Here is a 70,595-nt window from a genome sequence, read left to right as displayed (position 1 = left end):
AACACCAGCTAAACGTGCTGCCTACACGTCCGCTGTGCCGCCCACCCCGATTCAGCCAGGGGGTGAGTTTGAACTAGCTCTTTAGGCCCCTGAGACACAGCTGCCTCACCTGTCACCACACAGATATGACACCTCTGGGTTTCCATGAGGATTTAAGGGGATGATGGGCACTGCTGGCATTTGGCAGGACTCAATATATTTTTTGTTTTCTTTTTTCCTTTGGGCCAAACACAAGGGAGGCGGTTTGGGAGGATACTTTGATCCATGAAAGCTCAATTTGTTAGTCAAATGAATCGCGGAGACATGGCCACTCTTCTGCACTTATCACTGTGTAAAAAGCAAGGCCTCTGACCCCGCTCCATATCTTTAAAAAGTTGACTTTACCTGGGCAAACACTAGGTATCAAAGAAACAAATAAGAGCCGCACAAAAGTTCAGTTATTCCAGGTGGGAGTTAATTAGACTTAACCAGTCATCAAATGGCGTCTCGACTGTCAAGTTTTAGGATAACACAGTCTTGATGAGGGACCAGGAGGCCTAGTTCTGACCCCAGCCAGGGCCACTGCTTACCTAACTGAAGCATGTGACTTTGGACTTAACCTCTCTGTCTTGGGCCAAACTTCCCTTTATCTGAACAAGGAGGGGCTAGGTGCTGGGTGGTCTTCCCTCTTCCCTCTCCCCGGGCCCCTCCCAATGCTGGGTCTGGGCTGGACAGGCCATCAGCGGACCGCCCATGCCCTGCTAGAGCCCACAGGGCTGTGGAAAGATAGGGTCCTATTTCTATTCTGGTTGTAGCAAAGGAAGCTCCCACATAACATTGATGTTCTGTGAGCTCAAACTAGGAACAGTTGTTGGTATTTTTCTTATTACTTTTTGTGCGATTCTGGAAGTGTATGAGGAGGAGAGAGATTTAGCTTTCCAGAAAGGTGGTGAATCGTCCCAGTTGCAGTCCCGAAGCTCGGGTTCTCAGAACTCGCCAGCGGCTGCTGTTGCTGGGAGAGGGAGTCAGCACCACTTACAGACATATGGTCTGGATTACCTGGTTATCTTGTCATCCGCTTTCTGGTACTAAATGATGTTTTAAAAACTTTGTCTCAGGGAACTTCTTAGTCTTACACCATAAGACACAGCATCACTCAATGCCCTGAGTTTAGGTTTAGACAATAGCCTTCCTTCCTTTCTCTCTCTCTTTTTTAAATTGTGGTAAAAAAACACACAACATAAAGTTTACCATTCAAACTGCTTGTAAGTATACAGCTCAGTGGCGCTAAACTAAGTACATTCACACTGTTGTGCAACCATCACCACCGTCTGTCTCCAGAACTTTTCCATCTTCCACAACTGAAAGTCTGTTCCCAGTAAACACTAACTCCCCACGCCCTCTCCCCAGCCCCTGGCACCCAACTTCTACTCTCTGTGTCTATGAACTTGACTGCTCCAGGCACCTCCTATAAAGAGAAATCACACAGTGTCTGCCTGTCTGTGACAACAGCCTTTTTCTCTCCACTGTGGGTGGGAAGGAGGTTCACTCTGGACAAAGCTCTTCACAGGGAAGAGCTCAAGAACCTCAACCACATGAGGCTGCGGGCAGCTGCATTGTCCTGACAGCATAAACCCAATGCCAGCCAGCCTGGGGGGCTGCAGGCTGTGTTGCCATGGTGACTCTGTGGTCCAAAGAAGGAAAGGATTAGGGGTAACTTTGGAGCCAGTCAACACTCTCCTTGGCCACTGGCAAATTCTAGGGGCCCTTGCAAATTCTCAGACTCACCACACTCTCTCTGAGCCTTGAAGGTGACTTCCCCTCTGCCCCGCACTCCCTGTGCCTGGCGGTTGCTGACTGGGTCGGGTGCCTCTTCCTCCTGAGAGCCTTTTCCTGCATCAGGGACCCATCCTATGAGCTCTCACGCCACCCCAGCCTTACGTCTATGGAATTCCTTCCTGTAATTAATTGTCCCTTTGCTGGTCACTCTCCCCCACAGACCATCTTTGAGCAGGGACCACATCCTCACTGCTGTATCGCCTGAGCCTGGCAGTAGCAGAGGTGGAGGTCTGAGACCTGCAAATGCTGATGGAGGGCGTGCTCGCAGGGGGAAATGAGCCACAGGGAGTGAGGGGGGTCGGCAGGGGGAGAAGCTGAACAGAAATGTGGGTGGCCTCAGCCCGATCCCCGAGAGTTCTGGAACATGGACAGCACCTCCAAGCCACCCCACCTGGATAAGGGGGCCAGGCTTTTGTACCTACAGGAGGCAGTAGGCATAACCTTCTGGGCATTCCACGGGGTGTCGTGTGCTTCTGAGGAGGGCAGCTCTCTGGAGACGGTGCAGCTGTGTTAGCCAACACTCTCACCTGGGGCACACGTGGGACCTGCAATGCTGTGTGTGTGTCGAATGAATACTTGCTGAAATTAACAACCAATCTGCCATCCAGCGAGTATTCACTATGTGCCAGGCGCTGTGCCCCGCGGTAACCTGCACCAGCTCCATCTGTGCCTGAGCAGCCCTAGGGGGCATGTGCCAATGGCGCGAGCGGAGAGATGGACGGCCAGCAAAGCTAGGCGACGTGTCCAGGATGCATAGATGGGGTGACTGCGTAGAAGCTCAAGCCTAGATCCGCTTACCTGCGCCCAGGTGATGCACACGCGCAGTAACGTTTGAGACAAGCCGGACTAGGCAAGGCACTGAGACCTCTCTCTCTGCCTCTTTAATAAAAAAAAAATTTTATTGTTGGCTGTGTTGGGTCTTCATTGCTGCGCCCGGGCTTTCTCTAGTTGCAGCCAGCGAGGACTACTCTCTTTGTTGCTTTGCTCGGGCTTCTCAGTGCGGAGGCTTCTCTTGTTGCGGATCCCAGGATCTAGGCTCGGGGGCTTCAATAGTTGTGGCACGTGGGCTCAGTAGTCGTGGCTCTCCGGCTTCAGAGCACAGGCTCAGTAGTTGTGGGGCTCGGTCTCAGTTGTTCCACGGCATGTGGGATCTTCCCGGACCGAGGATCAAACCCACGTCCCCTGCATTGGCAGGCGGATTCTTAACCACTGCGCCACCAGGGGAGTCCCTCTTTAATTAATTTTTATTCAGAATAGGAAAGATCATGTTATTTCCTTTCCGCATCTTGCTTTTCTGAGATTGGGCCTGGGCTAACCGGCAGGGTTGCTAAGCTGGTAGAAACATTTAAACCACAAACCTGATCAGACCCCGCCCCCTCCCAGGTAACCTTCCCCTCCCCTTGGCAACGCTCTCGGTGAATCGGAAAGGTCTCCAAGGTGTCCGCGGCTTCGGGCTGATTTCTTTTGCAGGCGAGTCCTTGCCCTGGAGACCTCGGGGGTAGGGGGAGACCCCGCTTTCCTGGCCGCTGCTGTTCCCACTCGGCCCTTGGGAACACCCGTGTCAACAGCCCTCGTGGCTCTGCCGGTCCCAGCCCCCGGGCCACGGCAGTATTTGCCCAAATGAGGGTCCGTTTACTCTGCAAACCACGCTCGCGCTTCCGTCGACACTGAGCAGCTGCTGCGCTTGTTTGCACGGCGTGGTCACAAGCGGACAGCGCCCTGGACCAGCCCCAGGAGCTTCCGGCCGCAGGGAGCGGCCGGCACCCGGACGCTCCCTGGCTTTCCCCAACAGACGGCGGCCCCGGCTCCGCATTCCAAAATAGCACCCAAGAAATAAAGCATTCATACAGAAATGTAAAGAACCCTGATATGCCCGCCAAGGGGCAGCTCTGAGCCCTGGCTCCGCCAGAGTCCCTCTTTCTTAGCTGGTGGTTACTGAAGCGGTCTCCGCAGCAAGATCGCTGGGTTTGTATCCTGTTCCCTGGAAAGTGGTTTAACCTCTCTGAAGCTCAGTTTCCTCCCCTGCAACATGGGGCTGAGAATCCTGTGCGGAGGATGATATAAGCTAATGACACATGGTACTTAGAACAGGGTCCCGTACACAGTACATTCTCAGTATAAAAACCAGCATTTATCTGTGTCTCTGCTGGCTGAAAGAGTGCTGAGTGGTGAGGTTTTCGTGTTGGTAGTGGTGTGTTATTTCCAGCGTTAAGGACCCTTCCAGACAGGAAATCGGCAGTATGGCGTGCTTGCCAGTACTTAACGGACAGAGCAGAGTCTGGTTGGAACCAGTAATGAAGGAGGCAGCTGGATGCCCAGAGCTCTGGTTCAGGTCCCATCCTTGATGCATTATCCCTGATAAACGTCCAGACTGCCCCCTCCCATCCCCACTGCATCCCTGGGACCCTTCTGGTCTCTCCTCTGAGTAGACTCACTATAGGGATGTAATACTGCCTGGCCCAGAGGAAATACTTGTGTATCTATCCCACTGTTCTTTTTTTTTAAAATAAATTTATTTATTTAATTTTTGGCTGTGTTGGGTCTTCATTGCTGTGCATGGGCTTTCTCTAGTTGTGGTGAGCAGGGGCTATTCTTTGTTGTGGTGCACAGGCTTCTCATTGCGGTGGCTTCTCTTGTTGTGGAGCACGGGCTCTAGGCACAGAGGCTTCAGTAGTTGTGGCACATGGGCTCAGTAGTTGTGGCACACAGGCTTAGTTGCTCCATGGCATGTGGGGTCTTCCCAGCCCAGGGATCGAACTCATGTCCCCTGCATTGGCAGGCAGATTCTTAACCACTATACCACCAGGGAAGCCCTATCCCACTGTTCTTACATGGCATAGCTCTTGGAGGTTTACAAGGGGTTCCCTTACACTTTCATTTGTTCCATCTTGAAAGTACCAGGCAGATCTTTAAAATTTAGTGCTGAACTGACTCTCCTTGGGCCCTCCGAGGCAATTTCCAGTGGTCTTCCCATGTGAACAGCAGGCAAGGCCTTCTACAGCCACATAGCTTTAATCAGCAGCAAAATAAAACGAAATTCCTTGAACAAGGCCCACAAGGATGGTGAGCTCCTCCTTAGGCTTCATTGTCTGCAGTGCCAGCAAGCTACACCCTGCAGGCTCCCCCTGAGTCAGACCAAGCACGCCTTTCTCTGGCCTTGGAGGTCTTCTCTGAGCTGCCACACCTGCCGTGAGGGCTGCCCTGAAAAGCCCTGACCTGGCAGTGAGGGCCAGGCAAGGGAGGGGGATTTGGAAAATCCCAGGTGATCCTTCTTTGGAAAGGAGTGGAAGACAAGGATCTGTTGTAAGCAATAGGCTTGTGCCTGAGCCCAGCCCTAGACACTCTGGTGCCTAGCAGTGCCATTTCCTGGCACAGGTGAAGAGAGGGTTAGTTTCTGCCTGCCCTTCCTGATTCAATCAGCTCTCGACCCAGTGAGCAAACACATGCCAGCCTCTCGCGCTATCTCCCTGACTCCCAGCCCAGACCTGCTCTGGTGGAGTCAGCATCTGTCACCAGCCTCCCATTTAATTTGGTGGCTTCCAGTCAGTGGGAATTTATAGACACAGCCAGTCCTTCCAGGTATTATTATCTCATAAGGTGCAGAAAAAAAATCATTCAGCCACACCCTCTTCTCTGTTTCTCTCAGGCTCAGCCATCAGCACGTTCTTGCCTCTATTTTGCTCCACTTTTTCTGTATTCCTGGAATGACCAGGAGGGGGCACTGTGTAACCACACAGCATCTCCCTGACAGCTCTGTGCACTGGTTTCCCCAGGTCCTCTGCCACCTGGCCATCCCTCTACTTGCAGAGAGCGGAGCCAGGCTCCGTAGACTCCGGAAATCTAACCTACCTCTTACCTAGGCCAGAACACCTGCATGAAACTGCTGTGTAATGACACCATCTTCCCAAGGTCAGAGCGGTCCATTTAGCAGGATCCTTTCTGATTGAAATGATGGATGTCTCGTTTTTTGGTGCTGAAGTGGCAGTGAATTTATTGATTTGGGTTGAATCATGAAATGATATTGACACCAACTCTTCACACTCCTGCATTTCATCAATTAATTTGAAAATGGGTCTCTTTTCCCCAAATAAGTTCAGAGCATAAAGCTTTAATTGTATGTGTGTGTTTAGGCACTGTTAAGAATTAAGAGGAAAGTATTGTGTAAAAACAAAATATCTCGTGAGTATTTTTTAAAACCCAGATTTACTGAAGAATAACAAAAAACAATGTTTAGCACTTTTGTGTCTAGTTTTTACATTGGCCTAACATGGAATAGGAGAAATTTTGGTATCAATAACAGTATTGTGGCGCCAACAACAAAACCAAAACACTTAAACAAACAAACAAACAAACAAAAACATGCCATCAAAAGAGAACTGACACAGCCAGTGATGTACAAAACAAACATTAGCAGAAATGAAATAGAATTAGGTACGTGGGAAAGAACTTTGCAAGCTCTAAACTGCCAAAGTAGGGCCATGAGAAGGGAGTGGTAGTTGAAACAACACCACTTTCTAAGATAAAGGATAGCCTTGAAATGTCAGCTCTCTGCTGTTCCGGGGCAGTATTTTGTAAGAATCCACCAATGGGCGTTGGCTGCCCCAGGCAGCCCCTAACCCTTCTGCCCACCAGGAGGCCCCAGTCCTCTTCTCTGCTTCGCTGTCTTTCCTAGACCCCTTCCCCTCCTTTCACCTGCAGATTCCTCATCCTCCCCCATTATCCTCCCACAAAGGGTTTCCCATCCTTGTTCCCCACCCAGGCTGTGAGGCTGCCATTAAGGCTTTTGGGAGCCACAGGTGAAATTAAGCAGAGCCCACCAGCCCCACTGTATTGAAACTGTGTGTGTGTGTGTTGCCCTGTAAGGGAAAGTGTGTGTGTGTGTGTGTGTCCCAATGCCCAGTACAGTAGGGTAAGCCAGAGGCATTCAGCAGATTTTGTGAATCTCAGCTAAACTGGATCCTCCAAAAATTATGATCGAGGTTGTATGGGAGCAATACATCAAGAATCCACTGCTGATAGATTTGGATAACTTAAAGATCACAAAAGCAGGGTCTCCGCCGTCACATTTGGCAGAACTTTTTCTTTTGTATCTTTGCTTTTATTTTATAGCTCTTTTTCCACTGTATCATGGCACAAAGGAGTACTTGGAAATAAATCATGCTTCTCTTAAAACTATGTAAATCTATTTTATATATTTTTTATTTTGCGTATTTTACTTAATATACATTATATTTATCTTACATATTAACTCATTCAGTGTTGTTACTAACTCTATAAATGATACATGATTGGCCCCATTTTCAGAAAACTAAATTTCATGTAAATACTAAATGACATTGAAAACGGAGAGGTATGGAAGTGAACATTTTTTTAGAATAAGAAATCACAAAATTTTAAAGGCTGATGAATACGATAAACACTTCAAAATCCAGGAAAAGACACAATAATGCCTGATATACCTCTGTAAGTCTTTTTCCTTCATTAAAAAATTTGTAAGATACACTGAGACAAAAGTGACCATTTTAACCATTTTTGAGGGTACAGTTCTGTGGCATTAAGTACATTCACATTGTTGTGCAGCCGTCACCACCATCCACCCCAAGAACTTTTTCACTTTCCCAAACTGAAACTCTGTCCTCAGGAAACACGAACTCCCCATTTCCCCTCCTCCCGCACTCTGGCAACCACCATTCTATTTTGTGTCTCTGAACTTGAGCCTTATAGGCCCACCTCATGTGAGTAGAATCATACAATATTTGTCGTTTTGTGGCTGTCTTACTTTGATTAGCACAATGCCTTTTAAGGTTCATCTGTGTTGTAGCATGTGTCAGCATTTCCTTCGTCTTTAAAAAGGCTGAGTAGTATTCCATTGTGTGATTGTTTACCCCTTCATCCATCGATGGACATTTGGGCTGCTTCCACCTTTGGGCTCTTGAACTTGGGTGTACAAATATGTGTTCCAGTCCCTGCGCTTACTTCTTTTGGGTATATGCCCCAAAGTGTAACTGCTGGGTTATATGGTAATTCTACAGTTAATCTTTTGAAGAATTGCCATACCATTTTCCACAGTGGTTGCACCATTTTTCATTCCCACTAACAGTGCACAAATTTTCCAATTTTTCCACACCCTCACCAGCACTCGTTAATTTGCTTTTTAAATAACAGCCATCTTAATGGATGTGAGATGGTTCCTTCGGGTTTTTTTGTTTAATTTTTTGGCTGCGTTGGGTCTTCGTTGCTGCGCATGGGCTTTCTTTAGTTCCGGAGAGCAAGAGCTACTCTTCCTTGCAGTGCGAGGACTTCTCAGTGTGGTGGCTTCTCTTGTTCTAGGTGCTTGGGCTTCAGTAGTAGTGGCGCACAGGCTCAACAGTTGTGGCGCACGGGGTTAGTTGCTCCACGGCATGGTTCCTTCATGTTTTGACTTCATACTTTCCAGTCTCTTCTTCCTATGTCAATGGTTTTGTATTGTCATTTTCTATAGGAAGACAGTTCCGTCTTTCTTCTTGCATGGTGGTTGGGATTCATCAACTATGTGACTTCACACACACATGGTCACTATGCGTAACGCTGCTACCACTTCTGTCCCTCAGACACAGAAGTTCTGATATAATACTTGACTTTCATAAAAAAATACATGATGCCTTTAATTTATAGCCTGCATGGTCGAGTATATCCCTGAGAGGAGAGAACTTCTGTTGGACTCAGTGTCATTGAACATCAATTTCTCCACTGAAAAAAACAATTGCTATAACACCAGTTATTGAGAAGACCATCCCCTCCACTCCTCTGCACCAGAACTTTCAATGTGAATCCAGTGTCTATGCATGTGTGGATTTATTTCTGGACTCTATTCTGTTCCACTGGCTGTTTGTCTATCTTTGCACCCATACCGCGTTGTCTTATTAATTACCGTCTGTTTATAGTAAGTCTTAATATCTGGTACTGTAGAAGCTCCAATTTCGTTCTTAGTTATTCTTGGGCCTTGATGTTTCCCCATTAATTTTGGAAGTAGACTGCCAAGTTCTAAAACAAAAGAAATGGCTGGTATTCTAATTTGGGTGGTATTGATCAATAGATCAGTTTGTGGAGTAAGTCGCTTAACTTTTCTGTGTCCTAGACCCCTCTTCAGAAAAGACAAGACCAAAATACTCACTGAGCAGTCATGAGTATGATATGAGCAATAGGTTTGCAGACTAAAAAAAAAAAAATCATGGTATAAATGCTGATTTTTTTTAAATAAAATGAGAAGGAAGACGTGTAAGGATTGGGGCACAATCTTCCTACAATAGGTTGTGAAAAGGTTGGAGCAACTCTGGGGTCTGATCTCTGCGGCCCCTTTCTCCCTCCCGGGCTTGCAACTCAGAGGCTGGAGCTTGAGGAGAAGGAAGGAGGACTGAGGTTTCCTGCCTGGGCTCCCCATGCACCCCCGGCCGCAGCACTTCCTTGTGATGACTGACTGTGTGTTTGTCTTCTCGTGTGGTTCACTTTGTAGCCTGGAGACTGAGGATGGAATTGGGTTATGATTATTTTTCAAACACACCTGCTGAGTGTCAGGTCCAGTTCTGGGTACCTCTGCCTCTCAGGGGTTCTGTATAGAGTGTCCCTCCTGGAGAGGGGATGACCAGGGGCCCCTGATGGGGAAAGGGCTTTTCCCAGGTGACAGCTTTTCTGTCCCCTGGAGCATGCTGAGTCGAGCTGAGCCCATTTGTGTGTGACCGAGTGGCTAGGCAGGAGCTGGAGGCAATCTTCTTTCTCTCCCAGTCAGGCTGTGTAGCAGACACTCTCCCCCCTCAGCCCTAGACGCTGCCTTCAAAGGCTTTCCTGAGAATCCCTTGAACAAATACCTTCTGCCAAAGAGGAATCCCCAGGCAGAGACACAGACAACAGGACTCTCCAGCATCTCCTTTTCCTGGGTCATTCTCTTTCCTTCCCTCCGTGGAGCCCGGGAGGGCGACCCCATCTGCACAGCGGGAAGTGTGCTAAGCGGCTGCAGCCCCTCCCCCGCTCAGTGCCGCCTGAGACCCAGGGAACCTGGGGGCTTTCGTGTTCTCAGGCCCCAAAGGCTCCCTCTGTGCGTCTGCCCTTTCCAACGCCCCAGGGGAGGCCCAGGTGCGGGATTTAGCAGGACCTGCGGAAGCAGCAAGCCAGTGACATACTAGAAGGATGCCGGCTGGGGCCCGGGTTCCCCGCTCAGCGGGCCCTGCTTGGGGAGCCCCCAGCATGGGCAGCTGGCCTGGACATCCCGCAGCAGAAAGGCCCCCTGGCTGGTGCGGGGTCCTTCCTCCTTCACGGCCGGAAGGACCCTGACGCCGCAGCAGCTGAGCGGAGGGTGGGGTCGGCCAGGTCGGCTGCTGGGCCGGTGGGCCCCCAAGGACACCGCCAGAGGCCCCCTCACTGCTGGGAGGGGAGGGGAGGGCCTGGCTGAGCCTCAGCTCAGGATGAACGGGACGCTCAGGTTCCTGGTCATGTCACCCCCCCCACCCCGCACCCCCTGTCAGACCAGCAGGGGCTGAGGGGATCCAGACGCGGGCAGGGCAGCTGCAGGCAGGCTTCCTGGACCACTGGGTACCTGGCGGTGGGGGTGGGGAGGGAGGAAGACAGCAGGAGGAAAAGGACAAAGGGAGCGCACCATAAAACCAGCCGCAGGTCTGTAATCACCAGAGCCTTTGTTTAGAGCTGGTTTAAACAAGTTGTGAGCCTTTGGAAGGGAAGGCCATAAACTGAAGAGAAAATAAAAGTGTTTACAGCTAGGGACGGCGAGGTGCCGCGGGATCAATGGCAGAGTCGTGGGGGTGCGCCTGGTCTGCTCGCAGGCAGGCTTCCTCGGGCTGCCGGCCAGCCGGTCCGCACATCGCAGGCTCCACGCAGATGGAGGGACGGGGTGGGGGCGGGGAGGGGGATGCGGGTGCCCCTCCCCCAGCCGGGGGAGCCCAGTGACCATCCCACATTCCAGGCTGGGGGGGAGAAGAGGGCAGGGGGCCAGGTCTCTGCGACATCTTGAGATTCATGGCCAGAGGCTGGGAGATCTTAGAGTCAGCTTTTCCACTCCTCTACAAATTCCTTCATAATGGACTTGAGGGGTTACACTAATAAGAGGGTTGAAGGGCAGTTGTTTCTGGAAGAAATGCCTCTCGGGCCCAACGTATCAGCTTGGAAAGGTGTCAGGAGGCAGGTTCCACCCGGGGGAGCAGCATTCCTCAGGGGAGCTCCGTGCAGCTGTGGGTGGGGAGGTGAGGTGGAAGGTGGAGATGCCTGACCGTCCCGGGGACCTCAGCCCTGAGACGGCTGTGCGGACCCTCCACTCACTGGACAGATGCAACCAGCACCTGCTGTAGGCCAGGCAGCCAGGGTCGGGGCTCACCAGGACACGGTGTGCATCTGTGAAAGATTAGTTCTCCCCAAGGACCCACGTAACAGGATACTTTTGGAGAATGGCAGTACCAAAGAAAGCTAAGGCGATTCTCGGGAGTATCCTGTGCTGAGGTCAGAGGGCATCATTTGTTGTTTGTGCTCAGAAGGAAAGGTGGCCAGACTTTTTTGCAAAAAATCACACTGAGGTCGTATTCATACTAATAAGGAAAATGAGTAATCAGAGGCACCTGAAAGATGCATCTGGATTTTTTTTCCCTTAAAATTTTGTGGTGGCTCTTTGGCTGGCAACATTTGTGGAAGTGGTGCTAAGCTGGGTTCTTCAAATGCAACGCCCAGATGGAGAGAGCTCTCAGATGGAGACCGGGGTTGGGGGGTGGTGAACCTGAAAGCTGTTACCCCTCCCGTCCAGGAGATCTTAAGAGAAGTAAGTCCCTGGGGATCATGTGCCCTCCGTCCTGAAAAACCAGTGCTTTGTGCTGCCGGGAAACAGGGCAGGGGAAGGGTGTGGGCTTTGCGATCAGACCGTTGGTTTTTGAATCCCATTTCCTTAATACAGTCATTGGACAAATGGCAACATCTCCAAGCCTCTGTTTTCTCATCTGTAAAATGAGGTTAATAATGTCCCGCCCTCTGCCCAGGGGCTCGGTATGAGGATTACATGAGAGGGTGTAGGTGGGGCCCCTGGTGTTACTTCTCCTTTGCTCTTCCCAGTGAAGCAAAATTTAGTATCCCCCCCGCAAAATTCTGAAAAACGAAAAATTATCATAACAGAAGTACCAAAAAAAAATATGGATGAGCTCTCCTTCTTTGCTTAGGAAACATCTCGAATTCCTTCACCAATGGCGTGCATTTTCACTGTCCATGTATCCTGAACGACATTGGTTTAGGATGTTCAGTTCATTTGCGTAGTACCTACCTTGCGCTAGGACTGGACCGGGCAGTGGAGATGCACAGATGAATGGGACGGTCCTGAGCCACAAGGCAAACAACACAGGAGCAGATAATTTCAAAGGCACAAAGGATTGGGGGAAATTCAGCAGAGCCCTGCTTTGCCTTGCTTGGGGGTGGGGTGGGGAGAATGTGGTTCCTCATTAGGTAAATCTGGAGAAAGTGATACTTTCTCTAGAAAACAAATCTCTAAAATTTCAAGGTATGTCAACCAAAGTTCAACAAAAGTGAGAAATAATTAGTGGTAGATGCGATGATTATTTCAATAAGAATTATTTGAATAATAAGTTTTCCTGACAAACATTCGTGCAGTCTCTGTTTGCAAAACTGCACAGATATGAAGACATGATGCATAAAAATGAGCAACAAGGAAGCTGGAGTTCTAACAAGTAAGAAACTGACTCTAATCAAAGCAGCTGATGCTATGCTGGTAGCATATCAAAAGCATGATAAGAATGTGGGTTTTTGTTTCCAAGGTGCCAGTTCGTGAGCCACTAAACTATTTTAGAGACTGTCCTCCTCTGCACGGCAGTGTTCCTTTCCTGACCCCTTTCCTGACCACCTTCATGGTGCCAGCTCTGGGGCCTCGGAGTCAGCGCCATCACCCCACCACTCAGTGTGCTTTAAGCATCACAGGATACACACGTCACAAGGGATCAAACAAGGAAAGTGACTTAAGTGCTGAATGATGTGAGAAGCACAGAAATTCCAGGGGGATTGGGAGAGGGAGAGCTCAGGGGAATCACACATGCAGGGAGGGGAGGTGGTGGTCTGGGGGTAGTGCGTGGGAAGGACTGCAGAGAGGCAGGCAGGCTGCAGGGGGAAAGGGCTGTTTGCGGGGAATGAACACTACTAGCAAAATGGGAAGCTGGGCGTGGAGTCTGGATTTGATGAGGGAGGCAGTGCGGAGCCATGACCAGCCGTAGGAGTAGCAGCGGGTCCGCAGCACAAACTCTGGAACAAACAGCCAAATTCAAACCTTGGTTTGGCCATGTCTGGCTGTGTAATCTTGGGATGTTACATGGCTTCTCTGTGCCTTAGTTTCCCCATCCATAGCATGGTCTCTAAGTGGCAGGTCTGTTGTGCAGCCAGTGCTCAGCCCTGTGTGGGTGGGTAACCAGGTGCAGGTATGGAAGTGCGGGTAGGCAAACAACACAGGGACCAGAGGCAGGAAGGTGCTGGGAGTCTAAAACTTTTAAAATTTAGTCTAAAATCTATATGACATGCTGCTTGCTTCGTATCAACTTTTAAGTCATGCACGGTTGGTAAGTGTATCAGTCTGCTCGGGCTGCTCTAACAAAGTACCACAGACTGCAGTAGCCTAAACTACAGACATAAATCTTCTCACAGTTCTGGAGCCCAGAAGGCTAAGGTTAAGGTGTCGGCAGTTCTGTTCTCAGAAGGCCTCTCTCCTTGGCTTATAGACGACTGTCTTACCGCTGCATCTCACGTGGTCTTTTCTCTGTTCCTGTCTGTGTCCTAATCTCCTCTTCTTACAAGGACACCAGTCACATGGGATTAGGGCCCACCCTAATGTTAACTTAATCTCCTCTTCAGAGAACTCATCTTCAAACAGTCTTATTCTGAGGTACTGGGGGTCAGGACTTCAATGTGTGAATTTGGGGGGACACAACTCAGCCCCATAATTCAGTAACCATAAGCTCTTCTGGGTGCACCCACCCATGTATGGAGGTCTGGGGGCTGGGGGGTGTACTGCAGGGGACTCCCCAGCCCTGTCCCCCTGCCTGGCCCAGACGCTCTTTTGGTGGGCTGCACTCCAGCTCTGGTTCAAGTCTTGAAGCTCCTCAGGGCGGCTTTTCTGAATCTGCTTTTCTGAAAATTTGTAACATGCACATTCCAGCTGCAGTCACACCAGCAGCCTCAAAAAGAGAAGAAAAAAAATCGAAAAGGGCGGGAAGGAAAAAGAAAAGAGAGACATCATTGGGGTTCCTTGGTCTGTTACAGCCTAAGGTAAGTTTGCAGAGATGGCAGAACCTTTATCAAACCATCCTGAGCAGGAGAAAAAGTCATTTCTTTTTGTTTTGGGTTCTTGATGAAACATTCTAGGAGACAGACAGACACAAAAAAGGGTTAACAGAGCAAAGACAACAGGCCCTCAGGTTTGTGAAACAGACTCTTGAGTACCTGGCTCAGGTGCGGGAGGAGTTCGGGAAGGGGCACAGGCCATGCCCTCGTGGGGGTGTGGGGGGTGAGGGGTGAAGGGGTGGGGAAGCAGTGCGAATACAGGGCAAGGTGCGGGGCCAGAGAAAGCCCCGGATGCTGGTGGGGTGGGGGGGGAGGAGGCTGGAGAAGAGGAGGGAGGAGAGTGGGACTGGGGAGGGGAGGGGAGTGGGAGTGAGAGGAGGAGCTGGCCCGCACAGCTGGGAGCAGAGGGAGAAAGTTCAGTTTCTAGCAGATAAAAGTGGTACTGAATGTTTGGCATCTTTTATTCTTAAGGCAACTTTGGCCTATTTGCCTCATCTGTAATCTGCTCCTGGTATCTAAGTAATGCATCTCAGTGCTCGGCTGAGATTGTTATCCAGGTATTTCAGATCTGCTATCTTGTGATTGGAAGATGCTAGATGGGTTTTTTGTTCTCTTACCCCGCCCCCCCACTCCAAATAGTGCTTGGTCATTCTGTGCAGGTCAGGCTCCACGCAGGGTCCCACCTGCAGAGCTCGGTAGGTAGCTTCCCAAAGGGACGCCCATGGACCACCCTGCTGTTCTGTCCAAACGTCCCTCCAGGGAACCTGTACTACCATCTGCCTTGCTTGAGTTAATTAGAGTCTTGAGTAGGTGGGTAGCTGAGTTTTCACTGAACACTTGAGAATATTCTTAAAACACAGAGAACAGGGTACTGACCCCCCGCCCCGCCCCCGCCCAGCTTCCTCATGGCCGGAGCTTGTTTCATCTTCTCCCCCCAGGTTCCTCTGAAACAAATCTCCGATAAATCCCATCCTCTGTAAATATTTTAAGTATTTCTAAATGCTAAAGACTCTAAAAAACCCACAATAATATCACACCTGAAAAATGAACGGTCATATCCTCCTTCAGATGTCCAGCCATTGTCTGCATTTCTCTGACTGCCTAATAACTTTTTTTGCAGTTTGCTTATTTGATTTGGGATTCATATAAGATATAAGGTCCATGCATTGGGATATATGTCTCTCGAGTATCTTTTAATCTATAGGTTCCCTGCCTCCCACCAGAAATGGAGTTGTTTTTCTTTTAGAGTTTTCTACAGGCTGAATTTTGCTGATGGAATTCCTGTGGTGTCCTTTTAACATGCTCTTCTGTCCCTTGTACTTCCAGATTTAGAGGCTTGGTCGGGGGTGTGTGTGTGTGTGTGTGTGTGTGTGTGTGTGTGTGTAAGACAGCTTTAAGCTGGTGTGCATTTCTATTAGCAAGTATATAATGTTTTTCTCTCTTTATGTAGTTATTACTGACCATTGATGGTCATTGTTTAGATTTATTAATTTATTTGGAGTTGCAAAATGGTGGTGTTCTATCATTCCTTCTTCATCCATACTGCAAAGTAAAATCTCCCTCATGAATTCTTTGGTTTTCCTCAGAGGAAAAGAGGAACAAATAGGTGGTCCTGTCCCCTGACCTAGCAGTTCAAAAGTGAATAAAGATTTCCTTCCTTAATATCATCCAAAGGTAATCAAATGAGTTGTTATTGTTTTGGTGGGCTCTTGTATCACTGCGAACTCAGGGACTTAAATATATTTGACCTTCTTCAACCCACTGCACTTTTCATCCTCATTAAAAATGTTTAAGTTGTCCTATCTTTAACCAATGAGAGCCTCTTCAAGCTTGGTTCCGGGTCCTTTGATGCCACCTGAGTAGCCTGTGATAGTTTCCTAGCTTACTGGTAAAGGTTTCCTGACCCACAGCTGCCAGGGACCATTTCTCCAAAGATTCCTAATTGTTTTCAGCGGGAAATGCTATGTAGCGGTCACAGTCTAGGTGCTGGGAGTGGCAGTTAGCACTAGGTGGGTCATTGTTTCTAGGCATTTTCCGTGGACAGAGTTAGAAAACATGTGTTCTTAATGAAAGATTAATCATAAGATGATTCTCTGATATGTGATTCAAACCCAGGATCACCCGGATTTCACTTAACTTTGTCAGTCTCACATCGTGTTTCCTTTCAACCACAGTGAAAAATTCTCAAAGATGTCAGCATAATTACCCATTTGATTTGTCTTACGTTATCACCTGGACACGAGTCTCAGAATAACAGTACGAGCATGACCAACAGCAACAGGCTTGGTGAAAACCCTAGGAGGTTTGGTTTCCAGTTCTGTTTGTCCTGTGGGCACGTCCCGCTGAGAACGTGCTGTCGGATTACGGTGCTGTAGTGTCACTTGCAGTAGGTCTGGTCTGTGTGGCACACACTTTGGTTGACTTGTTTCCAGTTTTAGGAATTGCTTTTTGATTTAATTTTTTTTCATAAAATTCCATAAAAAGTTTAGTGACTCCAAAGTACCTTCCATAGAATGTGGTGTATGAAAGAAGTCTGCCTTTATCCCTGTGCCCTTTAGCTTATCCTCTCCCTTCTATGAGTAAGCACTTGAAGAATTATGGCTTATTCTTCCATTCTAAAATGTTTATGTGTATTTTTATAAGAGCTGTATTGAGATGTAATTTACATACCATAAAATTCATCCTTTTAAAATGGGTGTATGTCTTCTTTCCTTAGATAAGCAGCGGTATTCAGTAAGCACTTTTCTCTGCCTTGCTTTTTGCACTAACAGTATACTCTAGATATCCTTCCATGTATAAGGAGGTCCCCCTTATTCATTTGCACGGCTGCATAGCTTAAAAGTTCCACATTTTCTTCAACCAGTCCTCTCCTGGTGGGCATTTGGGTTCTTTTTAGAGTTTTGTTACTGAAAGTAGTGCATATATTTTTTTCATATTTTGGCCAGTGTGCTTTTGGGCGATCCCTTGCTAGAAGGGGAGTTGCTGGGTGAAAGAGTAAAGGCAGGAATAACTTTTCTAGACATCGCCCAGGTCCCCTCCCACCATAAACGTGTGACAGGCGTTTCCTCACTGCTCCTCACGGCCTGGTGAACGTTGTATATTTCAAACTATTGCATTTTTGCCAACCCATCAGCAGAGAAACTGTATCTCAGCATGATTTTACTTTGGGTTTCTCTAGATGTGAACGAGGTGGAGGACTTTGTCGTGACTGAGGGCCACTTACAGTTCTTGTGAACCATGTCCTTGTTTCTCATCTATTTTTCCATAGATTTGTTGGCCTTTAAAACCCTCCGTGAGGGAGGGAAGGGGAGGTTGGGACATAGTGAGAGAGTAGCATTGACATATATACACTACCAAGTGTAAAATAGGTGGCTAGTGGGAAGCTGCTGCAGAGCACAGGGAGATCAGCTTGGTGCTTTGAGATGACCTAGAGGGGTGGGATGGGGGTGGGAGGGAGGCTCAAAAGGGAGGGGATATATGTGTGCATCCAGCTGATTCACTTTGTTGTACAGCAGAAACTAACACAACATTGTAAGGCAGTTATACTCCAATAAAGATGTAAAAAAATAAAGTAAAAATTTTTAAGAAAGAACTAGGAAAAAAAACCCCCCTGTGATATGAGTGCAGATGTCTTTCCTAATTTGTCTTTTGTCTTTTTACTTTGTAACAAGGCCCTATGCCATGTAAAAAATATTTCCTTGTTGTTGTTCTTTTATATAAGCAAATTCATTAACTCCTTCTTACTTCTGATTTTGAAAACATAGTTAGGAACTTTCCCCCATTTCTGGTTTATGGATTTGAGCTGTATCCTTTATGGTATACTAAATTCTCATGTGCAATTGGGTCAATTTCTGGATTTTCTTTTCTGGTGCATCTGTCTGCCTGTCCTTGGGCCAAAATTAAACTGTTTTAATTACAGAAGCTTTATAACACCCTCTCATGTGTGGTAAGGCTAGCCTTTCTTCTCTCTACTGTTGCTCTTTTCCAGGGTTTTCCTAGTTCTTGCTTGTGCACAAACCATATGTTTAAAATTTTAAGGAAAATTTACACAACTGCAATACATAGATGCTGTTTAGATCCTCATTCAAACAGAAAATTGTTTTTAAAACAAGTTTGCTATCAAAACCAATACACATACTATGTATCTGATGAAATTAAGGAATTGTTGTTAATTTGTATGTGTGTGTGTGTGTGTGATGGTATTGAGGGGTTTTTTCAAGGTAATTTTAATAGTTTTTGGGGGGTGGACGGGCTGCGTTGGGTCATCATTGCTGCACACTGGCTTTCTCCAGTTGTGGCGAGCAGAGGCTACTCTTCATTTCAGTGCACGGCCTTTCAGTGCTGTGGCTTCTCTTGTTGCAGAGCACGGGCTCTAGGTGCGTGGGCTTCAGTAGTTGTAGTGCACAGGCTTGGTTGCTCTGAGGCATGTGTGATCTTCCCAGACCAGGGATTGAACCCATGTCCTCTGCATTGGCAGGCGAATTCTTAACTTCCGCGCTACCGGGGAAGTCCCTGAAGGTTTTTTTGTGTCCTTATCCTTTAGAGAAATATAGTGAAGTATCATAGATTAAATCATAATTTATATTTGCTTCGAAGTAATCCTGGTGGTGACAGGAGGAAATACAGATGAAACAAGATGACCATAAATTGATAATTATTGAAGCTGGGTGATGGGTACTTGAGGTTCATTTTACTACTCTATTCTTATATATGTTTAAAATTTCGCAAAATAAAAAGTTTATAAAAGAGAAAGGGGTTTCAAGTTCTAAAGGTTTTTGAAATGTGGAGCAATATGAAACTTTTTTGACAAATAAGTTTTAGTAAAGAGTGGGTGCTTTGCATAAGGAAATTTGTAGTCAGAAGCTGGTAGTGCAGGGACGAAAGTGGGGAGAAAATGTTTGCTGTGGTTACAGGACTGACTTGGCCCAGGACCAGGTGCATGAGCTAATCATTTTCTCCATTAATCATTTACCTGTAACTGAACTATATCCTCTTCTGGGACGTAAAAGTCCAATATAGATAGGTGTGCCCTGATTTACACGCCAGATGAATTCCCGAAACGTTGGTTTTAATTTTTGTATTTTGTAACTGGTAGCCTAGCATGTTGCTCAGATTTGTGTTCTTTGAAATTCTTAAGTATTTCAAAAGGATAACATTAAAAAAATGTCATGAATGTCACTTTTATGGAACTCTTATTTTTAAGCAGTGTATTTTTTAGAAATGAAACCTTGTAGATTGCAGACCACAGACCCCCTAACTTTTCCCTTCCATGCTTCAGCACTTACAAGGTGAATTTTGTTCAGGGTCTAAAACTAGTGCTCAGTCCTGCAGCTTGATCCCCTCTCTTGAGTATCTGAAGACTGCTCTCGAGAAGTTAGCACTTTTGCAGTCCTTTTTAAAACTTAAGAAATTGGGTGAGAAAAAATACAGAGAGAACTGGATTGTTGAGGTAAGGGAGGAGGAAAACAAATATATACCCTTTATTTCTTTAAAATTCAGTACTGGCTGCATATTATTACCTGTTACACATTAATAGAAATAACTACTTGGAAAAACAGTTCTTTTCTGATTGAAGGTAAAGAGAAATGACCCAGAAATCGAGCTCCTGAGATACCCTTCAGAGAAATGTATGCACATGTGCCCCTGGACACAAGTACAAAAGAATGTGCCAACAAGACTGTTGCCAGCAGTCAAGTATTGGAAACAATACAAGCGTTTAGCAGCAGCTGTAGGAATAAAAGCAGTGCAGCAAAAAGACAGACAAGAATACACACATGTTGTTTATAAACTACGTTGCTAAAGCACGCATGCATACGTGTTAAAACAGAGAAAGCAACAACAGGAAGCGTGACAAACAGGAGTGTGTTAAACTCAACAATCAACTGTTGGGTCTTACAGAATCAGGACGGTGGCTATCTTGGTGGGGAGGAGAAATAAATGAGAAGGGACACGTAGGAACATCTGGGGTTCTGGAAACAGCCTGTTTATCAGCCTGCTTGGTGAACGCATAGGTATACGATACACAATTATTTATTAGACTGAACATTTATTTATATGCTTTGCTGGATAGGTTTTATATTTCTCAATTAAAAAGGTTAAAAATTTAAAAGTTAATTAAAGCGCTTTTAAACATTTATGGGAAACATGATTTCCTTTGTATTGTCTATAAAAAATATATATCACCCGTAAACCAGCCACTGTGGGCATGACTGTCTGCAAGGTCACTGAATTGCAGAATCATATAACTCACACTTATGTAAAGAATGTTGGAGAAACTAGAGATAGATAAAGAAATAAAACACCTGAACATGTCCACAGCAGTGATTTTTCACTGAATTAACAGGTTGGAAATACACATCTGTGAGTCCAGGTTAAATAATGATTTATAAAGGGAAACATAAAATGGAGAAACTAGTAGCTCACAGGAGGAAATTGAGATGGTTTAAAAAACAGCAAAGCTAAAGTATATTGATTTTTTTTCTACTTAGAATAAAAATCCTCTGTTACACTTCGGTATGTGTTTGTAGGGCAAGGAAGCGGGGACTGTTTTGAGCAATGAAGGGAAGTGACTTTACTATTGGATTGGCCAGAAAGTTCTTTCGGTTTGATAAAGCTCTTGGTGAAAATGAAAATTTTTTATTTTTACTTAAAACCGAGTGAACTTTTTGGCCAACCCAATATTATTGCAAGCGCAGCCTCTGGAGGCCCTTAGGAAGTGCAACCAGCAGAGCCCTTTCAAGAATCAGGTCATCACAGCTATCAGCCGGTCAGGAGCTCAGTTTAGGACTCCTTTCTAGACTTTGACGCTGGTTCACATAGTGCATGCAGTGTTCCCTGCATTACGGATTGTTACAAAAGAGCTACGTAGTACCTCGCATGGTACTGAGTTAGAGAAATGAGACCCAGCTGCAGAAACACAACGAACAATGAACAATTCCATGTGTGATCAGCTTAAGTAACAGAATCACTCTGAGCAAAGAGAAACAGAGACCAGGAGGGGGCACCTGGTCTTTATTGCAGGCCTGGTACTGTGCCGGTTGCTCTTACATGTAATCTCAGGCAATCTTACCAGCAGTGCTTCCTGCAAAGCAGGTACGAACCCCCAAATATGGACTGTTCTTCCCCATTTCACAGGTGAGGAAACTGGGATTCAGGGTGGTAAACAAACGCGCTCGACGTAAGTGGCAGCACCCGGGGAAAGTGTGAATTTCAATAAAAAACTTAAATTGTAATAATAGACAAGATATCAAGAAAATGTAAATGCTTTATCTAATATATTTATTAGATATGAAGACTAAACACTCAGCTTAAGTAAGTGAATATTCAAAATGTGACCCATTGCAGTCTTCCTGACTTCAAGACATATAGTAATCAAGAGAGCGTGGTATTGGACTTCCCTGATGGTGCAGCAGTTAAGAATCCACCTGCCAATACAGGGGACGGGTTGGAGCCCGATTTCCAGGATGATTCCACGTGCCTCGGAGCAACAAAGCCCCTTCGCCACAACCTCTGAGCCTGCGCTCTAGAGCCCTCAAGCCACAACTATTGAGCTCACATGCTGCAGCTACTGAAGCCTGAGTGCCTAGAGCCTGTACTTTGCAACGAGAGGCCACCGCAATGAGAAGCCCACTCACCACAATGAAGAGTAGCCCCTGCTCGCCGCAACTAGAGAAAGCTCGCATGCAGCAACAAGGACCCAATGAAGCCAATTAATTAATTAATTAATTTTAAAAAAAGAGAGTGTGGTATCAGTGGAGGGATAGATACTAGATCAATGGAACAAAATAGGGAACCCAGAGAGAGACCTACACAAATACACTCAACTAATTTTCGAAAAAGGTGTACAAGTAATTTAGTGGAGGAGTAATAACCTTTCCAAACTACAGTTCTGGGGCAATTACATGTGCACAGGCAAAAAAAAAGGGGGGGGCCTTGACCTGATTCTCACACCTTATACAAAATAAACTCCAAATGGATAATAGCTATAAATGTAAAATGTAAAACTATGAAACTTTTAGAAGAAACACAGGAGAAAACCTTCAGGATATAGGTCTAGGCAAAGTTCTTAGACTTGACACCAATACCATGATCCATGAAAGGACAAATGGATAATTTTGACTTCAAAATTTAAAACTGGCTCAGCAAAAGACACTGTAAAAAAGATGAAAAGACAAGCTGCAGAGTGGGAGAAAATATTAACAAACCAAATATCCAACAAAAAACTACTATCTAGAATATAAAGAGCACCTAAAACTCAACAGTTAAAAAAAAAAGCAAACAATCTAATTAAAACATGGGCAAAAACATTTCACTGAAGAAGTTATACAGATGGGAAATAAGCCCGTGAGAATGTGTTCCACATCATTAACCATCAGGGAAGCGCAAATTAAAACCACAGTGAGACCACACTTCACACTTACCAGGATGGCAAAAATAAAAAGCAGTGCCAACACCAGGTGCTGGTGAAGTTGCAGAGAAACTGGATCACACATATGTCACTGGTGGGAATGTAAAATGGTACTACTACTCTGGAAACAGTTTGACAGTTTCTTAAAAAAACTGAGCATAAATGTACCACACGACCAAGCTATTGCACTCCTGGGGCTTTATCCCAGAGCAATAAAGATGTGACATTCACAGAAAAACCTGTACACAGATGTTAATTTGTAATAGCCCCAAATTGCCACCAACTTTGATGTCCTTCAGTGAGTGAAGAGTGTAACAAACTGGGGTCCATCCGTGCCATGAAAGATTCCTCCACAATGAAAGGGAGCCAAATGCTGATCACACAGCACAGCTTGGATGGATCTTCTTGCGTAAATGACTTATCTGGCGTCGTTGCCATTTCCCTGGACTCGCTGGACTTCTACAGATTTCTTCATTCTTTGTACATCACGTGTCTTCAGTCAAAGGCTGATTTAAGGCTTTGCCTTAGAGGGTTTCATGAACAGTTTAAGGAAAATGCCTATTGCTGTCCAAAATTTCAAGTTAGCCCGCAGTCTTCAAAATTAAGGTTTAGAGCAGTGAGCAATGTTTACAATTAGGTATTTTCACATCTTTCTAGGGCAGCAGTTCTGAAACTTTTGGGTCTCAGGACCTCTTTACATTCCTGAAAGTTATTGAGGACCCCAAAGAGCTTTTGTTTATGTGGGTTACATCTACCCATCTTTACTGTATTTGAAACAAACACCCATACATTAAAAAAATATTTTATTAATTTACTTGAACATAATGGCAAGAAATCCTTTATGTGTTAACATAAATATTTTATTTAAAATAATTATATTTTCTGAAACAACACAACTGTGAGAAGGTATGATTGTTTTCCATTTTTGCAAATCTCTTTAATGTCTTGCTTTCTAGTTTGCAAATCCATTGGATAACTGGGTTCCCATGTTTGCTTCAATCGGTTGTAATCTGTTAGTTGAGGTGAAGCATATAAGAAAGCTCAGCCTCCCACAGATAAGCAGCTCAAAAAGGGAGAAGCCAGGAGACCCCCCGAAAGTGTCTTGCCCACCCCACACCCTACACCCAGGGATCTGTAGACCACACTTTGAGAATGACGGATCAGATTTCATTTAAGTTCTTCTTTCTTCAGGGTTGCAGAAGACATGCACACTTGACTTTTTGTTCAAGTCGTTGGAGGACTTAGTGCTTGTAGGTAATTTAGGGAATAGTAAACTGAAAATAGGATAATAAAGGAAAGCAGTGTCTCCAGCAGGCTTTTGGGGGGAGGGGGCATGAGGTGTGTTTTTTCTTAAAAAGAGAACTCTGAAGACAAGGTCTCAGGGAGCTCATGAGGGCCAGCTTTGGGGGAGCTGAGCAAAGCTCCTGACCCAGCCGCAGTACCCACGAGGCACAGGTGACCCAGTCCTGGGAAAACGGGGCATTTCCAGCAGCCCTGGAGAAGCAGCGTCTCTCTTAGCGTTCCTTTTAACGAGATTAGTCTTGCTTTTCCCTTCGTCTTTATTTCACTGTCTGCGGGCCACCTCTTGGCTCTCATGGTAATGTGATTAGCTGGCCTGTGGCCCGCACGGAGGCCACTGTCACAAAGATCTCTGCTTACTTGAGTGCACCTCTTTCCTGAAAGCAGCATCTCGTGTTTATAATCACAGGGGTATTGTGAACCCTGGGCTTCCAATAGAACGGGATATTTACAACAGCCTCCTACCTCCCCCACCCCATAAAAGTTGATTCAGGGAGACAGTTAGGGAAGGAACAGACAGAAGACAGATGTGTTTCCTTCCCAGATGTGGAGGAGCTTCAATTGTTCTGCATATGTAATGGCTTTTTACGGCTCCCTGCAAATGCCTCTTTTGACTTTTAAAAAGGTGCCAAAGTCAAATATGGGTAGTTTCAGTAATCTCACCGGATACTCCAGCTGGCTAGAAATCCTCTATCAGAGAACATACAAAAAGCATACACCCCTTTCCCATTTTACAGTTGTAATTGTGATTTCTTAGTATTTACGTTTAAGGCATGTACGCACAAGAAGCGATAATGTCTTATTTGGATAACAGATGTCTTTCATAAATATTTAATGGTTCAATAATTGTTTTAAAGGCAAGTTATGTAGTTATAACAAAAAGGAAAAGAAATTAATGGAGAATGTGACATTTCTTACAAATATTTTATTACTATAGTTCTGATTTTGTATAGCACTTTACCATTTACAAAATGTTTTGATGTACAGTCAGTTCATTTGATCTTTACAACCACATTGTTTTCAAGAAACATCTTTTTAAAATTTATTACTTTTTAAATTGAAGTATAGTTGCTGTACAATATTATATAAATTACAGGCGTACAATATAGTGATTCACAATCTTTAAAGGTTATACTCCATTTATAGTTATATATGGGTATATTCCCTGTGTTGTGCAATACATCCTTATAGTTTATTTATTTATGGTTAGGTATAATAACAGTTTATACCTCTTACTCCCCTACCCCTATATTGCCCCTGAAACTTCTTTTCTTTTAATGCAAATCAATACATCTGATCATCTCTGAAGGACAAGTTTGGTTTTGGTGATTTTGATACTTTAGGTTGAGCTGCACAGGAAAATGTCCAGGACTGGAGAATTCTGTCTGTGGCGCTGCACCTGATCCGCTTCACTGTGCTCCTCTCACTTTAAAGATGGTCTGCTCAGAGCTGCACTCACTTGATCAGATCCCAGCACACAGGGTCATCCCTGTGCACTTCCGGTGTGATTTCAGAGGGACGTGCAGAAGGGTACTGGGTGCCTCCCGGACCTGCTCCCACTCTCATTTCTCCTCCCAAGCCTGGAGCTGAGAAATAAATCCCTGGTGGATACAAAAAAATGGCAAAAGAAAGCAGAGCCTGTGAAGAGAGTCTTCCCAGGCACAGACACTGTTCTTCTGCCTGCGAGTCCCACTTCAAGTATCTTCTTCTCTGTGAAAGTCCTTGGTACCCTCCAACCAAAAATGCTCTTTTTGGGTTCTCATCTCAGGCGTACTCAGTGGCCTGCTGGTAAAGTTTAACAACCAGCTCTCTGGGGGGAAAGTGAGCCTGATTTGTAGTGTTTGTGATGCCCGTGTTGTAAACACTCCCTCCCTGGCTGCTTCCGGCCACCCCTGTGACGTCGCTGCTGCTGGAGCAGGGAAGAGGTGCAGCCCACAGGCCCTTGCCTGCCACCGCCCCCGCGCCCACACCTCTGCACGCACTTCTGCTGCTTCTGCTTCATTGTGTGTTAGGTGGGCACAGGTTTGTCTCTCCAGGGAAATCATCAGTGTGGTGATGGCAAAGAGTGTCCCATAGGTTTTTACATCATCTGTGAGGCCTGGCACAGTGTCCTGCAATTGCAAGTCCTCCGTAAGTCGTCACCAAATTGCAGCATTACTACTATTTTTTAATTGAAGTATAGTTGACATAACGTTGTGCCAATCTCTGCTGTGCAGTAAAATGATTCAGTTATACATATATATGTACATTCTCTTTCATATTCTTTTCCATCACGGTGCATCACGGGATGTTGACTGTGGTTCCCTGTGCTCTACAGTAGGACTTTGTTGTGTATCCATTCTCTATATAGCAGTTTGCATCTGCTCACCCAAAACTCCCCCTCCATCCCTCCCTCACCCCCTCATTATTACCACTTTTATCGTTGCTGTTGTTATTGTTGGTTAATACGTATTGAATTTAAATTTACTCTTGTAAGAGTGTCACTTATTATCTCATTTGCTGATGATGAAAATAAGAATGTATTAGAGACTATGGAAAACAGTATAGTGGTTCCTCAAAAAAGTTAAAAATGGATTAATACTGGGAGTTCCCCGGGCATCTAGTGGTTAGGACTCTGAGCTTCCAGTGCCCGGGACCCAGGTTCAGTCCCTGGTCGGAGAACTGAGATCCTGCAAGCTACGCGGTACGGCCAAAAGAAAAAAAAAAAAGGATTAACACTATTGAACTATATACTTAGAAATTGTTAAAATGATAACTCTTATGTTATGTGGGGTTTTTTTAAGCCACAATTAAAATTTTTTAAAATATAGAATTATCACATGATCCAGAGGTTCTACTTCTAGGTACGTATCCTCAAAGGAATTGAAGCCATGGACCCGAACAGATATCGCTACACCCATGCTCACAGCAGCGCTGTTCACGGCAGCCAAAAGGTGGAAGCAGTCCTGGTGTCCACTGACAGAGGAACAGGTAAGCAAAATGCGGTCTACATACAATGGAGTATTTATTATTCAGCCTTCAAAAGGGAATTCTGGCATGTGCTACAACATGGATGAACCTTGAGGACATCCTGATAAATGAGATAAGCCTGTCACGAAAGGACGATGACTGTATGATTCCACCTGTACGAGGTGCCTTGAGTGAGTCAAGGCCGTGGAGGCAGAAAGCAGAACGGAGGCTGCCGGGGCAGGAGAGGGGATGGGGAGTCACTGTGTAATGGATATGGGGTTTCGGCTTTGCCAGATGAAGAGACTTCTGGAGATGGGTGGTGGTGATGTTTGCACAACGATCTGAAAATACTCATTGCCCCTGACCTATACAGCCTAAAATAATTAGGATGGGAAACCATGCTATTTGTATTTTACCACAATTTTAAAAATTCCCCTTAAGAAATGTACTAGAGAGAAAGAATACATTTGTTGAAAGAGTTGTTATCAGAACTGTGCTCATTCAGTGTCTGGAAACCAGTGAGTGGTGCTTCTGTTTTCTCATCTCTCCTCCTCGCCCTCTTCCCCCTCCTCGGAGCACTTCTCCCTCCCTGTTCCCTCTTCTCACGCTGTTCCTGTCTCCATTCTTTATGATGTATGTGTATGCAAAGCAATTCTCAGGCATCAGAGTGATAGAATTCTTCATCTCACCTACAGTTAGCAACAGTCACCTCCCCGCAAAAACACCTCTAGAGGCTTCTCTTACCAAGTTCCCTCATCAAGGAGTTAGGGGAAGCCGTAGAAAGAGCTGCCTCGGATAAAATCTCAGGATCCCAGGACAGCGGACCAAGGATGGGGTCTCAGCAGTCAGAAGGGGGTAGGAAGGACCACATTTCTTTCAGGCCTGCCGCATGTGGAGGATCTCAGAAGGGTGCGTTTGAGGCCCCTCCGAGGTTCTGCAGAGGGCAGCTCTAGTCTAGACACTCAGGATACCATTTCAAGCACAGCCACAGATTTGCGTAACTTTAGGCGACTTATATTCGTTGAACATTTTTTAAAAACTTCCATGTTCTGATTTATTTATCTATAAACTGGAGTAGCACCCTTTCCTGTAGTTTTGGGGTAAAGTTCAAATATATGATGGTGTGCTGTATGAAAGCACGAAGTATGACATATGCTCACATATGTAGAGAGTGAGAGCTCCCGTTACATGGGATGTGTAAGCACGTGGATACGAAGTATTATTTTTCTTTGGACCTTAGACCAGTGATCTCATGGCTGATACAGACCTATAGGTTTTTTGCCATACTGATCCAAATATGTAAAATACTATCATTAGCATCAAACATGTTTATTTGTTGTGTTCATTAAATGTCCATTTTTGTTGTGCGTTGGTCCCTGAAGCCTAGGTGATTATTTGTCTTTGAAAATGGTGACTGGAAATCATAATCCTATTGATACTTAGCTAAACGTATTACTAATGCCTAGAAAATGCTCTCAATTCCCGGTCCTATAGGTGATGGCTCATCTAACAGCTCCCAAATTTCTAGATGGGGCAGAAGTTACAGAAATTTCCAGTTTCTATGAAAGTTTTTTTCCCAATGTTCTTATTAATTTAGTCTGTGGTTTCCATAATACATAAGTTTATCCTCAGAAGTGAAATCCAGCCAAAATGTAGATGGGAACATTTTAATAAGAATTTTATTGCAACTACTTTAGCCGTTTGTCTGTAATTATCTGGGCCGTATATCAGAGGATTGTTTTCTACTTTAGGTTAAGTATTACTCAGTCAGCATCTTCTTGTGAATGAATAACATTCTAGGACTCATGGCCAGTCCCCCCAAGGTGCTGCCAGTAGACTGACTACTCAGCTCTTCATTCTGGGGAGGAGGTCCAGTTTCACGCCGCCCCCTCCTCCTCCTCGTCCGCCAGCCTCAGAAGAAAACTTGGACGTCTGGTGTTTATAGACAAATATACAGAGTGTGGTCCGACACTGGACACCTGCACAAGCTCATAAAAGAGTCTGTGGCTCAAACAGCCAGTTTTACATTCTTGGCCAATTGTGAAACCCCACCCCCACTGGGCTGGGGCTGAGGGACGTTTCAGGTAAAGCATGTGCACTCCCCTTGTCTTACTGGGCTGACAACTTCCCCGGGAACTGGAGGGAAATGACTGCTATGTTAGGACACCCATCAAACAGGCGAGCGGATGGAGGCACAGAGGGAGCAGATCCCAGAGGGGGTGATTGGGAGCCCCTGGGAGATGTGGGCCACCTGCAAAGCCAGGCACTCAGTCCACCTGCACCCTGAGATTCACAACGGGAGATGAGTTGAGAGCTACATTTACGAGAAGAAAGGGAATATTTAAATCTCATCAATGAAGCCCAACAAGAAATGCTTCCTCCTCCAAAAACTAAAACGCGCTTGTCGTCCAAAGACCTTGTCACGAAGGCAGTTATGTCAATATGCCATCTGGGCACAAAGAAAAGGGTCCATTTGAATGTACGTAAATGCTGTCAGCATTCAAGTTGTTCAAACTGTGGGTGACAGTTGTGTTTCAGCCAGTGCCACCTGCACCCTTACCTCTCCAGTCCCTCTTGGAAACCAACGGATGCAACTCAAGGTTGCCGTTTCCCCTGACTACAGGAAAGGAAGCTATGAGGCTGCCTGCTTTTTCAGGCTTCTTAGGTCAAGAAGACTTGATTTAATTTTTCTTGTTCAACTGATTACTTAATATCTACCATGAATATAAGGTACTTATTTAAATATATCTTTCCTGTAGTATGGCTTCCAAATAATGATTTGCTTTTTGGTGCTTTAAAATATTTTTTTCCCCAAGAAGATCAGTGGTGAAGGTTCTTCTGAGAAAAGAATAGTTTCAAAGTCTATAGTACTTCCTTACTGGAAAAGCACATGGAGGGAGTGGAGGCCAGGAGTAGGTCTGCAAGAGGCCGGATGGGAGGAGAGCAGGGAGAAGGCAGGACCTCCTCTGCAGGATCCCAGCTTATTCCAATAAAAAAGTAGAAGTGAGAGATGGAGAAAATGTTTCTGTCTGGTTATATTTTTTAATGAATGGGCCCTTTGTGAAAAACACTAAGACCTGTTGTTATTAAGAATTAAATAGTATAAAAAATACAACTTCAAAAACTCCACGCTTGACTGATAAAAAGGCCAGTGCAGTTACACAGGGTGAAAAAGAACATGTTTAGTCCTTTGAGAAAGCATTGTGAGAATCATCTATCCATATCCTAGGACATGTCATTTGATATTGGAGTCTGAGTTTTATGATCTGCCTGTAATTAAAGTTTTGGGTTAAGTTTTTAGGGGAGAGAAAATGAAATACTTTAAAAGCCAACACCTTGTTTCTCAAGACGTAACCCGGGGCAGATTTTTGTGGCTTTGCTAGGCTTTTAGTCACTGGCTGGCACTTGCTTCCTAATTTTCAAACTGCTCCTAGCTTTTCCTCTTTATGGCAGGGGCTGTGCTTCCGATGGGGCCGCAGGTACAGACCTGCCCGTTCATCCCCTGTAGACAGGCTCTGCAGCCGCAGCTCCGTCCTGGGGCCTGGTCCCGGGGGTGGGCAGGACTGTGAGGAGGGGCGGGGGCTGACACCACAGGGGTGGGCCGGGCCTAGTGGCAGCCAAATTATAAACTGAAGGACGTCAGAATGGGAAACAGGCACTGCGTCTGAAAGAATAAAGAGCCTTTCCTAAATCACAGCTACCTTCACTGTCGCACAGGTAAAGGTGTGCCGGACCCGCTGGTACAGGCTCCTGAGAATCTTCAGGAGCCTTCCAAGTCAGTTATTAAACATAGCCATTCTTAATAATAAATGATGTAAGGAAAGGAGGTGGTAATGCTCAAAGATGATCACTTACAATTTGTTTTTTTGCTTTTTGTTTTGCATTTTACTATCATCTATGTTCTTGAGGTTATTCAGGTTATTGTGGAAACCCTATATGAGTGCCTTACTGGGCATCTCTTACCAATCCCACTTTCAGTGACGTTATGTCAGTAGGTAGAAACCAGCCTTGCTGGGAGTGTGTGCACCACAGAAACTGGCAAAATGCTTGATTCACTGTGAAATCAATCAGGGCTTGATTATAAATAAGGGCTTGATTTATTGTTTTGTTGATTGTCCAGACTTAAGGAAGCGGTGGAGAAAACGTTAATACTGCAGATTAAACTGAAAAAGTGTATTGTGTGTATAGCTGTTAAATTGTGAACAGCTGAAAAACTCAAAATGTATCCTTCCAGTATATGAAAATATTACCTGACGTAGCAAAGAATTCACATACATCATTATATATAACTGAAGTTTTGGTATAGTCTTGGTTGTTTTACTCTTAAGCAAAAATATGAACTAACAGTTCCGTTGAAACTGTGTTTGTTCATCCTTTGCACCTATAGATTGGCCGTGGATACGCGCGTGCAAGAAATCAATGAAAGCATTCTGTGAGAATCAACTAGCTTGATGGAGGTTACAATCAAGAGTATTACGGTTTTTTTTTAATTTGTAAATTGTGTCACACATCTACATCAGTAATAATATATAATAAACCTATATATTATAGATTATTATTGTATAATTTATAATTATATAATTATATATAATTATTATACAGTATATACAAGAATAATGTAATAATGTATAATAAACCTATATATTAAGTATATTATACACACATGCACAGACACACACACACACACACATTTTTACCCCTGAGAACTGGTTGCTTAATATCTACTGCATATCACTGTACACACTAGTGCAACGTAAATGTCAGACTTGGAGAACTCTCAGCAGCCCCCTTTGACAAGCTAAGACCTTTATGGCCTCCCTACCTCCATTGTTTCCGTACCACACAGAAAAAGAGTTCCTCAGATACATCTGGTAGAATATGCACACTTTTGACTTTGCAGTAGGGGCATGTGTGGTTCACGCTGGAACCACAGTGCACTGGTGCGTTACCATGGAATGACCAGGGAAGGATGGGCTGATGCTGACGTACCCCTACACACTGCAGGGCTGCTCACACCACCCACACCAAACTAAGTGCAGGTAGCAAAGCTCAACCAACAGTGAGTTATCATTGAAAAGCCAGAAAAGCGGCAATTGTAAAGCATGATCAGCTCACGATGGCCTGATAACAAAGTGCTCCTCCCCCAGACTGCAGGAATCCCAGCTATGCTGCAAGTGTCCCAGAGCAAGCCTCACAGCTCCAGACCTCTTGGGGAGGGAGGTGGCTGAGTGGGGCCCTGCGCTAATTTTAGTTTGTGAAGAATACATGTTGCTAACTCCTAGTGACTCATTGTTAGGTCACAGAGAGTCAGGCATGAGTCATCTATAAAAGCGAAAGTGTCTGGAATGGGCTGTCATTCATACATGAGAAAGGAGGGAAGGACCTGGATTTTGCCACATTTCTCAGGTGGGCTGCGGGTCACAGAAACCCCTGCCTCACAGGTGCTGGGGCATCCTGTGGACCCTGTACATTGCACATGTATATTCGCTCTACCCCAGATCGGACTCAGACCCGGAGTCCTCGTGCGTGGTAATGTCTGTGCTGGCAGCTCCTGGCAGTAGCTGTGGCGTCTCCGTAGAAGCATCAGATCCTTCTGGTCATCACAGTGCCTCTGGGGCCAAGCCAATCACAGTGTGTCCCAGGCAGCACCCGGCCCCTCTGCTCCAGGTGGAAGGCCTTCCCTGACCGCTGGTCACTGCAGAGGCCCAGCTCCACCCCCGGCGAGGGGGCGCTTGGGCAGACAGCCCTCTATGCCCCAAATGAGGGCCAAGCAGCCGGTTATCTCTGCTTGGGAAATTCTGGGCCTGCTTTGTGGTGGCGGGCTTTAAAGAGCTTGTCTTTCTGTTTGTTTGTTTCTCCTGAAGGAGACAGTTTGGGTCCACTGACAAACTGGCACCCGGAACCAACCTGGCAGCCGGACCTCCTCAGCCTCGGTTGAGAGTTGATTTGGGGGTTAAAGGTTACACATTTTGAGAAAGGTAGTAAAACATTAATGATGGGTAAAGTTCTTTCTCTTTTGCCCCATGTGTTAACTGGGTGATCCTGTTTGCTCTATAAAGTGAACTGTATTTGCTGAAGGTAATTGAAATCGCCTGCACAAATGACCTCCCTGGTTTCCTGCTGCCTCTGGCTGCAGTGTCAGGTGAGCACTGCCACGTGTTATCGGGCAGCTGGAAACAGCCTTGTCATGTCCAAGACCCACTCTTCATCAAATCCCCCCACTGGACAAGTGCTGCGTATTTTGTGAGAACCACTGGATCAGATGCTAGGAGCTGCACAGTTCCCAGACCTACACCTCGCCTGCAAATCTGCATCCGTGTCCCCTAGTGCACAAGAAATCGGGAGCTGGGGAGTCTGATTGACTTTCGTCATTGGAGATTCTGAGTTTATTCCTGTCTCCAGCCCCAGGCTCCTGGGTGACCTTGGACCATGCTTCGGATTTGACATCTAGAATGTGATGTATTTCTTGGTTTCTGAACGTCCTCCCATGCTTAGAGCAGTGCCTGGCATGTAGCAGACACTCAGTAAGTATCTGTGAGACCAACGAATGAATCCTATTACCTCTCGCACACGGGCTGCACACTGCCTTCATGGCACTCACTGTCCCCCTGGGGAGACGTGGCTGTCCCATGGCACACAAGAAACAACGAGACAACAGAATGAGGCCAGCAGAGCCGGGCGCTGGCCCCTGGGCGCAGCCTATGGGCCTTGGCAGGAAGTCAGTGGGCTCAGTGGGCCCAGGGCTGAGGCCATGCTGGCGCCTCCGCGTCTGCTGGGCAAAGATCAGGCTGACCCAGGTTGGGGCTGGACCAGCGTGGAGGAGCAGGAAATACAGTCCAGGTTGCCCTACACGTACCGGGAAAACAACTCATTTTACAAATCGAACTGAACTCTGTCTTAGCTGACTCCAACAAGAGCATGGCCAGAGCAATCTGTGACACATCATCCCCTGATCTGGGCTTGCGGATGTTCCTTGGTGCCTGGAAACGTGTACCCCATCCTGAGGTTCTTAGGGTTCCATGGTCTGTGGTCCTGAGGCTGGGCTTTCCTAAGCACAGCCCAGAAGGCCTCCTTTCCCAAGGGTGGGCCGGCTGCTGAGAGGCCTCTGAAGGCTCCTCACTCTCTAGGTAGTCATCCCGCATCGGTCATCACATTCTTAAAAGACGTCTCGGGTAATGAGTATTCAAGCTGGGAGCCTAGGTCTGCTTATTTGAGGGCTGACGTTTGTATGTAGAAAAGCACATGGGCATCCCCCGTCACGGCCGATACACATTGGTGAAGCTGTTTCCGACAGCCCTGCAGATGCAGGTGACATGAGCGGTGGCGGAGCAGACAGCCCGAGCTCAGGTGGCAGCCACACTCTGAAAGTCACCCCTGTGCCCCTGGGGGTTCACTCTGCAGGCCTCGAGAACGCAGCGTGTGCTGGTGTTTGCACCAGTAAAAGGCCCCCATGAAATGACCGATGTTCCCAGGAGCCGCAGCACAAGTCCTGACGCCTACAGACGGACGTTCTGCATCTTTTATCACCTCTGACGAATTAGACACAGAGAGTGTGGCTGCACGGCTGTTAGCCTTGGAGAGCAATCTAATTTACTCTTATTTTTCATGATATAGAAATCCAAACCAAATAATAAATCTTTGGGGATCATGACTATCCGAGTGGCTGTTTCCTTTGATCAGATCACAAACTAATGACCGAATTTGGATTTGATTACGTGCCTATAAAGATAACCGAGGACCCAGTGTGAGTAACTGTCAGTCAAAGTCTCTTCTGACAACAGCAAGCGCTATAGCACACCAATAACATTTTTATCAGGCAGTTAAGTTAATTACCTGTGGTAAATGTGTTAGCGGGACAAGTGCAGATTGCTGTCAGCATTTGCCGACCACTTTAAAATGCTGCCCGACTGTGTGGGAGGAGTCAAGGGTACGAGAGGATGCAGATGTGTGTACACCTGCCCGTGTGGTATAAAATCCAATACGAGTTTTCGGCTGAAGCCTGTGCATCGTTTTCCCACCACAAGATGGCTCTGTGTGGCTTCTTCTCTGAAGAAGTACGGGCTCCGTGGCCAATCTGTGTTTGTGAAGCATCAGCAGCAAGCCCTGGGCCATGGGATCCTCCAAATTGGACGGTCAGTTTTTCAGGAACCTCCATACTGTTCTCCATAGTGTAGGAGGGTTCCCTTTTCTCCACATCCTTGCCAACATGTGTTATTTGTAGACTTTTTTTTTTAATTAAGTAATTTACTTATTGGTTGTGTTGGGTCTTCGTTGCTGCACGCTGGCTTTCTCTAGTTGTGGTGAGCAGGGGCTACTCTTCATTGTGGTGCGTGGGCTTCTCATTGCGGTGGCTTCTCTTGTTACCAAGCATGGGCTCTAGGCGCGTGGGCTTCAGTAGTTGCAGCACATGGGCTCAATAGTTGCGGCTCGCGGGCTCTAGAGCGCAGGCTCAGTAGTTGTGGCGCACGGGCTTAGGTGCTCCTCGTCACGTGAGATCTTACTAGACCAGGGCTCCATCCCATGTCCCCTGTATTGGCAGGCAGACTCTTAACCACTGCGCCACCTAGGAAGCCCCGTTGGTAGACTTTTTGTTGATGGCCATTCTGACAGGTATGAGGTGATAACTCATGGTTTTGATTTGCATTTCTCTAATAATTAGTGATCCAGCAATTCCACTCCTGCGTATGTATCCAAAAACCCCCAAAACACTATTTTGAAAAGATACATGCGCCCAAGTATTCCTAGAAGCATTATTTACCATAACCAACACATGGAAGCAACCCAAGAGCCCATCAACAGAGGAATGGACAAAGAAGATGTTATATATATGTATGTATGTATACACACACACAATGCAGTATTAACTCAGCCACAAGAAAGAATGAAGTAATGCCATGTGCAGCAACGTGCCTGGACCTAGAGAATATTATGCTTAGTGAAATCAGCCAGACAGAGAAAGACGCATACTGTATGATATCACTTATATGTGGAATCTAAAAAATAAAATGAACTAGTGACTATAACAACAACAACAAAACAAACTCACAGGTATAGAAAACAAATTAGTGGTTACCAGCGGGGAGAGGAAAGTGGGCAGGGGCAAGATGGGGGTAGGGGATTAAGAGGTAGAAGCTACTGTGTATAAAATAAACTCAGGATATACTGCACAGCACAAGGAAGATAGCCAGCATTTTATAATACCTATAAGTGGAGTATAATCTTTAAAAACGGTGAATCACTGTGTTGTACATCTGAAACGTACATAATATTGTAAATCAACTGTACCTCAATAATAAAGAAAGGGGCAAGCAAACAAACAAACAAACTCAGGCAAATGTTTCATGAGATTGCTAAGGGCACACACCAAAGCATAGGCTCCAGTGAAAGATAAAAACTGATAAATTTTTTTAAATACATGTTAAAATAAGGAAATTAAAAAAAATTTAAACATGATAGCAGAAACTGTAAAAACATAAGAATAGTATAGAATATTTTAAAAACTCAATAGGAAGTTTAGAAGATAAAGCTGGGGCAATCTTCCAGAAAATAGATCAAAAAGAGAAGAAAGAAAAATAGGAATGAGAAGATGGAAACATTAGAGGATTAGGGGCATTGTTTAAGAAATAATTCAAGAAAATCTCCAAAGATGCAGGACATGGGTTTCCAGATTATGAGAGCAACCCATTGCTGAAAAGAGACCACACCAATACACAGCTCTGTGTATCCTTGTGAAATGCCAGGACACTAGGAGAAGAGGATCGTCAGAGTTTCCAGTTTCTGTAGCAGGTCCTGGAAGCAGCCAGTCGAGATGGGAACAGGTCAGAAGTGCTCTGGGAGAAACATCTCCAAGAGGCTAAAGCTGATAGGAATACCTGATGTGTTAGAGCATATTGAGAAAAGATTTAGATGGCTGGAGGAAGTCAGGTTGAATTAGAGATAAGTACAAAAACCACAAAAGACCAGGTAAACAACAACAACAACAAAAAAAAACAGACAGTTTTTAAACTCTGGATAAATTTAAAAGTTTTGCAAGAAGGAAAGAGAAATCACAGTTTACTACACGGATAAGCTGTTGATAGCGCTGATATACTCGTATTAGTAAAAACACTGCAGGCTGGCCTCACTAAAGCTATGGCATGATCCCAGCCGTATAACTCGATGATGGAAAGCACAGACCCTGAGGCCAGACTGCCTAGGCTCAAACCTGCTCGTCATAATAACCTGCCTATGAGCTGTGTGGATGGGCTGGTGTTCACTCTGACTCAGTTTCCTTATCTGTAAAATGGGGATTATAACAGAACCTATTGCATAGGGTTTGGAGGAATAATAAATGAATTAATACACATGAAATGTTTAGAACAATGCCTGAGGTGGCAAATTCTATGTAAGAGTAACCTAGTAGTATTGTTACTTCATAACCATTTAGGAGAATGGAGGAAGTGTGTGTGTGTGTGTGTGTGTGTGTGTGTGTGTCTGTCTGTCTGTCTGTCTTAATCTTCACATTCCATAAGGGAAAATCAACAGAAAAATGTCTAAAACTGAAAAATCAAGAAGTAGCACTTTGAAAATGTTATTTAGAGATGTAAAGGAACATACCAAAAAAAGAAAAAGAAAAAAAGCTAAGACGAAGGTAAAATTGTTGCTTCTGGAGGACAGGAGGTTGAGAGAGTCCAGGTGGGGGTGGCAGAGGCCTATTGTGTTTTGGAATACACCGTATAAAGTGATTTGAACCTTGGTTCACTAGAGCAGACCCTGAGACAGGATTTGTGGGCAGGATTTATGAAGGAAGTGCCCCGAGGGGAACTAGTAGGGGGCAGGGGACAGGATGGGGACAGGGACGTGGGAGGGGGAGGCAGGGCCCAGGCTCCTGCTGCTGCAGGCAGGGTTGCTGGGCCACGTGGGGGGTCCTGCAGCCCTGGGGCGCACCTGGGTACTGGGTGCTGGCGCCCAGAAGGCTGGAGGTAGGCCTCAGAGATGTAAAAGCATCTGGGAGGTCGCTTTTAAGTCACTAAAGGTCCTAAAAATCTAGTTCAAAACTCTACAATGTGCATCTCCAGCCAGACTCTCGCAGACTTGTACAGCAGGGAGGAACAATAAACCCAACTCGTCTGTCCCCTACCACCTCCCTTCCCCCCCCCGCCACCCCCCACACGCCCCCGCCCCCTCCCCGGGGCTCCTGGAGGCTTCACACCCACCTTCCGCCTCCCGGGGAATATTTGCTGGTTTATTTTCAGGTACCCAAATACCTCACTGTGTACTGTCAAGCATGAAGTAAAGGACCATTCATGGCCAAGTTCTCCCTGACCCCCTGGAATCAGTGGGCACAAACAGCCCCTCCTTTTGCGCAGGGTGGGGGCCGGGGGTGGTGGTAGTGGGGACTTGATCTGGGTGGCCACTGCTCAGAAGATCCATGCTCATGACATATTGTCCCCCTCCCCCATGCAATTACATAAAAATAACTGAGCTTAATACATTTTGTACAGTTTTAGCACATTTTAATATAATTGTAATGTTCAAACAGCACTTTTTTTGCAAATACAACCAGCAACAAAAGATTCTTTATTGCTCGAAGTAACTTTAAAAGAGAAACCAGTCCTTTTCATTTTCTCCCAGATTTACATACTTTCATGTATTGATTCAATAGAAGCTTCATAGAGTTTGTATGTGATGCCACGATTAAAACACATAAAATCAGCACTTCCCTGGCCATGCAGTGGTTAAGACTTCGCCTGGCCATGCAGGGGGTGTGGGTTCCATCCCTGGGCAGGGAGCTAAGGTCCCACACGCCTCCTGGCCAAAAAACCAAAACAGAAGCAATATTGTAACAAATTCATCCAAAAAAAAAAATCTTAAAAAAAAAACCCCACATAAAATCTTTCTTAACCAACCTTGCTGTAAACAAGGGGCGATCTCACTCTGTTTTGAACACTTAACCACGAACACAGCACTGGCCCAGGTGCCTCTGAGGCGTCAGCTCGGAGGCTATGGGGTGCACCCCTGAGCACCACGTGGGGCTGGCCCAGCATCTCACACAGAGATCTCCAGTAAATGCCTGCAAGAACCAACCTTGACCCATTACATGCAGGCCGGCCTCCCTTGTCGCCCTGTGCCGTCACTGAGAGCATCATACACGTTACGTCTCTGTGGGTGGCAAGGACGTCAGCCACTTGTTTGTGGACGAGGCATTGTCAGAAACCATCCCGGGGAGAACACACTCCCTTTCAGAGGACAGCGCTGCCTCTCCCCCGCCGCCCACGCTGTGGGCCCCTAGGGCAGCCACTGAGCGGGAGACGCGCCCCACTGGGATCAGTCACGAATCTCAGGACTTAAAATTGTACCACAAAAAGCAACCAAAAGATCAGAAATTCCAACCAGGGTGCTGGACCATTAGTCTCAGCTGCCCCAAGTGTTACTTTTGAAAAAATCTTTTCCTACTCACCCTCTGGAGCAGGAATTCTTAAGCTGCATCCACACTCCATGACATCGTATGCAGTATCTGTTGTGGAGATGTGTGTGGGTATTTTCTGAGGAGAGGACCCTGGTGATGACCCTCTAGTTGTCATGATGGGCTCTAAGGGTGACAAAAGGAGAGCTTTTGGTGTGCACTAGAGTATATATTTTTTTCTACATTTGGTAGAGGAAATACCCTTATAAACCAGTTTCTTTGACCACATTACCATTGGGTAAAAGGATGACAAAAGGCCTGGAAAAGAGAAAAGTGGAACAGAGCCATTTCATTCCACTCCAGCTGCAAATAGGTGAAGGCATTTTCTCTTTTTATATAGGGGCAGGGACCTACACAGGAGAGGCAGCCGTGTTTCAACATGCGCTCAAATTCCTATTTCTAGAAGACTAATACTTGAGACAGCTATTTTCTCTTCTCCACAGGTAAGTGAATAATAATAGAGGTCCTTTTAAGATTCCAGGGCAAGTTTGTATCATCACAGACATCAGAGCAGTTGTTTTCTAGGATTCATTCTGCAAGTCCTGAAACGCAGCCCCAGACGTCCCTGCCCTTCCCATCCTCTCTCCACACAACCCTCTACCTGAAGAGAGATGGTTCCTGTCTCTTTGTGGCAGTGTTGCGAAATGTATTGGCTCTGTAGAGAAGAGAGAGTGATATAAACCGAGAGAAGAGTATTTGGGGAAGTGGCAGGTGGGCGGGAGTGAGTAATGAAGGATGCTCGGCCGGCTCGGACCGGGTGGGAGTGGTGAGAAGCAAGACCGAGCCGGGGTACAGCAAGGCGTCGGGGCTTTATTCTAAAGGCCCTGGGACACCACTGAAATCCCTGGTGTTTGGGAAGGATCCCTGAGCAGTCGTGTGGAGAAAAAACTGGAGAGGGGGACCCTGGCTGCAGGATGCACCTGGAGGTCAGGTGAGACGATGGCGGACTGGATGGAGGTGCAGCAGCGGGGTGAAGGGAGACGGATGGAGTCCACCCTCAGGTAAACCGAGGAGCCGTCCATAAACGGGGTGAGGACTCCCGCTCAGCTCTGCCGGGGGCATCTCTGGGGGCTCGGTGAAAAAAGCTGATGGAGGACATTATCACATACAAACATCTTGCATGGGCTGTGGCTGGAAACTGTGAGCATTCAAGCAGCTGACCCTGTGGGTAATCAGAGAGCAATTAGGGCTCGCTCACTAGATGGGATCTGGCTGCTCCCGGCTCAGATGGATTTGAAGTGGGTGGGAGTGATTAAGCACAGCCCCATGGCAGTACCCTGGTGGGGCAATTACAGCCGCAGGAAAATGCAATGATCAGATTGAAGTGAGAGGAGGGCTCACTGGAGAAGCCAGGCTGGAATTGCATGGTGAGCGGACAACCAAGAAGGGAGGTGGTCCTGGGTCTTCCACCGTCCACTGATGGTTCCAGGGGACGTCAGTGGTGGGGGGCAGTCCAAGAGCAGATGCTGCGAGAGGGCGAGGACTCGGCTGACAGGACAGCTGGGAGCAAGGACAAAGGTACAGGTGACGCCTGGGGGACCTCTCCTGACTGGTTAGATGATCAGTGACCCTGGAGGCTCCCTAAGGGACGGGGGAGACAGGCTCTATCGAGAATGTGGCCGAGGGGTGGAATCTCTCTTGCTTAATCCCGCCTTGACCGTCCTTAGGCTGACCTTGGCTCATCCCTTCACTCACTTTTTATTTGAGCCAGTGTTTGAGAACCTAGTGTCCATAACAGGTTACAGACGGAAGGCACTTCGTGGTCGGCAAAGGTGTTCTACATGTATTTTCTTGTGAATTTGCACCATCTGAGACGTGGGTACTATTGTCCTCCATTGGCTGATGAAGAAACGGAGGCTCAGAGAACTCCGTTAACTCGCCGAGTTCCCATGTGATGCCCATCATGACTGCGAGAGGAAGGCAGGGCAGGGTCTCCTCAACTTCACAGAGCAGGTTGGGAAGAGTTGCCCAAAGTCATGGTCAAGTAGTTCGTGGCCACTGGGGCTGAATCCAAAGGTCTTTCTACCGCACACCTATAAAAAAAGGGACAGAGGTTTAAGTTAAAGTGGGTTTCAGGGATGATGTCCTTACTTGATATGCGAGGACAGTGGCCCTAGCTGACCATCTTGGCTGTGCTGGACCAGCCCTGGAGAAGTAGACATTAGAAGATAAGAGTAAAATCGGGATTAAAGGGACCACATATTAAAGGGCAGTCCACATTCAAGCTGTTTTGTCACGTTATCACCATAATTACGTGTATTCTTGTCACACTGTGTATCTGACTTTTGGGACAGGAAGAAACGTGTGTGATGGTTGGATGCTGTGTCAGAGTCCCCTTCCTGTCAGGACCCTCTTTGTTCAGATGCTCTCTCCTTCGTGTGAGTTCAGAACTGCCAGGTCTAGAGTTGTTTTGTGTAATGAAAGACTATGTGTTAGTTATTCTGCATAACAAATCACCCCCAAATTTAGTGGCATAAACCAACACACACGGTTTCTGCGGGTCAGGAATCTGGGCATGGCTTACACAGATTCTCTGCTTCAGGGTCTTTCCCAGGCTGCAGTGGAGTCAGCCAGGATTAGGGTCTCATCCCAAGGTTTGGCCAGTGCTGGATCTGCTTCTAAGCCCACATGGTTGTTGGCAGGATTCAGTTCCTCCAGGGCTGCTGGACCGAGGGCCTCAGTTCCTAGTTGGCTGTTGGCCACCCTCAGTTCTTTGCCCTGTGGGTTTCTCCATGGTGGTAGCAGTTTCGTCAAAGTGCACAAGGCCAGAAGGGAATGAAAAGTCTGTTAGGAAGATGAAAGTCCCAATGTTTTGTAACCTAATCACATCCCATCACCTTTGCCTTGTTCTGTTAGTTAGAAACAATTCACAGGGTCCAGTCTACCCCAAGGAGGGCGTGATTACACAAGGATGCGGATCCCAGGAAGCGGGGTCACTGGGAGCCGTCACAGAAGCCTGCCGACCACAATGCAAGGGTAAGAACAGAACGCATAAGCCGGCAACAAGTGGGAAAGAACATAAAGGCTGCTGTTTTCTGATGACTACTGTGAGCCCTGAGCTAAGTGCCTCACGTGAATTAACTGTCTCATATAACTCTCCCAACTGTGGCAGAGGTGTCATCGTCCCCATTGTACAGGTAACACAGACTCCAGAGGAATTAAATAACTCTCTCGAGGTCAAATAGTAAAGGGTGGAGCCAGGACTCAGAGTTCGGCTGCCAGACGACCAAGCCCATGCTTTTAACCACCGCCAGCACTGAGCTGCCTTTTCATCTGTGCACGGGAGTGTCTCCTAGCTGCCTCCGTCTTTCTGGTCCCATGGTCACCCCCTGGAGCCTGGACCTCCTACTCTGCTGACAATAGTGGCCTCTTCGTGGGTCTTCCGGACTCTAGGAATCTCCCTTCTAATCCTACTACAGACACTTTTCCTTCAGTGCCATATTTGCCAGTGTTGGCAGGTATAAGGTTTGCTGGATAACGGGGAGAAGTGAGGTCTGGAGAGGTTTGGGAAGGATAGCCTCTGGGCAGAATTCTGTCCACATCATTGGAGAGTGGACTGATTTGATCCGTGGACACACCTTTTCTGATGGGATCAGAGCCAACTATGGGAACTAGGAGGACCAGGCAGGGCCTTCCTTGGGCATAACTGAAGATGGGGAGGCATCATTAACCACGAAGGGCCACTGAGTAAATGCAGGTGGTGAGAGAAAGCAATAAGCCAGCGGGGTGGATGTGGCCCCACCCATCGGGACAAGAAGACCCCGGAGGAGCAGGTGGGGAGAGGAGAGCAGGTCTGAATATGCTGAGTTTGAGGGTCAGTAGGTATTAGATGATTTCAAGGAACTACTGTTCCTTTTGCTGGGTATAAAAATAGAATCAAAGACTATTTTATATGTGTGTATGTATTATATTACACATAATACAATAATATTGTTAGAGCGAATTATCCAAATGAGAGGATACAGCAAAATGAGATGCTGTAGTGGACTGCTTTAAAACATTCTAGCAAAAAAAAGAAAGGGGGGGTTTGTTGGGAAGAGAGGCACTCAGACAAAATGCGAACAACAAACTGACGGTCGAGGAAGCTGGGCGATGGGTCCCCAGGGTTCTCTGTGTTACGGGCTCTGTTTCTGCCTGCGCTGACAGTGGTGGTGGTGATGATGGCGGCACGAGTGGGCAAAGAGCAAGAAGAGCACGGACGGTCCTGGAAGGAGTGAAGTCATGCATGGACAGAAGCGCGGGCATATAAAGGGATTTTTGCAAAAGACGAGAGACTCGGGCATGTTTATTGGCTGAGGGGAAGCACCTGCATAGAGGGTGTACCAGTGAGATACTGCCACCAAATTGCTGCACCAGAAACCATCCTACAGCTCCATCACTTCCACTCATTCGTTGTCACAGAAGATCAGCTGGTGCTCTGCTGGGAGCAGCCTGGGTGACCCAGTGTGGCCCCTCCTGTCTCTCTTCCACCTGGGACAGGCTAATGCAGCAGTGTCCTCTTGGTGGCAGTGGCAGAGGCACAAGAGAGCGATGCATACGTTCTCCTGAGGCCCAGTCTTGGAACCAGCATGCTGTTGCGTCCAACTTACAGGGCCAAAGCAAGTCACATGGCTGAGGTTAGAATCAAGGAGAGAGCAAAGATCTGTAGCCCCTCAAGGGAGGAACAAAGTCACACAACAAAGGGCGGGTGAAAAGCGGACACTGGGAAAGTGGTTTTCTGGCTAGAACAGGCTCACTGGAGTTCTATCCGCGTTGACCTTCTACCTGGACCTGCAAGACCTGCAGCCTTATTTCTTCCAGGTTGAAGCTCTCTGGGCCTGGGGAAAAGCTAGCCCCCAGATGGGCCAGAGATTCTCTTTCAAGAGTCATTAGCCAGGAGGAGTTAAGGGGCCAGATTATGTAAGGTCTGGGCTGCTGGGGTTGAGCCAAAGCCCGTGGAAAACCATAGTCACGGGGGCAGAAACTCAGAGTCTTATAGAAGAAGCCAATCTGTAAAGAAGAAGGTGGAGAGACTGGCAGGGGTTATCAGAGCCTGGGACTGTGAGGGCATGAAGCCTGGGAGAGACGCGGGGAGGGAGGGGAGGACTGGGGGGAGGGGAGGGATGGAGTGCGGGGTGGAGGAGGGACAGAGAGAGAGAGAGGATGCATGTGCGAGAGCAAGCTAGCAAGACACACATGCACATACAGGCACACACGCACACACACAAATGCAGAATGCATACACACACACGTGTACACAGAAAGTTAATGGATGCAAAGGAGTGAGGCTGGGGAGAACAGACCACCCAAACAGCCATACACTGAGAGACAGAAGTCTGCAGACAACTCCGATCCGTGAGGCTTTTCTGCAGTTGGTGCAGTGAGATCCCCTTGAATCCTTACATGAATTCCCTTTACACGTAGATTAGTTTGAGTGGGATTATGTTCCTTGCATGGGAAAGATTCCCTGATGAAGACATTCATGTAGAACCTTTGAGAGTTCACACAATGGTATCAAGGTTATGTTCATTTCACTGACAATAAGATTGGGCCCTAGTGGATGCAAGTTAGCTTGCTACTGAGGGTTCAAAACGGGTGTGATCCAGTCTTTGCCCCTACAGAGATTAAATCAGGATCGGGGAAACAGGAAATTATATGCCTGAATAGTTAAAAATAACCAACACATTGGAGGACTGTCTACTCAATGGGACAGAAAGAAAGGGCCACAGAAAAGGCAGACTACATGGGTGGAGGCTACAGTCATCAGGATGGCTTCTTATCTAGAGGGAATAGGACTTGATCTGGGCTGAGAATAGTGCCCTGGGTAGGAAGGGGCCTGAGGGGGCCTGAGCACAGGGACCTCATTTCCCACCTGAGCGCTGTTACCTAAACTGCAGGAATAATAGCTAAGAGGAATAAAAAATGCTTTGCAAATGCCAGTCTTGCAAATTTAAACCTAGAAAGTCTCAGGTGTTTTAGTGAGAGATTAGAGGCAGGAAAGTGTAAAGGTAGGAAAGAGGCTGTTTTAAGCGTCCAGGCTCAGAGCAAAGCAAAGCTGGACAGCAGGTAGGCGGGAATGGTCGGGCAGGTGCCAAGTCCGCCAGGCCAGGGATGCTTAGAGGAAGGAAGAGGGTCAGGGGCTGATTGTCACTGGGGCCCAAGCAACATCCTTTTCACTAGCTCCTGGTGACTCCAGTGTGCTGCCGGGGTGTGAGCCACTGTTCTGCGTTTTCGTGGGTAGAAGATAGGCTCACACTGCCAAGGATAAGAAAGAAGGAGGGAGGGAGGGGTTAGCTGGGTGGAGATGGTGAGATGGTTTAACTGGCAAATACTGTTGGGTTGGAGGATTGCTTGATGTTAAAGTAAAAAAAAAAAAATCCACTCCTCACTTAGAAATGTGGGACATTGAAAACACATCGAAGAGTAAACTGCAGAGAGTTTAGAGGTGGACGATGGATCAGTTCATAGGAAAGAAAAAGAAAAAAGCACAGCCTGGATTCTATCAGCTGCTTTACACGCAGAGCTGTTGGGAGGACTAAGAGTTGGCCGTAAATGTGCTGGGCTTGGGGGTGGCACGTAATAAATGGAACTGTTGGTTAATACAATCCAACTCACTCCAAGAATGACTCCAACAGTCCAGTTTAAAGGTGAGAAAAGAGATTCAAAGAACCTCATCCAAAGTCCTACAGTTAGTAAATGTAGAGTTAGACTCCAAAGTCAGGTGACCAAGGTCAAAGTCAACGCTCTCCCACTGCAATACCTCGCATCAGAGTGCTGAGCATGAAAGCGTGGGTACGGAGAAGGTGGGAAGAACAGATGGTTGAGGCAATGGGAGGATTCGGGAAGGCAGGAGCAGAGCCATGGGGCACTGTATGCCTCAGGAGGCCAAGAGAAGGGAGGATGTCGAAGAGTTTTACCAGGCACCCTCGCACACCCTCAGTGCAGTGGAATGCGGAGGAGAAAGCCAGAAGCAGCACCACGGAAGCCATTGAAGACGTTCAGAGTGGTAAGAGGGATGTGTGTGGACTTGTCCCCTGGAGAGGGGCTGGACCAGCAAAGGAGGAAAGCGGCAGGTGGACGAGTGTCCCAGACACCCTCTCCCAGTGATCGTGACACCCGAGACAGGCTGTTACCCTCGTGGGAGCCTGGTCTTGTTTTCAGAATTGCACTTCTTTGCAGGGACTGCTCATCACCTTCAGACGAGGGCTTGCCTAATGATTCACAGTGATGCAGTCTGTGAAAAACACGCAGCTGGCGGAACATCAAACCACCTGTCATCGTTATCCTCCTCCAAGGATGTCCTGTAGACCTGTGGTCCCCACAAACCAAAACACCCATACCACTCAAGCCTCTGAACGGTGTTTCTGAGTCCCTTGTGCATCGGACCACCTGGAGACCTCTCCGATTCAAGCAGGTCCGAGCTGATCCGGAGACCACGCTCTGAGCAGCAAGGCCTCAGGGCAGTGGTGCCCAGACTTGTCTGACATGGGAATCACCAGGGAGTTTCCTGACTCTGGATTCCCGTTTCCCACCGCCAGAAACTGTGATTTAATTGGCCTGGGATAATAAGCTCTGGGCTTGCGAGTTTTAAAAAGATCTCCACGTGATTCTAAGCATGTTCAAGATGCACAGCCGGGAGGCTTGCATAGGAAGCCTGTAGAGACCCTGCAGGAAATAAATCCGTAAAGAAGGCAAGCCCAGAACGTAGTAACTGGGTCGTTTAGATCATGCGAGGGTAGTACTCTGAAGAGGGTGGTGGCAGGCGGGAACACAGTTAAGCAGTCGCCTCGGGCCCTCCATCACAGCGCCCGTGACTCGCGGGCGCCTGTCTTTTGGGGAAGAAAGACGCCCTGGCGGCTTTTCTCGCGTCCGCTCCTCCCCCAGGGCGGGACGAGCCGGGGCCGCCGCGAGGCTTCCCGGAGCATGCGCGAACGCGGCCTCGCGGCGGGGCTCCTCAGAGCATGCGCACACGCGGGCCGGCGAGGGGCTTCTCGGAGCATGCGCAAACGCGCCGCCGGCGCTCCAGCCGCGTCCCGCCGGGGCCGCGCTCCCGGAAGTGCGACGGGGTCGCGCGTGGGGTCTCCGGGACCGGCCGGTCGGCTCGCGGCACGTGGCCCGACACGTGGTCGAGTGCCTGGCCTCGAGCACCCTGGAGCCGCCGGCCTCGGTCGCCGAGGCGGTGTCGTCCCTGACCATCGCCGACGCGTTCATCGCGAGCGGCGAGAGCCCCGCCCCGCTGCCCCGGGCGCCGGCCCAGAGGTTCATCTGCTCCTTCCCCGACTGCAGCGCCGGTTACAACAAGGCTTGGAAGCTCGACGCGCACCTGTGCAAGCACACAGGGGAGGTACGAGGCCGCAGGCGTGGCCGCGCGGGGCGTGGCGTCCGGCGGGGGACGAGTGAGGCGGGGCGCGCCCGGTGGGCGCTGCCCGAGGGCCCCGCGCGGACCCCGCCGCGCCCGCGGCCGAGGAGGGGCTGAGGAGGTGGACAGGGAGTTCCGCGGCGAGGTAGCCTTGCCGTGGGCCCAGGGCTCACGAAGCAACACGTTCCCCTTCCCTGATCTTGAGTGGGGGCCGGCCACCACCTCCCCGTAACCTGTAAATATTTGCAAGGTTGGGATCCACCCCCACCCCGCGTTGAAAGGCCCCGCGGCCTGGAACCTGAATGCGGGGAACGTCTGCGTGCTGGAGGTTTGCAAGCAGCATGTGTTCATTCATTGGTAGTTCGGTACCGTCCTCGCCCGGAGAGCAGCAGACACGGCAGGCACGACTTCTGCTGTCACGGACCTTATGCTTTGAGCGAGAGGACAGAGGCACAAGTAGGGATGCGACGCAGCGAAGAGAGGGCTGCTGGCAGGTGGTGGGGAAAGGCCTCTCTCTTGACCTGAATGAGGAGGAAACGCACCAGCCCTGCAGACAGTGGAGGGAGAAACTCAGCCTGGGCAGACAGAACTGCCAAAGGAGCCGGCGGTCATGGGGGTGGACGCCGGCCAGTGTGATTGGGTGGGGGACCACTCAAGGGCAGCCTGAGGAGCAGGCCTGGAGGGTCATTTGTAGGCCAGGGTACCAATGGCTTTAGAGCTTGGGTTTTGTTTTGAGGGCAATAGGAAGCCCTTGGAAAGTGAAAGGTGAGGAAAGGGCAGCTCGTGGAGGCAGGAATCGGCCGTTTCCCGGGTTTTGGCAGAGTCTGGCTTCTCACGGCCTCAGCTGAAGGCCCTTATGCAAGCCCTGCAGCTCTTGCCTCTGTTCCGAGCACCTTCCCGCTTATAGGCCACCCCTCCATGTGTCCTCACGCACCCCGTATCCCTTACCCCTGCAGCGTTTGAAGGCTGACCATTCCCTCCCCAGAACCTCCTGCCGGCTCGCTGACCCTTCCTCTGGCTCCTCCCCCTCCCTGGTGGTTCTCCACCCGCCCCCACTCTCTTGGTTTCTTACCCTGTGCCTGGCTTCACTCACAACATCCTTTATTCTCTGCCTCCCTATCTTTCCTCTCACCCGTTCTACACCCCTCCCCAAATTCTGGCTCTGTTACCAGGATGTCTAGATTAGAGCTTACCTTTCCTCTGAGACTCGTGGGCTGTATTTAGGATCCTGGCACTCCCAGCTTCCTTCACACTGGCTGGAGAACTTGGGGTCACGTCATCCCAGATCTCACCCGTTAACTTGACATATATTTTTCGAACCTTTTCTGTGATGGGCTGTGCAGAGTTCTGTGCATCTATCCAGGTGATGTTGCTGTCTTCCTGTCCACCTGCTTTGCTACCAGTGCTGTCATTTGAGGCCTTGGTACCGCCTTCCTGGACTGTCATGGGGCATGTTTTCCATAGTTAAACACACAGAACTGGTTACAGGGGGGACATGTATTGGCTTTTCCTGCGGGCTCAGAATGGAGGCCCTTCCTCCCAACTCCTGGGTCCCAAGTGGTGGTTGCACTTCGGGCTGTGAGCTCTGTGTGTCCTGGCACCTGTGAGTTTTCTTGGGTGTGACATACTCTTCTGTAGCTGTGCCAGGCATTCTCTGAGCAGACAGTGGGCTTGTCCAGGATGAGACAGACCCCGCCCCAGGCTCTGAATGGATGAGAAGATGCTGTGGGGTAGGGGGATCTGTGAACACAGGCCGTGCTGATCACAGACAGGAAATCTTTAAGGGGGCTGCGGTTGAAGCCTGGTGTAGGTCAGGAGCAGGTTCACAGTGCTGTACAGTTACTGTGAAGGCTGCCCGCTTGTTTCATATGCTTTTCCTTGAACAGAATCATCTGCAGCAGCTGTATGAGAAGCTGCGGCATTTTGGTTGTCGTGTAACCCCAGGCTGGAGAACCTTGCCTGGCCTTGTGTAGCAGGTGCCCAGCACTAACTGGGTGGAAACCATCTCTGCAAACACAGTCCACGGCTTTGCCCATCGGACAGTTTAGTGCTTTAATTAACACCAGAATTACTGACTCGGGCAGGATTGACATGCTTTTTCTTTCCTTCCTGCTAGAGACCATTTGTTTGTGACCATGAAGGGTGTGGCAAGGCCTTCATCAGGGACTACCATCTCAGCCGCCACGCCCTGATTCACACCGGGGAAAAGCCCTTTGTGTAAGTGAACAGCTGTCTTCAGGCTTCTGAAGTGGGTCTGTTTGGCACAGAAAATTCGTTGATGACTTATGAGATGAAGAAAGTGGAGCTGCTTTTGTCTGCATCTTGTAAGAGGGGACGAGGTTTGGAATGTGTGGGAGAGAGTCAGGGTCTCGCAGGTCATCGTGTGTGATAACTTCAGGGGTGCATTTATCTCACGTTCTCTTGAGTTTGCACCCTCTCGTCTCCCTTTGATGGGAGATCAACCTCGGAAAACACAGCGTTCAGACCAGGTAGAAAATGGTTCCCTGGCAGATTCTGGGCTCTGCGTCATCAGGGTCTTTACAAACCAGTCAGCTGCTGGGGTAAGATACAGAGCCCTGAGAAAGAGCTTTAACAGCTTATCTTCTGTTTCAGTTAAGCCCCTGCTCCTCTGCCACACCAGTGTTAATTTCATTCTTCTGGGAGTTGTGCATTATCTCTGAAAGGGTGGATATGCTGCTTTTCTTTTAAATCAGCTACTTTAAAGCAGTGGATCTCAAATTTGGGGTCCATTGGAATCACCTGGAGGGCTTGTTAAAACAGATGGGAGCAGCTGGCCTGCTCATCAGGAAGGACCAGTTAAAGTATAATATATCCCCCCGGGGTGGAATACTATACAGCTGAAAAAAGGAATGCAGGTGTTCCCTGTGAAACTAAGAAAATCTCCAGGGCTTATTAATAGAAAAACAAAAGTAGAAGAGGGTGTATATTGGGCTACTTTTTTGTGTGTAAAAAAGAGCAGGGGACATAGACAGGAAACCCTCTATTTATATTTGCTTCTATTTGTAGAAAGAAACCCTAAAGGCTACATAACAAAACTAAAAACGGTGTCGCCTGTCTTGGGAGCCGTGGGAGGCCTGGATGGGTAGGGTCAGGGCTGGAAGGAACCATGCAGCTGAGTCCCTTTCCCTGCTTTTTGGTTTCATTTATCAGTGAATGATGGCTAAGATTAGGGCTTGTAAAGGAAGTCCTGCTTCATCTATCAGGCTTATGAAGACTCATCACAAGAGCACATATTAAAAAAATAACAAAGAATTTAGATAATTCAAGGTCAAGATATAGAAACACTTATTATGGGGACCTATACCAGCTTGATGATATGCCAGAGGGCATGATGATTTATGGTTCTACTCTAAATATCTGTTTTTTACCTCTAATGATAAGCTGAAACCATTTTTTTGGTGGGTTTTTTTTTTAAGGTCTTTTTGAAAATGCAATTTGTAGAGACATTTCAAGCAAAATTAAAGTTATCAGATTCTAAGCTGAGAACAATTTTATTTAAACATGATTTAAGTCTAAGCAGGGTTTGGGCTGTTGAAACTAGTGTTTTTCACATTCCTCTGCCCACTGTGTAATGTCTGTTGCACTGTGCTTAATTTCAGAAGCCTAGCAAGAAAATGCATATAATCACATCAAATTCAGAGGCCTAAGTGGTGTGCCTTAATACTTTGGAATTTGTTAAAGACCATTTTATACTATACTTTGGAATAATTAGCTTTTATAAAGTTGGAGGATATACACGTCTTAAAATTTCTCTTCCCTTGGTTTGTTAATGCTTTGGTTTATACAATTTCTTAACAGTTGTACAGCTAGTGGCTGTGATCAAAAATTCAACACAAAATCAAACTTGAAGAAACATTTTGAACGCAAACATGAAAACCAGCAAAAACAATATGTAGTAAGTATGAATGATTTTATATGCTTAAATTCTCTGAATTTTTTAATGTTTATTGCCTGTGTGTAAAATTATCATGAACCAAATTTTGTCTGTCAAATATCTGAATTTAGTTCGACACTAGCTATCATAATAATGGTTTATTTTGAAAGCAAACATTTTTTGCTAATTATAGTATTGGTAGACTACCCCAAATGAAACATGTTTGCTCTTTCAGATGTGTTACTCTTTAAAGCTTCTTGAATTTTATAGTAACTAAGTGGGTGAAAGTAGCAAATATGTAATTTCTGCAGTATTTTTATCTTGAGAGGATTCTATTATGAATTGTTCTTTGATTTTTTTTTTTTTTTGAGACTAACAAACTTCTACTAAACAGTGCAGCTTTGAAGGTTGTAAGAAGACCTTTAAGAAACATCAGCAGCTGAAAATCCATCAGTGCCAGCACACCAAGGAGCCTCCATTCAAGTAGGTACTTTACGGGGGCGGAAACCTCCTGGGGTCCAGGTGGGGATAAGGTTAAAGCACAGAGGTGGCGCACAAATGCTCAGCAATGTTTCTTAATCAGCATTTTCCTGTTAAGTTGTGTGGTGTATGCCCATTTATAATTGGGGCATTTCAGAGGTGTAATTGTGCTTTTGTTTCTCTAAAAGAAAGATTTAATGTGTTTCAGAATAATTTGTGAGATTAGTACAATTGTGGTTAAGCTTGAAGGGAAGGCTTATGTCTTAACTATTCAAATAGAGCCTGTTCAATGATGTGAAGTGTCCTTATGAAGACACTACGTATTCCTTTCCTGTAGAACAAAGGTAACTGGGCTTAGCCTGCATCAGAGAGGGTTTTAGGAGGGACAGGAAGAGGCGACTGGACGCATTGGAAGAGACTTGCAGAGGGCGTCTGCTGACAGCTCTGTGCGCAGCTGGGCTGCCCTGCGCCTGGGATTGTTGCAGTGACAGTGCCGGTCCCTGCTTGCATCTCTGCCACCACCTCTTGTGCTGCTGGTGGCCTGAGCGCAGAAGGGGCACGTGCTTCTTATGGCTCCACAGAGGCGATGCATCTGCTGCTTGCTGTGTTTCCTTTTCACACCATCTCACGGTGGCATCATTAGAAAAACTAGACGCAGATGACTCAGAGTGGCTTAGGTGTTTACCCGAGCCGTCTATAGATACAGCCATGAAAACGGTACATTTTCAGAAGTATAAAGAAGAAAACTGTTTATTTTGATCACATAAGCAAAAAAAAAAATTAATGGCTTTTTTCTCTCAGTTTGTTCTGCCCAAGGCTGGTCAAGTAACTTACATTTCAGCTACAACTAGGTTGAATTTGAATTCCCATTTTTATGACTGGTTTGGTTGTGGAAAGAGGAGACTGGGCAGGATGAGGATGACGTACTATTTAAGTACAGTTCTCTCTGAAGGTGGATTGGCTAACAGTCGTGTGTTGTTAACACAGGTGTACCCACGAAGGATGTGGAAAACACTTTGCTTCCCCCAGCAGTCTGAAGCGGCACGGGAAGGTCCACGAGGGTACGTACCCGTGCCCACTCTGACGGGCCCACCAGCAGCAGAGTGTGTTTGTTTAATTCTCTGACTGCTCGATTCCGTGGTCATCCCAAGAAGCTGACTGCGCGGGCAGGGCCTCCGTTCTGCTTGTTCAGGTTTTATGCTCTTGACCAGAGAGGCGCTGAGTGTCGTGTCTGTGCTTCCACTCCCTGTCGTTGCTGTTCAGTTAACATTTATTGTTCACAGCCGCTCCTGCTTCCGCTTCATCCTTGTGAAAGGGTTGCAGCTCCAGCCGTGGCTTTGCCTCTTCAGCTGTTTTCAGCCTCCTCCCTTTCCTGCCCATGCTGTTCTTTTCCTTGTTGACATTTAAAGTACTTGGGTTGACCAAAAAGTTCGTTCAGATTTTCAGTAACATCTCACGGAAAAACCCAAACAAACTTTTTGGCACACCCAATGGTTTGAGGTTTTTGGAGTAATCAGATTGTAACTTTTTTCGAAAAGACTTGATTAAGCCAGTGGCTTGAATCTTATCTGTTTTCATGAGGGATTTTTGTTTTTAATAAACTTATTTATTTTTATTTATTGGCTGTGTTGGGTCTTCATTGATATGCGAGGGCTTTCTGTAGTTGTGGTGAGCAGTGGCCACTCCTTGTTGCGGTGCACAGGCTTCTCACTGCGGTGGCTTCTATTGTTGCAGAGCAGGGGCTCTAGGGGCTCGGGCTTCAGTAATTGTGGCTCGAAGGCTCTAGACCACAGGCTCAGTAGTTGTGGCGCATGGGCTTAGTTGCTCCACGGCATGTGGGATCTTCCTGGACCAGGGTTTGAAGCCATGTCTGCGGCATTGCCAGGCAGATTCTTAACCATTGTGCTACCAGGGAAGCCCTCCATGAGGGATTTTTGATACCTGTATTCCAATTTCCCAAGCCTTAGAACTTATGACTTTTTTTTTTTTTAAAGGCAAGAGACTGGTAGTGGAGGGTGAGCAGCAGCCTGATTCTTCCAGTTTCTGCCTGGTGTTTAGTCGGATGAAACTCGCGCTGGCTGCTACACTACCTGATTAATCCAGTCCTAGTGTTTTGCACAATGTCCAGTTTTGTTCATAGAGTTTTTCTCTGGGATCTTCTGTCTTATTTTCTCCCTTAGCTGCTTCTTCCTAGTTCTTTTTTTGCGTCATGAAACATGCAAGATACTGACACTAGAGGAAGCTGGGGGTGGACACAGTTATCCTTGGTGGTTTTTCAGGGCAAAGGGCCCCATTTTGCTGAGTAAAGAAAAAGGCAGATGTGAAGCAGGGAGGTGAAAGGGGCCTCGAGCCGTGGAGACGGGGGTTGAGGGGGTGCGTCACAGCAGCTGTGGAGTCCGTGGGCCGTGTACCCAACCCCTGAGGACAGCAGTGGAGGGAGGGCCTCCTCGTGCAGTCCACTGAAGGGGGAGCCTGTATGAGGGACCTTGACATGTAGTTGTTTGGTTTTACTGTAAAATAAACTTTTCTTAGGTTTTATAACTACCTCTCGAGACCAGCGGTATATTGGGAGGTAGGAGGAAAATTATATAGGCATGTAAGTTTCCTTACAGTTTAATTTTTTTTGATAATTTGCTTTTTTATGACTATTTTCCTTTCAATCTAATTATGATTGTTTATGGTGAATATTCACAGAAGGCAATGCACCATTCTGTTTTTTTTTTTTTTTTTGAAATAGGCTATATATGTCAAAAAGAATGTTCTTTTGTGGCAAACACATGGACAGAGCTTCTGAAACATGTGAGAGAAACCCATAAAGGTAAGGCTGGCATGAGGGACATGATGTAAATATTTGTCCCTGTAGAACTGATTCCGTGCTTTTAAAGGGTGAAATATTAAATATGCACTGGAAGATAATGGAGTTTCTGTGTTATGTTTGGTAAGTGCTGGGCATCTCAGCTGTTTCACACGTGAGCAGAGAGCTCCCTGGTCCCAGGTTCGGGAGGAGCTGTGCGGGGTCACCAAGGCCTGTGCACACCCGGCGTTGTAAAGGCCCCGGCAGGGCAGGCACCCGCGGGCGCTGGCTGGTGTCTGTGGGGCAGTGTGGGAAGCTCGCCCTGTGTTGCAGGACAAGGAGGCAAACTGGTGCGTTTAATTCCCCACCCTTGCCTGCAGCTCCCGTGCGGAGAACCCCTCCTGCTGCTTGGAGAGGAAAGAGGGACTTTATGTCATATAGGAACTTGGGAGGATTGAGGCAAACCTTCATGCAGTAAAAAGGAGAGTTAGTTTCCTCCGAAATTTCTGATTTGTGTTATCATAATGTTTTTGGCATTGAATACATTACTTGACGTATTCAGTGTTAGTTTTTCTTACATGGTAACACCTGGGAGATGGGCTCAGTTTGTCGTCTGCTCCCCCAGAGGACATAACGTGTGACGTGTGCCAGAAGACGTTCAAACGCAAGGATTTCCTGAAGCAGCACATGAGGACTCACGCCCCCGAGAGGGACGTGTGTCGCTGTCCCAGGGACGGCTGTGGCCGCACGTACACCACCGTGTTCAACCTGCAGAGCCACATCCTCTCCTTCCACGAGGAGCGGCGCCCGTTCGTGTGTGAGCACGCAGGCTGCGGCAAGACATTTGCCATGAAGGTGAGGGCCCCCCCCGCCCCCGCCGCCGTGTCGTCCTCGGGGGCTGCTGGGCCCCCGGCGGCAGATGGGGCGGGCGCGCTCAGGCCCTTCACTCTCGCTCCAGCAGGAGTGGTTCTCAACCAAAGTCGGCCAGCAGTCAGATTCGCCCCTGCCAGTGGTTCTCAACGTCTGGCCCTCAGCATCCGCAGGGAACTTGCTAGACATGCACGTGCAGGCCCCACTCCAGGCCCACTGAATCAGAGGTTTTGGGGATGGGCCCCGTCACTTGTGTCTTAATGAACTTTCCAGGTGACTCTTATGTGACTACATTTGAGACCCAGTGGCCTGTGGTACCATGTGCTTATTTGAGAGTCTGCTGACATCGGGGGTGTCCTTTTGGGCTGCCATCATCTGGGGGTTGAGAAGGGGAGCAGGTGACAAGGACACAGGGGACCGTAGAGCTTCAGGACGCTAGTCTAGCTTTTAAGACCGTGACCCCAGGTGGGGGGGCCCGAGCATCCCTGAGGACCCACGCCTGGTTGGTGGTTCACAGGCGCTCACGTGAACTACAGCAGAGACTGGAGCGGGGGTGGGGCCGCGCAGCCCAGCCCAGGCCGTGAGAAGACCACGGGACCGCTGGTGGTCAGGGCTCGTGCTGAGGACAGCAGGACCAGGGTCAGATTTTCCACTGGTGTTTGTGGGTGCTGATGACAGAGACTCACTTAGAAGAGCCTAGAGCCTCCTTCAGCTCAGAAGGGTTCATTCAGAACTGGCTCCCCAAACCCCTCACGTATGAAACAAGTAGGAAGCCACTGCCACCCGTGGTGAGAATGTATACGTTGCTAACGTGGGTCCTTGGAAAAGGCTGTGAGATCAGATCCCTCAACAGAACATAACAGGAAGAAGGATGTCAGTTTATTTAAAGAACTCATGGGGTTTTCATATTAACAGACACCAACTGCCAAATGGCAGCATTTTACAAATAAAACTGTTTTCCTTTTCCCTTCATTGCAGCAGAGTCTCGGCAGGCATGCCGTTGTGCACGACCCTGACAAGAAGAAAATGAAGCTCAAAGTGAGTTGAGGCTTAGCAAGCTGTTAATTTAAAACGTAACTTCCTTAAAGCAGGTGCAATCTGTTAGCATGTTTTCAACTGCTTACTACTACTGAAAGCAATTGTGTGGGCCTTGCTTTCGTACTTTACGACAGTAGTTTTGTTGTTGCATACTGCAATAGTTGTGTACCCAGTAGGGGTACAAGTCCCGCTAGTTTCGATTTTGAATTCGAGTTACAGTTGTTCCTTGGTATCCACGGGGAATCGATTCCAGGACCCCTCAGGATACCGAAATCCCCAGGTGCTCAAGTAAAGTTATATGTGGATTTTCGGCTGCGCAGGTGTCCACGTGCCTAACCCCCCAGGTTCAAGGGTCAGCTGTATTTGCATATAACCTCCGCACATCCTCCGTACGCCTTAAGTCATCTCTACATTATTTATAATACCTAATACAATGGAAGTGTTATGTCAGTTGTTGGCACACAGAAAATTGAAAGTTTGCTTTTTGGAACTTTATGGATTTTTCTCTTTAATTTTTTTTATTGGCTGTTGACCCGCATACACAGAACCCACAGATACGGAAGCCTGACTATATCTGTCTTCCTCATTCCCAAAGGTGAGACCGTCTCGTGAAAAACGGAGTTTGGCCTCTCGGCTCAGCGGGTACATCCCTCCTAAAAGGACACACAACCAGGGCGTGTCTTTGCCCAGAAACGGAGAGTCGCTGAATGGCACTGAAGGCAAGGTGCCCTCCACGGTGGCCACGCCGGCCCCCAGCTACACACCAGACTGCTGCGCTTGAGGGACCGCGGACCAGCCAGCTCGGTTATTCTCTCTCTGAAGCACGTTTTTATTAAAATCACTGGTGCGGCGCATCGGATGCCCCAGCGTTTCCGTTTCCTCTGTTCAGAGCGTCTCCTCTCTGGGTCCCCTGAGCTGCTCTGCTCGCGTCCTCTTCCTTTTTGCTCAGGGGACGCAGAACACACATCACAGCCTTTCCCCCTCTGATGGGCTGTGGCCTGGATGAGAAGGTAGCTGTTCCAGGCAGAGCCTGGAGTATGCGGTTACATATCTCCTCCTAGAGAGGGAAACAGCCAGAAACTAATTTAAAACCAACAGCTCTGACTCTTTCCCGTGTTAATGCTCTAATACCCATAAACCCAGCACTCTTGAACTGCTGCTACGGAAGGGATCTGCCGAATCAGACCATACACACCCAGTTAGGCGGACTGAAACCTGTGCAGTAACCAGGCGGTTACACAGCCTCCAGGTAACTAGGCTAACGCACTAAAGGCTTGACACTTTTAAATCCCCCATCGTGGCACCAAGGGGCTCTGTTTGGCCCAGACCACCCTCTCGAAAAACGTGCAGAGCAGTGGGCTTGGGCACTGCCAGAGCCCCTCCTCATCCCCCAGGCTCTTAGCCCAGCGCTGCTCCCAGCATTCGTTCAGAGAGTCCTTGGGGGGGGGTTAGAAAACACGAGACACGTGGTCCAGAGATTCTGGGTCAGCTGGGCTGGGTCCCAGGCCTGAGTCACTCTAACGTGGAACCAGGGTTGAAAGCCACTGGAATAAATGCTGCCTTTCAGCTGCTGCCAAGCTGTCTAACCCCAGAGGCAAAGTAGTTACTCCACAGACGTTTCCTGGGACTAATAGACACTTTCTAGAAGACAGTTTGACTTTATATGTAATGCTTCTCGTAGGCCTTTACAAAGAGGAAACAGACTTTAAAAGACGGACCCGTAAAGTTTCTAGTTTTCCTATTTAAGTGTTAGATACTCTACAATTTGTAAAATAGAATAGTATATAGCCCATAAGTTATAAAGTGGAGTGTTTCCACGTGGCAAAGTGTTTATGCTACGATGAAAAAAGTAATGTGTACATTTTGCATTTTGAAAAACAGATTGGAAAGCTACTATCAATGGGTAGAAGTACTGGGTAGTTTTCTCTGCCTTTACATTTTCCAGATGTTTTAAAATAAGAAAACAAAAAAACAGAAGCAGTCGGTCATGCCCGCTTTTACTCACCATTTTATTTTCTGGCTCTTCTGCATTCTTCCCTTTCTTTACTGTAATTTGAACTTTGTACTTTTTCTCGATCCACTGCTGAATCTGTTTACTCTTTGTGTCCAAATCATGTTGTCCAATATTTGAAGAGAAAGTCAGTTCCTTTGTCAGCGTGGGTCCTGGTTTGAAAGAGTGAGACAGGGTGCTAGTCTGTGCGAGGCTTTACAACACGCTCATCCTAAAGCCTGCACTGCCGCAGGGCCCCTCATGGCCCTCCTGTCTCACTGACAGTCTCACACACCAGGAAACGCTTTTAGACAGGAGACAGACACAAGGTAAAACACCAGTTTTTTACCTGCCAAGTATGAGTATTTAAACTGGGAACACTTCTGTTTACCGTTACTGTTGTTTGATGAAAGCAAAGGAATGGTCCTTTAAAAGGAACCAGTCGATCCTTATTCTTATTTTGGGTGGTGGGTAACAGGTGTTCATTGTATTTTTTTTCCTTTTTTTTTTTTTTTAGTCCTTGTTGAATTTGTTACAATATTGTTTTGGTTTTATGTTTTGGTTTTATGGCGGCGAGGCATGTGGGATCTTAGCTCCCTGATCAGGGATCGAACCTGCACCCCTGCATTGGAATGTGCAGTCCCAACCACTGGACTGCCAGGGAAGCCGCTATATTTTTTCTTTGTGCTTTTTGATTTAAATAAAAGTAGTTCTTCTAGAAAGTAGTTCTTTTATTAATGCTTCCTTACAGCTCCTACCAGGTCTGACAAGTGAGGTGGCAGAACTCATAAGTGAGTGTTCCTACCCTCACTGTAAAGAAATTAGCGTGGGGGGGCGCTCTGGGAATCACGGCAGTCAGGAAGCACTCCCGTGTAATTGACTGCACACCCCCAGCTTAGAGACACGGGAGTGGAGCAGGAGGGCACCCAGACAGGTGAGCAGCCCAGGACAAGACCAGGAACGTGCCCCCACCTCTCCCACGTCGTCACACCCACACATCACTCTGCCGGCCCAGCACCGGGAGGCCAGGCTATGGTCAGAGGGGGAAAGTTTCCCCATCATCTTGGTGGCGATCACCTTGTTTCTCCCTCATTTTACACAGGTGTGAAGAAAGAGATGATGGACACAGAGCAGAAAGGAAAAAAAAAAGGAATAGAAATAAGTGGACCAAAAAAAAGACAGGAACGGTGGTGAAACAGAAATTTCCAGTTTTCACTGCTCTGTTGTCACAGGTGCCCCAGCAAACACCAGATTTAAACAGTGGCTCTGCCGCCCTGAAGAGCTCGGGAGCAGACAGCAAGGTACCTACTGGGCTTGGGCTCGGCCAGCTCCAGCTCCCTGAGCCGGAGCCGCTCCTGGTGGATCTGCACGCCCGTCAGGAGCTGGTAGCGCGGGGGCTCGGCGTTGGGGTCCCTCTGCACCAGCCGCAGGTCGCGCTCGGCCATGAGCCGGATCACGTTCGCCCGGTGCATGGGGCCCAGGTCGTGGCCCTTCTCGTCCAGCACCTGAATGATGCGCTCGTTGATTTTTCTCCCAACGTTACTAAATGACGGTTCTTTCTTTCTTTTCTTTTTTCTCTCATCCTGGGTGTCCTCAGTACTAAAAGCTTTTGCGGGAACGAGGCAGGATGTTGGGGCGGAGGCAACGTGGGACGGCAGTGCCGGCGCTTTTTGTCCAATGGATTTACCCAGACATCTTCTAATGCAGGTATTTTCAGTCTTGATGGTTTGTAATGTTAACCTCTTTAGGAAAAGAGCAGCCATCCTAAAAAGCAGGGAGAAAAGTTCATTAAGATCCAGTCGCTCATCCCCGTGAGTTGATGCTGTGGAACACGGAAGGCGTGGGCGAGCTTGTGGGAACCTCATCTGTGAGTGATACGGGTCCGTGCGCAAGACACTTAAAAATCACCTCATTTGACTCCATTCCCCATGGATCTTACTGTGCCAGCTCCAGAAGCAAAGAACATCCTAAGGGTTTATTCAGGATGAAGCAATACATGAGATCCCTGGTGAGTCATAAACACCTGTTCATGAATGCAGTGAACAATTTATCAGCACATCTGACGGTCTACAAGAGAACTCCATGAAGGGAGCTGGCTGCCTGGGACAGTTAACCGGGACTCTCAGAAAGGAAATACCCTGACACTGAAGTGGCCTCATAGGCTACGATGTAGGCGAGGCATCGCCGCCAAAGGTGGACCGCAGCGTCAGGCGCACAGGGGGACGCTGGCTTGACGTCACGGCTGTGAGTGCTGCACTTGTAAGAGGCTTTTGATTTTTTTGTTGCTTCTCCACCATAGTAAGTGTCCCTCCTTCCACCCACACGACAGGTAGACCCGAGAAGTGTCTGAGGGAGTGATGAAAGGACCCATTCATCTCATGTACGGTTTGCTGAGAAACACAAGAGAATCAAGAACTCAGAGAGGCAGGTGTGCTGCTCATCAACGATGAGAGAGAAATGGACGTGGTGCCTTAGACAGCGCTCCTCAGGGAGGGCTCCCCGGGGCAGCTGCTCGCGCATCACCTGGGGTGTGTGTTAAGGCTGGAAGTTCCCTCTGGTCCAGCTTTGATCACACGGGGCTGCGTAACCCACTCCTCCCACCCGTCACCACCACCCATGCCCACTGTTGACCAGTGATGTGAGGGGAATAAACAGTAAATTGAACAGAAAGTGATGGGAGGTGCACATTCTCCACCCGCCCCCTGTGAGGTAACACCCAGATCTTTCGCTCTGGCTCCAACCCTCCCCAGATCCCACCCTGACAGAGGTACCTGCCCACCCAACCCCTCCACCCAGATACCCAGCAGGCACCCTCGCGTCAGCACCCTCAAGAAGAACCGCCTTCCCCCTGCCCCCCCTTGTCTTCCTGTCTCCTATATGCACACACACCCTTCGATGCTCAGGCGCAGAACAGCTACGTGATCCTCGACCCTTCTCTTTCAGCAGACCCCAGTGTCCAACCTCTAAAAATCAGCAGGATCCAGCCACTCCTCCCCTTCTCCCCTGCTGTCGCCCTGCCCCTGAAATGCCATCGTCGCTCGCCTGGACCAGGTCCCAGCCCCCTGGCCACCCTCCCCGCTGCTGCCCCTGCCAGCACGCAAGTCAGATCACGGCCCTGCTCTGCGCACGGCCCTCCCCCGCCCCCATCTCACTCCAGAGCCCTCCGTGACCTGGCCCCCAGCCACCTCTGCCCACAGCACCCACTCCACGTCCTCCTCCGCTCATTCTGTTCCAACCTCGCGGGCCTCCCTGCTGCTCCTGTAGTTGCTAGACACGTCCCCGCCAGGGTGTGACCCTTCCCCTCGGGTGGCGCAGGTGCGGGCGCTTCTCGGCGAGGCCTCCCTGTCCTCCCCGTCCGCTCTGTAAATGGCACACCCCATCCTTTCAAACCCGTTACCGTGCCTTGTGAAGAGAGTCACTGCCGACATACACTTCTCTACAGGTAACATGCATACCCTTTCTTCACTAGAATGCAAGTTTCATGAGAAAACGTAAGGCACCCACTCTGTTCACTGCTGCTGTGCTCCTAACACCAGCGCCCAGAGCCTGTCTCAGTACGTAGCGTCCTCAGCACCCTCGCGGGACTGGGTCTAGGACTGTGCTGGAGAGCACGGATACCAAAATCCAAGGATGCTCAAGTCCCGCGTATAAAATGTTGTAGTGTTTGCACATAACCTGGGCACATGCTCCTGTACTTTACATCATCTCTAGATTACTTACAACACTAATACAACGGAAATGACGTGTAAATAGGTGCCTGGCACAGCAAATTCAATTTTGCTTTTTGGAACTCCTGGAATTTCTTCCTCTGCTGAGTATTTTCAGTCACATCCATGGATGCGGCCATGTGTTTCCACAGGGCCGCCCCACCCTGCTGGAGGGATCGTGAGCCTAAGGACACAGCCAGGAGGGAGGGGTGTCTGGGGGCTTTAACCTCCGGGTCTTCAGGTGCACCATCCTACCCACCACACACATGCTGCTAAGTGAGCTCTTTTTATTCTAGAAACACTGAATTTTCCTCCTTATATTTTCTTCCTTTATTCAACAGCTAGGATCTTTTTTTCCAGGAGTATTCAATCATACCACTGTGTCGGTTTTCTTCTGATGATTTTCTATAGTATCATGAGAAGATATATTGTCAGGTGTATGAATAAACCTTGAATAAAATGATCCATGCTTTATTTTAAAAAAAAAATTCCTAGCTGGCATTTGAAATGTCCACTGACCTCAGGGAGCTCTACGGCCAGATGTCTAATCCACAGTGAATGGGTTCCCTGGCAGTCACTAGCTGGGGAGGACTCCAGCTGCAGATGCTGTAAAGGCTCCAAGGTGGGGCTGAACCGGGCTTTAAATAGCTGGGATACTTACTGTTCAGGAACAGACACTCAGATACTTGTTGGTGGAGGAAGCCCCAAAGCCAAAAAGCAGAAAAGTCTGAAGACACTGGAGAAGACTCCTCCTGTATCATCCAAAAAAGAGCAGCAGCATCAAGTCCCAAATTTCACTGAGTTGGGATGAAACTAGCAGTTATGGACAAAAGCTTATGTGCCCTGTGTAATGGATTATCAGCCCATTACACAGAAAATATTATTTCACAATGTAGGATTTTTTTAAAACAAGGAAGCAAATAAACTAGGCACAGGAAAAAGATGAAAAGAGATTTAAGAAGAACCCTGAGGTTTCCTTAAGGTTGAAGACACAGTGATTTTCTTTCCCCTACTGTTCCTAATTATCATTATTTCTCTAATTTTTTATAAGGAGGAAGTACTTTTTATACTAATAAATGAATTCTATTTATTTACAAAATAAAAACTGTTTCAGAAAAACGATGTAGAATTTTTTAAAACTTTAAAAACACTTTCCAAGAAGAGCTTTGAAAAGGTAAAGAGTAGAAAAATACTATGCTTTTTTAAAAAAGCTCTTTACTATTATTCAAATTCTAAAAGGCTTTACATTTTCTTGACTTACACAGTAATTACACTTCAACACTAGCTAATTTTGTCCTTAAGATCAGCACAGTTGAAGATATCCATGTTTCTTCAAAATAAACTTTTCATAGATTAAAAAAATATGAATACAGAATTAGGGAAAAACCTGTGATATTAAACTTGAATCGCAAATATCAACATAAATTCAAGTAATTGAGAAACTTTTTATTAGGAAAATTCTCAAACGTACAGAAAAAATAGCAAAATAAAGCCCTAAGCACCCATCACTCAGCTCCCTGATTCACAGCACGTGGGCCACCGTGCTTCCTCTCTGCCAACTACTACTCCCTGGACCCCAACATCCACGAACTATTTCCGAGTAAATCCTGTCTTATCAGTAAACATTTCAGTATGTCATCTCTAAGAGGCGAGGACTCAACTGGTGAATAACCACAATAAAACTCATACCAACTAATAATCGTTGCTCTTTATATCATCAAATATCCAGTCTTCAGATTTCCCTGATAGTATTATCATTTTACTTACACTTCATTTACAGTTTGGTAGCGCGAAGAGAATCCCATAGGCCAAATTTGTGATAATTTAAACATTAGTGACTGAAATTCATTTCAACACACTGAATATGCAAAAATCTGTGAAAAAGAAAGCTAATTTGCCACAATTGTATGGTACTACTACCCTGATTTCTTACTTTGGAAATTGGTCATCAAAGAAGAGCTAAGCATTTATCCTACCCTTTTAGGAAGAACTGTAATCGTCCCCAGCTGATAAAGAAGAGTGTTCTTTAGAGGAGAATGCCAGCTAACAGGGAAGAAAAAAGTAGTTTGAAAACCACCATTTTGCCACCTCCAATCAAATCACTGATTCAGGCCAAGATGGATGCAAAAGTCATTAGGAAAAAAAGCTGATGAGGAAACAAGGTATCATGTGGTGGCAAAGGGTGACCCAAAGAACACTTGCAGAGCAAAGCGGGAGATGCAAACTGTGGCCATCACCCCTGTAACAAAGACGCCTTCTGTGAAACAGTCCTGCCAAAAGGGCTGAACCTGAACCGGTCAAGCCTCTAGACTTAGCTTCTAGTTTTCAAGGCTACAAGGACCAAACTCAGAGAGGAACAAATGAGATGACACCGTAAGGAAACAGTGACAAATCCAGACTGTGGGACAAGGCCACTGGCTTCAGTCTTAAAAAAAGTCAGTGTCGCTGGGAACTTGAATTAGAAGACTAGGTAGACATAATTATAAAATGCAATGTGTTTGAAAAAAAAAGCAACTACAAAGATGTACGGGGATAGAGAGAGAAAAATCTGCATATGGAGCAGATTCACGATGGATTAGACACTATCTGAAAAGAACTGTTAATTTTCTGGGCCGTAAAAAAGGCGCCCTGAGGAAAGCCTTAGGAAGTGTGCTGTGGAGCCTGCAGCTTACTTTGAAAGGGTTCAGCAGGAAATATAAATGTAATTTTGGCAACATGTGCAGAATCTAGGTTATGGTTATAAGAGTAGTTATTAGTCTTTCAACTTTTCTATATGTTTAAATTTTTTTCATAATTAAAAACTTTTTAAAAAGAATCAACAGCTTACAGGGATGAAAAAATTCACTAGTCACGCCAATATGACTATTTCAGTCTGTGTAAGTTGTATATTTACTGTAATTTAATAAAGTCGCACTCTGGCTTTATATATCTTAAAAAAATATATGCCCTTCATTAGTTTTAAGTCTACGTCTAAGCCAGAGGCTCTGTCTAAGGAATTTTACAAACTTAATGGTCTGATTTTTTTTTTTTAGTGCAAATTGCCTTTCTTTCTCCATCTGGTTTTCATCAAATCAAGTCTAAAAGTGTCTTACCATCATAAATGGTGATGATTTCAGTTTAAGGTAGAATGTGTACAATTTTTTGCTAACCAGAATAGCTAAAAGTTAAGATGTCTGTTTTAGAGAAGTGGTTCTCAGAAACTAGAAGCCTACCAGCATCACCTGGGGATGCTTTTTCAAAATGCAAGATGTTTCCTACGCCTCTCCTGTTAACAACCACTGGGTTAGGACCCCTCAAAAAGGATGACGTAAGAAAATGAGTAATAAAACATTATAATGTAAGTCGGTTCAAGTAATTTAAGCTAGGATGTCTGGGATTACCCTTAACCTTTCCAGGTTGATGCAAAATAGGAAGCCAATTTCTTTGATGAGATGTCTTTGACACCTCTGTCAAATATATAACAGACTGAATGAACCCAATCTAAAATCCAAATCAAAATAAAAATACTTTTGTTCTTAGAACAATACTGGTACACTTAGTCACTCCCACAACTATCATTTCTGAGACATCCAAAAATATTTTTAAAAAGCCAGTTATCTTAAAGTCAGTTACTTAAAATGCACTATTTAATGGAATGAGATGTCCGTTTCTGATTTTATGATTACTCAGACCATATCGAAATCATGCTGTGCTGTATGAACTGCATCTACTGGTAGTTTTAATTCAGTAGCTAACTCCATATTCTAGAAAGAAACACAGGATTTCTTTTGTTGTTGTTGTTCCTTACTTACTTGAGACTGGATCACTGAAAAACTCCACATCTTCCAAGCACTGGAGGACAAACTGACAAATGCCCTCAGAACCCCTCTCTCCTCTGGGCTCTGGTTGCTCTCCTGCCAACTCCTGCTACTTTCTGTCCTCACTCCTCTTCTTGGACCTCTTCAGCATTATCCCTAACTGTCCTAGGATGATGTAAGAAACAATGTCAATTACATTATTCCAAATGTACACAACAGAGTAATTTTAGCATTTGATCCACATATTCCATAAGAACTGGAAATAATTTAAACATTAAGCCATAAAGCGGGCAATTCTGACATAAATATGTGGTACTTCCATCTGCTGTGTATTTCAGGTGAGCTTAGGGGCTGCGTCCTTTATGCTTTCACATTAGTCTTCAGTTGTCTAAACAGAACCACATTCTTTGAGGACTGTTACCGAATCCAAGCTTGCACTGCTTGCTGCACAACAAGCCAATAACTCGAGAGGCGAGTTGTTGGAACAAGGAATAGCGACTTTATTCAGAAAGCCAGCAGGCCGAGAAGATGGTGGACTTGTGTGCTAAGAACCATTTTCCTTGAGTTTGAATTCAGGCTTCTTTTATACTGAAAGGGGAGGAAGTAAAGTCCTTGTTCTGGCCAGATTTTGGAGGGGAATGTGTTAATTTCTTCCTTCCTACAGTCATTCCCAGGTGGGCCTGGTCAGGATGTTTTCTGTGAGCTGAACAGAGGTATTTTAGCTTCACCTAGGAGGCAGGGTTCCTAGAAATGGGCCATTATATATAATCTAAGCTTATAGGCAACATCCCTTTAGTGATTAACTTGTAATACAGAGTCCTATTACAGGACAACTTTCCCCAACTTTTATTATGAAAACGTTTAAACATTCAGAAAAGCTGAAAGACTGTACAGTCCACATGCCAGTACTGATTCACCTGGATTCTACTTTTGCTCTCCTCGGTTTATCTATCCATCTATTTATTCCTCTTTCCATCTATTTTATTTATGTTTTGATACATTTCAAACTAAGCTGCAGGCACTGGTACACTTCATCCTCGAATACTTCAGCATGCATATCATTACCTAGAGTTAAATATTTGTTTACAATTCTTTTCGCTTTGAGGCAAAATTTACATACAATGAAATGTGCAAGTCTTAAACATATAATCTGACAACACCCATGGTACCAAACTCCTATCAACTGAAGAGATGAAAATAATTTCTATTATTTGTCCACTCCCTGCTTTTCTTTCCTAATAGCTGATATTGTATATTGATATCTATTCCTTCCAGGGAGATTGGATCAAAAGTTACATGGATTCTAGTGGACTAAGTATTTGTGAAATTAATTTGTGAAAGCCAATTCTGATGTCTTTAAGAATCTTCTCTCACACCTTCCAAAGGAGTTTCAGTAAGTCCCTCTGCCTGTAGGCGTGCCCACTGTGCCACCTGCCCCACTCCCGCGGGGCTGAGCACTGCAGTCACCAAGCGTTGACTTTGAGGTTGTTGTTCGCTGGCTCTGATTTTGTACAAAGTACTCTCCATACAGATGACGTGCTGAGGAGCCGGAACACTGATTAAAACACTGGAAAAAGCCAACATATATCGTGGCCAAGTACTTAACCACATTCCTTTAGACACAACATTTTAAATTTATTTTTTAGTTACTTTACTGAAATAAGTTAACCATCCAGGAAACATTCTTTATAAAGCTTTTAAATCCTGAGCTCAAGACTCAATATTGCAAGTTGTACTTAATGCCTGTATGTCAATCTTCTAAACTGTCATCTCACTTTCCAGAACGCCCTATATCAGCGGCCAGCATCACAGTCTATCCCAGCCGTGTCCTCTTGTCCGTTTTTGTTCTCCTGCACTCTCACAGCTAATCCAACACCAAGGCTCCTCAATTTTATTTCTGAATCCCAATCAAACCCCCTCACTTCTCTCCATACCCACCGCCACCACCCTAGTTTACGACATCTTCCATCTCTCCTGTGGATTCCCAGCAGTCTCCTAACTAGGCTCCTGCACCACGACCTCTGCCACGCTGGTGCCGTCCCCGCGCATCAGCGCCCGCCCGCCCGCCTTAAAACTACGTGAATATTAGAGACCAGGAGTGTCCAGGAGGCCAGAAGGACCTTCCCACCGCCTGGACTCACTCCACACACCTCCTTCATGCCTACACCACCCCGGCTTTTCTGACCTTGAAAGGCTCTCCCCCTCGGTTTAGGACATCAACATGAGGCTAGGGCACAGCTCATCTTCCCACGGTCGTCCTCTTGTGACCATCTCATTGCTGCTTCTCTCCTTCCCGAGCCGCTACGGTCTGCGAGGCCGGGGACACAGCCGGGTTCCCCGTCCCGGAGCCGCGCCCGGCACGGGGGGCAGCGGCCGAGGTCGGAGACCTCCCCGCACTCGCCGCGCGCCCTCGCACGGAGCCTCCCACAGCCTGCACTCGGAGCTGCGGCCCTCCAGGAGGACGGTTCATTCACTGCTTTCAGGGGTCTTATGCCGCGGAGCCTAGTGCATGACGAACGCGAAAGCAAGAAACCCCGGCCGCTCGGCGACCCCCGCCGCCGCACCTGCCTCGGCGGCCGCTCAGAGCAACAGTCGAGCCGCGGGCGGGGGGCGGGGCCGAGCCGGGGCCGAGCCGGGGCCGGGGCCGGGGCCTACTCGGGGGCGGGGCCGCCCCGGGGGCCCGAGCGCGCCACAGGCCGCGTACCTGCGGCAGCCACGCCCACCGAGCCCCGCCCCCGCGCCGCGCCCGGACGGGGCATAATGTCGTACGGCGTGCGTGCGTGCGTGCTCGTACGTGCGCGGGGATGGCCGGGCGGAAGGGCCGGAGGCCCGAAGGACCGGCGGCGGCGGCGGCGGGCATAGGTCTTGCGGCACCCAGGTGCGCGGGCAGCGGCTTGGGCCCGAAGGCGGCTTTACAGCCCGGCCGAACCCCCGAACCCGCGGCACGGCATGCGGGGCCTGTCCGCCGGCGGCTGGGCTGCGCTGACCTTGCAGGGACTGGGGCGCGGGCGATCGCGAAGCCGCATCCTCCGCAGGCACGTCCCTGCGAACCCGTCCTCCCGCCGCAGGCGCCCCTCGCCTTTAGCTTTACCTGTCCCGGGCCGCCGATCGCTAAGGTTCGGCCGAAGGAGCCTGCCCGCGGGCTCCGCGCTGAGACCCTTTCGCTTTCCGTAGTGGGCGGGGCTTCGGCCCGCGTGTTTAAAGGGACGGGGACGCGAGGACGCGCGCCCGAAGTCCTCCGACAGAAAACGCCGGGCGCCGGGGGCGGTGCCTGCGGGAGGCCGCCGCGCACCTGGTCCCCGCCGCGGGCCCAGAGCCTCCACACACGTCCTTTTTACTTAAGAAAACACGGCTTTGGTAGGACGCTTCCTCAAGGAGCTCATAAACGCGGCTGCGCTCGGTGCGCAGGCGAGCCGGCGGCCTCGGGAAGCGGAGGCTCCCTAGGCGCCCGGGTCAGCGGCGCCGGCGTGTAGCCGAGGGGCGCGCGGGCGTGGCGGGCGCGCGGTGTGCCCGGCCCCGGGGCGCCTCCGACCCCGGGCGCGCGGCCGCTCCGCTGCAGGCCGCCGTGCCGGCTCCGGCCCCCTTCCCCCGCCGCTACCCCGGCGGAGCGGGGACCCGTGGCCGGCGCCCGCGGCGGCCCCCTGGGTGGGGGACGCTTTGCCGTGTGAGCGCGCACCGCGCCTGTCGGGCGCTCGCAGGCCGGCGGGACACGCCGCTGTGTCATCGCACAGGTCCTCAGGCCGCGCGTGACCTCTCAGTGCCGGCGAGGGGCCTGGCTCAGCCCTTCACGGCTCCTCCAGAGCCAAGGCCGAGGCTCCGTGTCCTCGGTCAATCCGCGGCGTCGAAGGGGCATCGTGGGTACGGAGGTTTTGTTGAAAACAGCGAAGTGGTAAACCCGTAAAAATACTGTGTGACCCAAAGGCCAAGGTTAGCATTTGCATGTCGGCCTTTTCCAAGTTAAACAAGAAGAATGAAAGAGCCGACGGAAGATATTCGTTAATAGCGAGATGTGCTTGTTTAGGGTGGATCTGGGGAGAGAGTGACCAGCACAGAACCTGGGAAACGGCAGGTGCCTGTCACCTGTAAGTGCCCGCCGTTGCAGCATTTAGCTGCGTGCCTCCTGGGCGCTGCTTCTAAGTCGTTTAATCCTCAGGAGAATCTAATCACCCCATCTCACAGATGAGGGAAGGGAAGCCTGGAGAAGGTGAGTGATTTGCCCACGGTCACACAGTTAACTAGCAGATTCAAGAATAAGAAAAAACCCAGGCAGCCTGGTGCCAGAGTTGGCGTTCTTAATGCTGAACGCCCCTTGTGAAATGAGTCAGTGGCGTTACAAGTCTGTGACGACACTAAATGAAATGTGTGAAATTGATTGGAGAGTTTAATACCCACACCAAGGACTTACGGTGTGGTGAGATTATGATTCGAGTAAATTCACACCAAGTCCTCATTGGTACCTGGA

The 70,595-nt window shown here is 47.6% G+C and overlaps 2 protein-coding genes across 7 annotated transcripts; one reads left to right on the top strand and one right to left on the bottom strand.

Annotated features, from left to right (window-relative positions):
- The first annotated feature begins 40,163 nt into the window (after positions 1 to 40,163).
- On the top strand, positions 40,164 to 57,420 carry GTF3A (general transcription factor IIIA). Its single transcript, XM_057707217.1, has 10 exons — positions 40,164 to 40,225; positions 47,088 to 47,547; positions 49,679 to 49,779; positions 51,382 to 51,478; positions 51,852 to 51,940; positions 52,925 to 52,998; positions 54,675 to 54,755; positions 55,357 to 55,586; positions 56,580 to 56,639; positions 57,235 to 57,420. The coding sequence occupies exons 1-10, from the start codon at positions 40,164 to 40,166 to the stop codon at positions 57,418 to 57,420; spliced, it is 1,440 nt and encodes a 479-aa protein (XP_057563200.1).
- Positions 57,421 to 57,477: 57 nt separating this feature from the next.
- Positions 57,478 to 69,320, bottom strand: MTIF3 (mitochondrial translational initiation factor 3). Of its 6 annotated transcripts, XM_057707801.1 has the most exons (6): positions 68,319 to 68,772; positions 66,128 to 66,298; positions 62,998 to 63,088; positions 59,939 to 60,393; positions 58,645 to 58,802; positions 57,478 to 57,696 (listed from the first exon to the last, which is right to left on the bottom strand). In XM_057707801.1, the coding sequence occupies exons 4-6, from the start codon at positions 60,390 to 60,392 to the stop codon at positions 57,478 to 57,480; spliced, it is 831 nt and encodes a 276-aa protein (XP_057563784.1). In that variant the 5' UTR covers position 60,393; positions 62,998 to 63,088; positions 66,128 to 66,298; positions 68,319 to 68,772. The 6 variants fall into 6 exon arrangements, with proteins under 6 accessions (XP_057563784.1, XP_057563785.1, XP_057563786.1 ...); XM_057707802.1 differs by lacking the exon at positions 62,998 to 63,088; XM_057707803.1 differs by lacking the exon at positions 66,128 to 66,298.
- Between the last annotated feature and the right edge of the window lie 1,275 nt (positions 69,321 to 70,595).

The sequence above is a fragment of the Hippopotamus amphibius genome, chromosome 14 (assembly GCF_030028045.1).
Source record: "Hippopotamus amphibius kiboko isolate mHipAmp2 chromosome 14, mHipAmp2.hap2, whole genome shotgun sequence".
NCBI classification, from domain to species: domain Eukaryota; kingdom Metazoa; phylum Chordata; class Mammalia; order Artiodactyla; family Hippopotamidae; genus Hippopotamus; species Hippopotamus amphibius.
This window is presented reverse-complemented; position numbering and strand designations above follow the sequence as displayed.

Excerpts from the sequence above, each read along its gene's own strand:
- MTIF3 (XM_057707799.1), bottom strand. The coding sequence starts at position 60,392 with ATGGCTGCTCTTTTCCTAAAGAGGTTAACATTACAAACCATCAAGACT. Across the intron at positions 58,803-59,938 it reads GCTGGCCGAGCCCAAGCCCA|GACCCACGCTGACAAAGGAA; the intron begins GTAGGTACCTTG and ends CTTTCAAACCAG. Across the intron at positions 57,697-58,644 it reads AAGAGCCAGAAAATAAAATG|GAGGAGATATGTAACCGCAT; the intron begins GTGAGTAAAAGC and ends TTCCCTCTCTAG.
- GTF3A (XM_057707217.1), top strand. The coding sequence starts at position 40,164 with ATGGCGGACTGGATGGAGGTGCAGCAGCGGGGTGAAGGGAGACGGATG. Across the intron at positions 49,780-51,381 it reads ACCGGGGAAAAGCCCTTTGT|TTGTACAGCTAGTGGCTGTG; the intron begins GTAAGTGAACAG and ends ATTTCTTAACAG. Across the intron at positions 56,640-57,234 it reads AGAAGAAAATGAAGCTCAAA|GTGAGACCGTCTCGTGAAAA; the intron begins GTGAGTTGAGGC and ends TCATTCCCAAAG.